Consider the following 60,366-nt stretch of genomic DNA (forward strand, 5'->3'; position numbering starts at 1 on the left):
CTGTAATGTATTGTTAATATATACATAGTATGCTACTGATCATATTATCTTTGTTTTTAGTAGTATGTTTTTAATAAAATGTCGGAATTAAAACTTAAAGATAAAGGTGAGTTCTGGTAATGCGATTGCATTGTGAAAGGAAAGGTGTGGAATGGATCAGAAAAAGTTGATCATGTAGCTTGTAAGTATTGGTGTACACTGCAAGGTTCTGGACTCATCAAAATCATAATAAATTCGGCCCAGTCTTGGTAAAGTAACAAGCACTGTACACAGAAAGATGTATATGGGACTACACAAATGGTGTCGGGGCTAGTAGTACTACCTGATTTTCTTATCTTTCTATGCTCATTACTCAGTCAGTATACATTTTCTTCCAAAATTGTTTGGCACATGACATTTATTTGTAATCTTGAACATTCAGTGTAAGTTTCGTTTGATTATGTGAGAATTCATTTTCTTTTTTTTTAACCAGAACTCAACTTTATCTTTAAACTTGAACTTAAACTTGGATTGGCAAAATGGAAATTGTTCAACCGTCTTGTTTCATTTCCTAAAACAAAATGACTTGTGCATAACCAATTGCAAATTATTCTACATGCATCACTATTTCGTGATCCCACGCGCAAATGCTTCACACCCCGTTAGAGCCCCCCCCCCCCCCCCCCCTCTCTGTCAAACCCAAGTATCTACGGAGGCACGCTTTTTGAACAAGTAAGACAACTGTATTTAAAATATCACTTGATTTCTCTGCTCAAGGGGCCCCTAGCTTTCTTCTAAAAGAATTTAAAAGCTAGTAAACTGACTTCCCTGCTATGGATCAGGAAAGAAAGATTACCCCACCCGAAGAAAATTGCCTCCAGTTTGCCCTCACACTTTTTGATATCAAATGCTCCTTCCTACTGTACAAAGTCATGGAGTACTTGTATATGTATATGCCTATCTGTCGAACTGATGACGTGCATGCCTTTTCCTTTTATTCAATAAATTTGCAGATGCAACCAAGAGTGAGGCTTTTTAATCGATTTTGGATATCAACTGTTGTGATGGTAACCGGTAAATATATGACTTAACGATACAATCTTTACGTATGCCTTACTCACACCTTATGGGCGAAAATCCATTAATCGAGCTGAAAGCGGAATCAGCTCCCCTCACTATTAAAGTATTATACACGTTCGAACTTGATACTGGTACTATAATAGTACAAGTATCAAGTTCGAACGTGTCATCCACCGTAGATCGAAGTAATAAAAGCGGTGGCTCGTGCCATTCTCCTCCAGCTTTCTGATATCATCTTGGTATACCCAGATAGCAATACGACGTTGGCCCAAAGTCACCACCATGACGTTGGGCCAACGTCGAGCTAACGTTATGCCAACCCGGCCTTTCCCACCACGTGCCATTGCCCAACGTTGGCACGTCGACTGCAACTGTGCCGACAATGACGTTGGCCAATGTCGTATCTGGCTAGTGTGCAAGCACAGACTCTAATTAGACACCTTACCACGACTCCTAAAGCCTTGAGCAGAGTATATTTCTGTGAGTTTCTGTCAGAAATACAAAATAAAAAAGTGTGCATCTTTGATTTATGTGATTGTGTTTTCAGTTAAAACATTGAAAATGGAAAACTTATTATCGTTGCTACCGTTATTGTTGTTATGCTTATTTATTGTATTTCATCACTATTTTCATCTCCATGTATATGGCCTAGCTATTAATTGCTACTAACTATTGACCACTTGGTTTTTGCAAAGAAATTCCCATCAAATTATATTTACTGAGACTTCTCACCCATACCGGAACGACCTAGGTTTTTTAAACAGATAGTCTGAGAAAGATACATGTGCTTTGAAGATTTTTAAGATGGCATTTTAAAAAGGTAGGAGGAAATGTCAGTGCCCATGTGTCGATATGGACGATATTTGGAGCTGTATCTCGTGAAATAGACGGGTTACTTGTGATCTTTCATATATATTTGCAGAAAAAAATAATAAGAAGTGAATAATTAAAATAAATTGACTTCTATGAGAGGCATAGCTGTTTCTTTAGGCTCAAGGGGACGTTACATCCTGCGATGACCTCTCGGCGCGCCGCCGCGTACCCGAGAGCCAGTTTAGAAGCAGCTCTGCCTCGAATATTAAAGCATTCCATTTATCTTTTATTTACCGAGTACACAAACAAAATCTGCAAATAATTATTTACTTTATCCTTTTCTTGAGTAAAGATTGGTTAAAAAATCGAAAAGAAACAAAAGGAAAGTAATTATCACAGTGAACTTTTCTAGAGTATTAGTTGAAAAGCGCGTATCCTATTGGCTGAAATGTTACCAGCTGGCATTTCGATGACGAAGGCCTGTAGACGGTCTTGACGTTTTTAGAATGAAGGATACTTTTTTTTTAACGCTGCATTCCTTGCGCTTAAATATATTTTGCTATAGCTCTCGATATTTGATAGGGATTTTAATATCTAATAGAGATAAGCTCTTTCGTCTTCTCTTCTTCTGATCCTTTCTTATTTCATTCTCATTTTGTTTCTTTTTTTTGTTCTTTTCATTTTTGTCCTTTGCCATTCGAGGTGAGGGGTAGGGTAGGTGCCCCCTATCTAAGTCGCTTGGAGAGAGAGAGAGAGAGAGAGAGAGATGATGAAAAAGAAGCAGATTAACAAAATTTCATATCCTAAATTTCACAACACAAATATCGCACTGTCATTATTTTCATTATTGTATTTTCATTATAGTATAGAAATACATGTAAATCAAATTCTGACATTAATTGGTGTGGTTGAAACTATGGTAGAATGAGGTGGCACGAACGGTATTTTCTATTTCCCCGATGCTCTAATGAACTGGTACTTTTATGTTGCCATCGCTTCGCCAGACTTGAAAAATGGCAATCACACACATTTCTACATAATTGTTCCCCTTTCATCTTCTCATTGTATACGTTATTTTCTTCTATCCTCTCATCTTTCTATAACTTACTCATGTATTCCCTTGATGTACTCCAGACTCTATAGTAACTATAATCATGATTGATTTGGAAAGATGTATAAATTCCTATCTATCAGTAAAACTCGTCTGTTTTTTAATTATTTGGTATCCTTTAATTTAATTTTTTTAACACATTTGGTATTTGCAGTATCTAAACCATTACTAATTAATTTAGTCTAAAGGAGACTTCTTGACAACGAAACAAAATATGAAATCATCACGACCGTGGATGAAATGATTTTGCTTAACCTTACCTACCATTCGTACTAAAAGAATCCGAACAAGATCTGACTCAATCCAACACATTCTCATTGGAAGTGAAACTGCAAAGTAAACAAGTAATTGAAAATATATATTTAGAAAAAGGCGAAAACAGAGATTCGAACTATAATTATTATAGTTTCGAATTCGTAGCATTTTGAAAAACACGAACTGACTGAGCCGCTGTAATCATACTATATAAATATCCCAAACATAAATAAGATAATAATAATAGATAATACATACACAAACAAATGCGTGAATAAATAGATAAATGAATAAATAAGTAAATTAAAGGAAAATTGAATGAATGAAGAAAAAAAAATCTCTTCTTCAAGATAATCTGCCTCCTTCACTGCTGAAGATTCTTGCAGATGTATAAGGCCATGCAGTGGCGTACGAAGGTTTTTTCAAGGGTTTTATAAAAACATTTGTTCATTTTTTCAATCGGGCCGAACATTTTTCAACGACTCAGCCAGCCGCTGAATAAGCAGGGGGGGGGGGGGGGGGGGGTAAGAGCACATTTTTTTCTCTTTTTTTTTTTGTCCCAAAAAATTTCGCACATTATAGTACAACTCTTTCTAGCTTTAAAAGGTTATCTAAAACGTACCTACTTGGAAGACTGACATAATTCTACTCTATATCTTAATAATTTCTCATTCTCAAATGCTTATATAATAGATCACCAAGGACCTATACTCATCGGTGTTTGTGTGTGTGTGTGTGTGTGTGCGTGTGAGCGCGTGTGTGTGAATATTTTTGTGCTCTATATTCTGTAGCTTAGTTTTTCCCATCCCTTGTATATACATTACACTTTTTATTCACCTTGCCATATCGTTAATGTATGTATTTTGTTGACTACATAGGGCCCCGCTCACAAGCTTAGCTTCTACAGGGGTCCTAAAACCATTCATTTAATGATGTAATCAAGTTAATATATGTTAATTAATGTACTACTACCAGTTTCTTACGGTAAAAAATTATATCATGTTTTGTGTGGTTTTGAATAAATGAACTTGAACTTGAATTTGAACTTGAACTATATGCACAACACTGATTGCACGTTTATTACTCATTTATGCGCATTGTTTTAGAGAAACTGGTATTTGACTGATGAAGCACTACATTTTGGTTGGCGTAACGAACATACTGATTTATCTGTCTTTCGTATCCCATCACACAGTTGCAAGAATTCCACCATCACTCAGTTCGAAACCGCAGGCCTGTGAGAAACCAATCGCCCTTTACAGCGAAGGAAAACTTCAGCGTATAAATGGAGAGAAATTCGCCAAGGAACACTGTCCAGTTAAAGAGGGTCCCGATGGTCAGTTGATTCAAACCATTCCGAAGTTGATCCGGAGATCGAAGTCCATACCTCCCTGTCCAGGCCGAGCGAACACTAAGGATGAGTCGGGAATATTCGTTTGTCGCATTCCAGGTAAAATAAATTCTGAATTCTTTCTTCTTTATTCATGCTAATATGAAAAGCTTTCTCCGAGTTTGTGTGTGACAGTGACACTGCCGACAGAGAGCGTTTACGAATGGGCATCACCTTGCCAAATTTTCAACAAAAAGCAAGGAGAGAAAATTTAATAGAGAAAATCTTTGTAATGCTTTCCAAACCTAGATTTATTACTTTAGCTGCAAAACCTTATACGAAAGAGAAAACAGAAATTCATTGCAAAAAGAATTAAAGGAAACTTCTCCTCAAAGATATTGGCCCGAATTCACAAAGGTTTGTCGACAAACCTAGGTTTATGTGCGTCATAATGACGCGTTTTGATGCGTTTCAGACCAAGGTTCAGACAAACCTTTGTCAAAACGCGTCATATGACGACATAAACCATAATAGCTAGTTCTTATATAGCGCTTTTCAGGACCGGAGGCCCTCTCAAGCGCTTTACAGATGTATATTACGTCATAGGATTCAGGCTTACCGCACACAATGTATGCACATCTCCATGGGGAGCATTCCAGCCAGGCGTCTTTTACAAGCGCACACTTGCTAATCTAACCACATTAGCTTCGCATCCTACGTACCCATTTAACACCTGGGTGGAGAGTGGCAAATGTAGATCAATGTCTTGCCAAAGGACATTAGTGCCGCGGTGGGACTTGAACCGCGAACCTTGTGATCCACAGTCCGGTGACATATCCACTCGTCCACGACACCTCTACTATGTTTGTCGACAAAACTTCTTTGTGATAGAGTCGGGCTGAAGAGTTTGCATTCTGAATAAAGAGATGTATTTTGCCTTTTGATGTCAAATATCTCTTATGAAGGTGTATATTATAAGAGATACATATTAAATGAAAATATTCTTGGCATGATGTAATGCCTTACATCATGACATGGCTGCAGTTCCTTTCTTTAGAGTATGACGTACCAAGCGAAGTGGTATATGTTTTTTTGACAACAAAACCTTAACTTTTCAATGAGGGAAATTCATAACTGAGAAGGTACACTTTATATTTGGTGGAAAAATATAAAACAGGGGAACAACTTTTTAAAAAATACAAAAAATGAATGTTGATGAAACTATTTCATTTTTATGCAAGAAGAGCAGCAACTATTTGTGCGATTTGTGCACTGGCAATTGAAGTACAAAAGATAATATAGCAGGTGAATGAAATACTTCATCACCACACACACACCTGGGAAGGAAGCATCCATGAATTTGAATACATTTACCTAATAAACGACTTTACATAGTACGTCACGTTATCAAGAAAATGGCGATGCCCATGTTATGCTAAGAAACTCTACATTTTCTTGCTTTATGCCTCTCTCTCTTATACACTTCAGTGGGGAAACTTACAATAACTGAAGTTATTTATTTGGTGAAGTTTCTTTGATGTCCTTTTCCCCAAAAGGAGTGAATGCTCTACGCATAGAAAAGCCACTGGTATGTGCGTGTGTGCACATATATATCGGGTGTGCATTTATTTCTGTGTGTTTGTTGGTACGTATGTGTTGATATATGTTTATATACAGTGAGTTTTAACAGAGTAATCCTATAAGCAAAAGTCTGAGAATGGCAGAAGCAAAACATGATTTCAAACTTTCTTCTTCAGATTGTCTGTCCAACCCTTGCCAAAATCAAGGCTCATGTGAGGAGACTAAGGACAATTTTAAGTGCCTCTGTCCATCTGCTTTCACTGGTGTTACGTGTGAAAAGGGTAAGAGAGAAACATATTTCTGCGAATCAAATTTTTGTTTTGCTCATAGTTTCAACAAGCTATCAGCCATGGGATATTTTCTTGAAGAATAATGTAATGGTTTGGGACATAGTGATCTTTAAGAGCACACGATAATGAGTATATTTCTCTAAAATTGAAATTATACGAAATTCTGACACGTGTCCCTTTTTTTTTTATTTACGGAACGTCCTTCAGAAAAGCAGCAATCAAATTTATAAAAAAAAATCGTTTGACATAATAAAATATCCTATCTGAGGCTTTCTAAAAAAAATTACGCTCCTTCAAATAATTAAGATAAATTCATGAACATTTAAACAATTTTCGTAGTTCCTCTGCTGGGAGCCAGTAGGGCATTACAATGTAGAGTTTTTTTTTAATAGAGATAATAACGTATCTGGGGTTTTAACATAGTTATTATACTGATATCATATATTAAGTGCGGTCAGTTTGATTCGGTAGTATTTGTTCAAAATTCTCATTTCGTTGTGGAAATTATTGATTTGTTTTCAGCCGTCGATAAAACGTCAAACACAAGCACCACTGGAAAACCTGCTTTGACAACGGAGTCCAGGACGACAATGACCACCATCGACATGGGAAAGGAAGATACGACCACGATGTCGACAACGGGTAACGTGTCCACCCATGAAGAGTGTAAGTCATTTATTCATTTACTTATTTGTAGTTCATGCTTTATTGATCCTTTTCATTGCAAATGAAACATAACCTAGTATCGACATCGTGGTGGATCATATGATAAAATATAAATGACGCCAAAGCACGCATGCTTAACATACATCAAACACAACTAACAAAGAATCAAACGACAAATTGTCGATTATTAATACTAAGAGATAACATACATGTAAGTTTACAACAATAAATAAACAACACGCATCTGTAAAAAGTAGTACAAAGAGCATGCAGGAGCATGAGAAAAAATAGCAAAGCACGTCATTTATGATGCCTAGGCCTTGGGTAACATATTGATCAAGTAAAAACCATTGTCTAGAATTCGATTTACATAAAGCTTTGTTAATGTCAGCTTTGGGTTTTTTTGTTTCGTGCATCGGGTGTCTTTCATGCCCCCTGTTGATACGCCATTGATAGTGATTTTAGTACATCTTGAATTATTCTTCATGAAAGGTTCTCACGCAAACAGGACATGCCCGCCAGGCTGGGATACCTTCGGTTGCAAGTGCTACAAGTACATTTGGTCCAGGCAAACATGGCACTGGCATTTTAGCAATTGCCAGGATCGTTACGCTGCAACAATGTTGGTCATCGAGTCTGAGGAGGAAGACGATTTCATCGACCATTCGTACGGTCAGATCATAGCCGACATCTGGCTTGGATGCAAAAGACCATCGGGAAATTCATCTTGGTACTGCCCTGCAACCGGTGCAAGGTGGTCAGAGTCATTCAGCTCTCCCAACGATAGCTACTGGAGTAAGAATTGTGCAAACCAAGAATTTTCATTTGTTTAATCAATTTATGAACTAAGTGCTCATTTCATTTATTTGTTTATTCATAAATCATAATATACATTTATTTATCTTTATATTTATCATGTTATTCATACGTTCATTCATTCATTTATGCATTTCTTTATTCATCTTAGTATAAGAAAGTTATGGTTGCAGCTGCGACATTTACATGTGCCCTAATTAGAAGAATGAGAGTTGAACAGAGCCTCACCGAAAAACACATTAAAAAGAAACTAAAATAAATTAATTCCATGTAATCATGTCATTCTTGACACTTGCCGAAGAATGTTCGTTATTTCTAGCCCTGTTTGAAGACAAATGGGATTTTTCAAATCTTACTTCCAAAGCTTTGAATCCAAGCGCACAATAGGCATAATATGAGTGTGCATGGAAAAAGCTCTGTGACATTTTAACTCGTCATTTTACTACAATACCACGCATCATGTAACACATAATAAAAGCACCAGTAGGATTATATAATAGCGATACGCGCATATCGTGGAAATAATGTGAGAGGATGGGAAAGCGCGTGTATTTTTCATTATATGGGATGGAAGACATGAGCCCCTGAACACTGGCGTACTAATAGGGGGTTGCCCTCAAGATGCTCATCTGAAATTAATTAAATGCCTAAGACCCCTCAGCTTCATGGGGATCAGCCCCCTGGACCCCAAGCCAATTAGTAGCATGCAAGTGTCACATATAAGGTATCTAAATATGCCCCGGACCTTATCAAAGGCCATGAAGAGGGCCTTTGGATGCTCATCTGACCATAATGCCTAAAACCCCTGAGCTTCCGGAGGCTCCGTCTCTTGACCCGCGCCGGGCAAAGCCCTTGTACCCCCACGCCAATTCGCTCGCTGCGCTCTACCTGATCGTGAATACTCTTTGAAAAACTTTCCGCGAGGCCTGCATGTACATGTTCGAGTGGTGGTGTTGCAGATTTCTCCTACACCCAAACTTTTTTGCTCATAACGCTACTGCTCGGAAATTTCAGCCCCCTGGAATGTTTGCCCCCCCCCCCCCCCCATCCCAAACTGTTTCCGGCGCGCCTGTGAATAACGGATTTCTCCACTCAAACAGATTAATCTCAACCTTATATCCTGTCCCCTCGTTTAAACCTAAAGTTTGTTGAGTAAAAGCTAGTTATAAATGTCTGTAATGTATGAACTTTCTGGGTTTAGCTTAGATGCTATTGCAGCGGTTGGGTCGTGTATATAGCATTCGGAGATCTTTTTTGCGGGGTAACCAATAATACACTCAGATGGAGAGTGGTAAATATGGAGAAGTTTCTTGCTAAAGAACGGTTCTGGAACGATTAATTCCTGGGCAATCATCGCCGGAAAATTATCCCCATGAAATCTAACCCCAAGGGCTATAACCCCCTCGGACTATCCCCCGCGAACAATGACTCACAAGGGCAATATCCCCCCCCCCCCCCCCCCGGGATAATAGCCCCCCCCCCAAAAAAAAAAAAAAAAAAAAAAAAAAAAAAATATCTGCTTGCATAAAGCTCAACGTATTATGGGGCCGGACTCCCCCTATAACGAACGGAGGGAGGGGGTGATTTTCGGTGGGGAGGTTATCGTCCTCGAGGGTAATTTTCTGGGAGGTAAATATCCTTGGAGGTAGTTTTCCGGGGGGGTTATTTTCTGGGGATGAGTGTCCTGATACGCTAAAGAACATTTGTTGCAGGCTGAAATTTGAATCTTCAACCTCTTGATTGAAAGCCAAACGGCACTTTTGCCTAGGTAATATTTGCTCTACGGCTAGTACACGCCGGCTGTAGCCCCCGAAATCACTAGATGACTGCGGCGGCCGCAGAGAATTTGCAGTGGTCTCAGGGTCACCCTAGAGCATATACCTATCTTTACAGGACGTACGGGTCGCCGTGGGATTATAACGCGGAGTTATACCTTTTTTTCATTTCTAGGTTCGCCTTATGCATGGATTACATTTGCCCGGGCGCCGTACGATAAATTAGTCTACGATTTTTTAGTAGACATCGTAGGAGGCTACGGGCTACGATGTTTGTGTTTACATTATCTACGAGCATCGTGCCATTTATTGTATTTGCCCTCGGGGGCATGCCGGGGCAAACCGGTGCAGAGGCTTCTCGGAGATTGTACGGAAATCGTGCAATTTGAATGCAGTAGCCGTGCAGTATCCGCAGCCTCCGCACAGAAATCGTACGGAGCCCGTGCAGCTTCCGTGCAAAGGTTGCGCGGAGAAGGCGCGGTGATTGTACGTGCCGTTTTTGAGCGTCCGAGTCCCCAGTATTCCTGCACAATCAGTGCGAGGCCTCCAGGCGATGCCCGTGCGGGGATTGTGCAATGCCACCTACGACATGTATACGGGCTACGGGCTTACGATTGTTTTCAAATTTGTTTAACTTCTCGCGAAACAAAATCTTAAAGGCTGCGAGCCCGTGAATCCGTACGAAAATCTCACGGCCGCCTCCTGCCTCTGCACAGAGGCCGCACGGAAAAGGGGATTTGTACGGATTTGCCCCGGCCTGCCTTCCAGGACCAATACAAGAAATGGCACGAGGCTCGGAGATAATGTAAACACACAAACATCGTAGCCCGTATAGCCTCCTACGATGCCCCCAAATTGCATGAAAAACCGTAGACACACTTTTCGCGCGGCGCTCGGGGTAAATGTATACTAAGCATTAGCAACTTGTCTAAAGACAGTCCAAGCAATGTCCCATACATTACCAAGTGTTATAGAATTGTGAATATAACTTAACATAACATAAGAATTGTTTCTCATGTTTTGTCTGATTCAAACTATGGCTATCAGTTTCATACAGTCATTCATCTCATACAATGAAACCTTAGATGTGGTCGGTAACGTATGGGACAAAAAAGCTTGGACTTCTAAATTGTTCGTGACGACTTAAAAATCCTTTGTTTATTTATTGATTTATTCATATTTTTATCTATTCATATATGTATTTCTTTGTTTATCTTTAGACTGGTCCAGTACAGATCCAAATGATAGTTATTGATACGAAAGCTGTCTTCGGAAGGTTATCCAAAGAGGGCCATCAGATAATAAGTGGAGAGATATCAGTTGTGGGTACACATTTTTTAGATCCGTGTGTGAGATCTTTAATTTAAAAAATATTGTACGTAGAACTTTTAAAAAAAATCCTACGGTAAGTCTGCCGTAGTACATTAACGATAGGCCTATAAGATGGTTTTAGTCAAGTCATAAGCGTACATGAATACTTAGGATGGGGAGGATAGCTGGCTCCTTTTGCCTCAGTATCAACAACCCAGGTTCTGATTAAATGTTGACACATTGAAGACAAAAAATGTACGAGCATGAGAATATTCGATAGAATGAATATTTATCTTGGAGGCCCAAATATCAGGTGATGGTTGCTCGAAAACGGGAACTTTAAAAATCCTTAGAGGAAGGGGTGGGGAGAACTGTAGCGATCCCTCCCTACCTCGTCCGAGTTAATACTAAGCCAAAAAAATATATAAGTATAATTTCTATATACAAATAATTTTTTCTTTTCAAATTTGTCGACTCCAATCTCAGCAATTTTTAGGTTTTTCTTGCTAGCACCGCTTCAATTTACTTGGTTCTAAAACTAGAACTTTTATTGTCGTGATTACTTATGAAGGAATCTATTTCATACAGGGGTTGTAATGTGTCAAACTTTATATTGAGGGCTAGGTCTGATAACAAATTTTCTGTGAAAAATGAAAAAAATATTTCGCATATACTGTAGAGCAAAAGGGAAAGGCTCAAGCATGAAGGTAAATCACAGAGTGTTATAATGTTTCTTCCTCTTTAAAGCCCCACTGCACTACTTGTAGCTTCTTGCGCCCTCTATTTAACAAACAATACCTAATCGGTGAACATTGGTCCCCCATGATCCTTTTTCTTTTTCATAGCTGAGTTGATGAGATAACTACCTGTCCAGTGACCTTGCATGGTGGTCTTATACCTCCTTTACACTAGTACAGATGGCCTTTAAATTATCAGATTGTTTTCAAAGTTGATTTCCCCTTAAAGTGATAATAATGTATTTATATAATGCGTTTTTGTTCATGTTAAAGATAAAGGTGAGTTCTGGTAATGCGATTGCATTGTGAAAGAAAAGGTGTGGAATGGATCAGAAAAAGTTGATCATGTAGCATGTAAGTATTGGTGTGTACTGCAAGGTTCTGGAGTCATCAAAATCATAATAAATTGGCCCAGTTTTGGTAAAGTAACATGCAATGTACACAGAAAGATGTATATGGGACTACACAAATGGTGTCGGGGCTACCACATCTTGATTTCCTTATCTTTCTATGCTCAAGTCCCACCGCGGCACTAATGTCCTTTGGCAAGACATTGATCTACATTTGCCACTCTCCACCCAGGTGTTAAATGGGTACCCGGTAGGATGCGAAAGCTGATGTGCTTAGATTAGCAAGTGTGCACTTGTAAAAATGACGCCTGGCTGGAATGCTCCCCAGGGTGTGGAGAATGTGCATACATTGTGTGCGGGTAAGCCTGAATCCGATGACCGGGGTAATAATATTTATATTTCTGTAAAGCGCTTTGAGAGGGCCTTCGGTCCTGAAAAGCGCTATATAAAAACTAGCTATTATTTATTATTATTATAACTCAGCCAGTATACATTTTCTTCCAAAATTGTTTGGCACACGACATTTATTTGTAATCTTGAACTTCTTGAACATTCAGTGTAAGTTTCGTTTGATTCTGTGAGAATTTTTTTTTTTTTTTTTTTTTTACCAGAACTTAAGTTTATCCTTAAGCTGTGCTTTACAATTATACAATAATTTGTTCACATTACCCTTTTGTGAACTTGTACATTAATGTCACTAATAACTGTTTGCGTGACAAACAACTCATCTGGCCAAATCAAGTACTTTGTGAATAAAATTGTACATATTTGTTCTCCACGATCGACACTTTCCTGCATCTTTCCCTATGTCTGATTAATTCTTTATCTACATGATGTACATATATGATATGCCTTGAGAGCGAGGATGTGGGGGGGGGGGAGCGGTGGGTCAACAGTTGGAAGGGTTAGGTTGAAGATTGATACGATTACATTTGAAGAGATATTTCTAACGAAAGGTGAGGATATTTTTGGAGAAAGTTTGAAGGAAATTTTGAAGGTACGTATTTGGTCCATTTTTATCATTCTTAAGAAAATGTGTAGATTTTACATCTGTCCAATGCTTTCTTTTATGTTTTAATACCGTATTTAATTTCATCAACATGTAAGTCTATTATGTAATTTTGTAGATTATGACTTTATTATTTACGTAAGCTAAAATGATAACGTTTTTTAAACGATTATTGTATATAAAGCAAGATGATATAATGTTCATGGAAAAATTATGATCGTATATTATGTTTGAAAAGGAATTCAAATTATTGTTTGAAAGGAAATAATGAATGCTTATTGCTGAATTTAATTCATGAATAATTTCCTATTCCTGTCTAAATTCTATTTAACACACAGTAGTTTGGAACTTCTTTACAACCTATAATGTATTTCGTTTGTTATCTCGTGTTGTATTATTGTCATTGTTTTGAATGTATAATTCATGTTATTGTTAAACAAGTGGAAATAGAATTTCTGTTGTATGACTGACGAATCGATAAATTCAAATCGATAATACTAAATTAAAATACATTTCTTTGGGTCTACTTTGTTAAATGTGTACCTTAAATATTTAAAGTGGTGTGTCTGTAAGGTATTTGATATTCATGCAGGTTGTATACTACAGGCGCGGATCCACGGGGGGGGGGGGGGTCAACGGGCCCGGCCCCCTGGGTTTTGTTATTATTTATTTGTATTTTTTATTAATAAAACAAAAATTGTTTTCATAATTTTTAGTTTTAGTTAGTGCTAACACTACCCCCCCCCCCCCCCCCCCCCCCCGCCCCACACTGAGCAGAAAATGGTCTGCGCGATTTTCAAATTCCCGAGGGCAAAAACGAAACAAAATGGATTACTATGTTTTTCCCGACAAAAGCACAGTGAAAGTGCATATTATTTGTTTTAAATTATACTTTTTGAGAGGTTACCCAAATGACTACCGGGTACCCAAATGCTGGAAAGAAACTAGAAAGGAGTGGGATAGAGGGGTAGAGAGAACAGAAGATGGGAGAGAGAGAGAGAGAGAGAGAGAGAGAGGGTGAGAGGGCATATGGAAACGTTGTATCATCCGCTCAATCTGACTTGCGTGCATAAAACAAAAGTGGGTTTCTTTCCAGCATTTGGGTACCCGATAGTCAAATGTCAACAATTCATACAAAAACTTAAAAACGTCAAAATTCCCATATAAATACTTGTTACGTAGGATAAGGAAAAATCTCTAAGAACTTTTTTTAAGTGTAAAATTCCTATAGACGTAAGTGTTAGAAGTCACATTTTGCTCTAAAAAACAAAGTCCAGAGGATAATAAAAAATCTCTATGTAAATTAAAGATGTAAAAATCCTATAGATACACGTGCTTCAAGTCAGACGTTCTCCATAATAAACTTCCATTCAATTTGTCCCCAAATATTCCACTTTTACACGATACCCCCCAAAATCCTGTTTTCTGAACATTCGTTCTCAATAGACTTAACACGTAATCCCAAAACAGACTTCTAGTACAACTTATTTATATATGTATACAATTATACAAATAATTGGTATCCTTATTAAAATATATGTATCGTAATTGAACACCAATTTAAATGAAGTAAATACAACGTTTCAGTAAAAAAAAAAAAGAAGAGGGTTAATAAAACAAAGAAATATATTAAAGAAAAAGATAAAGAGAAAATGACAAAACGATGAAGATAAAGACAAATTTATGAAAAAAAGAGAATATGAAAGGCCAAAGACAAATAATACCAAGGGAGCAAAGGAAAGAGATGATGGAAGGATAAAAACAAAGAATACAAAAGGATAGATAAAAAGGGAAGCCTGAAAGAATGATAGAATTGAAGAATAACCAGACTAAAAAAAAAGGTGAAATTAGAAGAGTAATAGAAAATAGAGAGAAAGAGAGAGATAGAGAGAAAGAAAGAGAAGGTGAAAGGGTAGATATAAAATAAAACATAATGAAACTTACCTGCAGAGAGAAAATGGTGAGACAAAAATTAAGTCTTACGCAAGGGAAGTGAAGTTGAAACAAGAAAAACATTGGAAAGTGATAAAACAAAGACAAGAGGAAGAGGACAAAAAAATAGCATAAGAACAGATAGGAAGAGAACATTAAACAAAGAAAATGAATAGTGATGTTATGAAGGCAAGAGTTAACGAACAGACGAGCAATAAAACCTACATTTGGATTCCGCTCGAAAATGATTGTTACCTTTAGCAGCGAGAGAGATCGAGATCCGGAGACAGAGAGAGAGAGAGAGAGAAAGAGAGAGAGAGTAAGAGAGAGAGAGAGAGAGTGAGAGAGAGAGCGAGAGAGAGCGAGAGAGAGAGAGAGCGAGCGAGAGAGAGAGAGAGAGAGAGGGACACACACACACACACACGCACACGCACACGCACTCACACTAACACAAACGCACCCACACACATAAGCACACGGAGTAGATTGGATAGAGAGGGAAGGGGCGGGGGTAAACAGAGACTGTTGATAGAAAGAAGGGATATCGTAGAGGAGAGTGCATGAGTGTAGATAATGAATAAAAGATGGGAGAGGGAGAGCGAGGGAGAGGGAGACCCGGTGACAGATAGAGAAACAGACACACAAAGAGGGTGGGAGGAAGGGAGAGAGAGAGGTAAAGAGAGACTGTTGAAAAAAGGAGGGGGTGGCGTAGATGAGAGCGAGATGAGTTTAGAGGGAGAGAGAGAGAGAGAGAGAGGGTGGAGGAGGGTTATATGATTTAGGGATGGAAGGATCACAATCATTATTATCATTATCATCATTCGTATTATTATTATTATTATAATTATCATTACCATTATTTTTATTATTAGGTTTTTTATAATTATTATTACTACTATTATCATCATTATTATTGTTACTATTATTATTATTGTTATTATTATTTCATTATTATTACTATTATTATCATTATCATCATTATCAGTACCTTTTATATTCTTTTGAACGAGTCCAAAAAAAAATCCCCCAGTGTCATTGTTTTGGCAGGATATACTGCGACTACCAATCAATTTTGAGTGGACGGCATGTTTTAGATTTTAAATCGAAAAAGATCAACGACAACAGAGTAAGACAATTTAATTTCAAATTGATTCATAAAGTTTTACCCTTCAAAGATAATCATTATAAGTGGAAAATTACATCCGATATGCTTTTGTACATATTGGCAATAATCGTTTAACTTCATTGGATGTCTTTCAAAAGTAAGTTTATGTTATATGTCAATTGGCAATACAGAAACCAAGAAAAGGTAATACTATATAATATATCAAAATGGTTCTTTCTTAGTTAAGCCTTTAACGCATTTATATTCATGCCTTGATCCTTCCCTTCCACTTTATTTTTGTCTCCCTTTTGTCTTCATCAGTCTGTTAATTTTGTTTATTTATTGTAATCAAACTTGATATGCAATGTTGTTAAAATGATATAAAGTAATAAAGTGCCTCGTATGAGGACAAGAGAAAAAGAAACAGTACATAAAACCACGACCAAATGAGGAAGTATCATGTTAACAAGAAAAACAAAAACAAAAACAAACCCAAACCAAATAAAACTTGAGTATAGCGGTCGTAACATTTTCCACACGTCACAGTGTCGATCGACATAATTAAAGCTTCAACGAAAGCAGTATATCAGACGGCAACCAAATATTGTCTGCGGAGGTTTTAAGTTATTTTGCATGAACACGCCACTATAGTTTTGTAAGATACAATACAACATACACGTTTGAGCAGGTTTCATCATGGTAAGTAGGTCTTCATTGTAATTCCGTAATACAGTTATGCTTAGGAATATTCGTTTTTTGGTAAAAAAAATAATAATTCGGGACAAAAAGTCGCAAAATACGTATCTATCTATTTTCATTTATTTCTGATTGAACTTGCAGATTAAAGATAAACTTTAGTACTGGTAATGCGATTGCATTGAGAAAGAAAGGTGTGGAAGGGATCAGAAACAGTTGACCATGTAGCATGTAAGTATTGGTGTGCACTGCAAGGTTCTGGTGTCATCAAAATCATAATAAATTTGACCGAGTCTTGGTAAAGTAACAAGCACTCACATAGAAAGCTATATATGGGACAACACACATGGTGTCGGGGCTAGTACTACCTTGATTTCCTTGTCTTCCAATGCTCATTACTCAGCCAGTATACATTTTCTTCCAAAATTGTTTGGCACATGTCATTTATTTGTAATCTTGAACATTCAGTGTAAAGTTTCGTTTGATTCTGTGAGAATATTTTTTTTTTTTACCAGTACTGGAGTTTATCTTTAAGCTACAAATAAGTAGTAAATCTTTTTAAAAATGTTTTTCTTTTTTCATATGACACCACAACCATGATCATGAAGTTACGCATAACTGATTTCAGACAGTTTGAAGTAGAAGTGACAGAAATCCAATTGCCAAAATAACAGAATGGCTGCTACATTTGGTTCTTTTTGTCTTTTTAAGGAAAGAAAGGATATGGATTTATTTATCAAAGGTTCACACTTCATTTAAAGGTACTATGTCCCATTTGCAGGCCAAAAAAGTGAAAAGGCTAAATTCCAACGGCATTTGAAAGATAATACTAATTTAGAAATTCCTCAAAACGAAAGGGCTTGAAAATGACTTTAGTGGGAAAATAACGAGCATTAGTTATAGAATCGACTTTAGTGATTGCAATTATTTTAGAAATAGCTTGATTTTCAGACCCTTTTATCGAAAAGTCGTACGTTTTGTGCTGCGCAAAGATTCAATCAGTTTCATTTTGGCCATTACAAGAAGTGGGTTATTGATGTAGACAAATGCTCATGTACCTTTACAGCTCAGTTTATGTATGTTATTACCAAAGTAGAAAAAGGGTCAGTCAGTCACTCAATAGTGTCTGACAGTAAATTCTAGAAAGTAAACGGGTTTCCTTGCACGATTTAAATAATAGGATAGGACATACGTGACATATTCATAATTCCTGCAAAGATCTACAGAATTTTTCGTTGGCTTCAAATGGGACATAGTACCTTTAAAATCTCATAATATCATCTTCCATATGTCACCACAATCAAGATGGAAGAATGACACTGGGACCGAACAGACACGATAATGTAATTGGTATTGCAAAATTGCATCAGTTCAACTGCCTCATTTCATTTCCTGAAACGAAATGGCATGTGAATAACAATTTGCAAATTGTGGTACCTACTCACACATGAGTGATCATTTCATTATGTTTATTGTCGCACATGAAGCAAGAGAATATGAGCTTTTCAATGATGTGTATGTTTAACGATGATCATTTCCTATCATTTCAAAAGCACAATGACCCAAACGTAACAGACATCAAATTATTTTTGGCAACGGCGGATTCTGACATTGTAACTTCGGGTTGTCTGGAATTAGTCACTCGTGACTTCTTGATATGACTTCTTCATATTTTGGTAACATGTGAAATAACATAAATTTATATTTCGAAAGGAACTATAATTATGTATCAATAAAAGATTTATTTGAAATTATCAAGTTATTTACCGGTAAACCTGAGTATCCATTTCCCCGGACATCCTGTATGTTTGTATTACCAGAACTAAAATTTATCTATAATTGTTTGAGAAAGCAAATATTTAAAGTGTGAACGGTCTCAAAGAAGTTGTCATAATATCTAGAAATAAAGGATCAGTCGTCTGTAAAACATATTTTGTGTCATTAGCGTATTTGAAGGGGGCAATGCTAAAGAAAATCCCCCTTCTACGTCAAATATTTGCTCGGTTATAAAGGTATAGACTAGTTTAGGAAACACCCCCCTCTCAAAAATGAAATGGAAGTTCTTATTACCAATCATGTAAAAGAATATGTTTTGACTAATACCTGATGATACAAATTTTGCTGGGAAACCGCCTAATAATTGATATATTTGGGAAATTAGTATATCTATCAGGACTGGATAAATATAGGGTAGTCCCAAATACAATTTTCTGTGTTCAGTGCTTGATACTTTACCAAGACTGGGCCAAATTTCTTATAATTTTGATGATTCCAGAACATGCAGTACACACCAATACTTATAAGCTAGATGATCAACCTTTTCTAATCTATAACACGTCGTTTCTTTCACAACGCAATCGCATGACCAGAACTGGTCTGTATAGCTTTAATGCGTCCTCGTAAAAAGGTTGAGGTTAAGGTTATGAAGGTAAAATTCAAGAAATAAGGACTCGTGGGAAAACTGGGTAAACTTAACAGGTTGAGAGTTATGTTATAACGACAATATGAACGTAGTACGATTGTTATGAATTGAAATCACTTTCGAATATCCTCAAAATATACAAATGAATAAGAGTAAAGTGCATTTCAAACACTGAACCTGTCATTAAAATTGTCTAAACATGATGTAGGGAAAACGTACTTGCTTGCTTTGCTTGTTTTCCGAATAATGTCATATCAAAATCAAAAACACAACTTGCAAATTAAGAAGTGACGGAAAAGAAAAACTACGTCGCCTTCTCCCCCTGCCACACAAATTAGGGCATGCATGTAAATTTGATAGGCCCCTTTAAGTGTATTGAAATCATGATTTGGAAGTGGGCTCTAAAAGGGAAGTGCTCCAAAGACGGCAACCCCTACCTCCCCCTCCCTTCCTCTTTTAACACATGGCACCGAAAAAAATTTCGTCAAGGCTCAGCATTTAGCTGCTTTGCATCAAATTGGAGCCACACCCCGTCTGTCAAACCGTGTCCAAGTATTTATGGAGATACAATTTTTGCACAAGGAAGAAAATTATATTCAAAATTTCACTTGATTTCTCTGCTCGTTGTGCCCCTTTCTTCTAATAGAATGTAAAAGCTGGAAACTGACTTCCCTGCTATGAATCAGAAAAAAGGATTGCCCCACCCGAAGAAAATTGCCTCCAGTTTGCCCTCAATAAAATAAAATAAAATGCCCCCTTCCACTGCTTGGAGTAATAAAACATGTATATGCCTATCTGTCGCACTGACGTGCGTGCCTTTTCCTTTGATTCAATAACTCTGCAGATGCAACCAAGAGTGAGGCTTCTTAATCGACTTTGGATATCAACTGTTGTGATGGTAACCGGTAAATATATGAATTAATAATACAATCTCTACGTATATCACACCTTAATGGAAAGAAAATCCATTAACAGATCAAAAATGATAGCGGAAAGCGGCCAGTTATTGCAAGGGTGTCGATTTGTATCCGTGGTTTAGGGGAATGATAGGTGCCAAAATATTTTCGGCTATGGATCAAAGCAACCAAGAGGTAGAAACGTGTGGCAGGTTGCACCCCATCCCCAAGCGCGTAGCCAGGATTTCATTTTAGGGGGTGGGTAGTGAGCACGCGAAGCGCACTCCCTAGGGGGTTGGGTGCAGGGAGGGAGGAGTTTCCCCATTCCCCGCGAAGCGCGGAAGCTTTGACGCTTCATTAAATTATTGTCTGAACGTTCTCGACTCCTAATCCTTGTTTGAATCAAGTTCCCCTTCCTCCGCGCGTAGCGCGGAAGCTCTGACGTTTCATTAGATTATTAAAGGAAGAAGACGATTCGATGTACCATTCTCGACTCTTAATCCTTAATGTTTAAACCAAGTTCCCCTGCCTCCGCGCGTAGCGCGGAAACTCTGACGTTTCATTAGATTATTAAAGAAAGAAGACGATTCGATGTACCATTCTCGACTCTTAATCTTTGTCTGAATTCAGTTTCCCCACCCTCCTGCGCGAAGCGCGGAAGCTTTGACGTTTCATTAAATTATTAGGGAAAGAAGACGATCCGTTGTACCGTTCTCGACTCTGAATTCAGTTCCCCCCCCCCCCCCGCGCGAAGAGGGTTAAGCTTTGACGTTTCAAATAATTATTACTCTTAATCCTTGTATAAATTCATTTTCGCCCATCTCGCGCGAAGCGCGAAAGCTTTCACGTTTCATTAAATTATTAGAGAAAAAAGACGATTCGTTGTATCGTGTCTTTGTCTGAGTGCAATTCCCCCGCCCTCCCGCGCGAAGCGCAGAAGCTTTGACGGTTCAGTAAATTATTACTCTTAATCCTCGTCTATATTTTCGCCAACTCGCGCGAAGCGCGGAAGCTTTCACGTTTCATTAAATTATAAGAGAAAGAAGACGATTCCTTGTATCGTGTCCTTGTCTAAATTCAGTTTCCCCGTGCGGAAGCTTTGCATTTCAATAATTTATTACTCTTAATCCTTGTCTGAATTCATTTTCACCCATCTCGCGCGAAGCGCGGAAGCTTTACCGTTTTATCAAATTATTAGAGAAGGAAGGCGATTCGTCGTATCGTGTCCTTGTCTAAATTCAGCCCCCCCCCCCCCCCCCCCCCATATACGGTTGTCTCATTTATGTCGTATGTGTGTATGTATTATGAAAATGAGATAGCAAAATGTGTATATTGATGGTCAACTTACGAGTAATAACCATGAACTACTCTCATCGGGCTCTCATCATTAATTTTTTTTTGGGGGGGATGATTGTACAGGCCACCCCCACCTGAAATATTGGGGGGGATATATCCCCCCCCCCCCATCCCCCCGGGATCGACACCCATGAGCTATTGAATACATGTGTACTTGACGTGTACACCCTTTTTTATTGATCCTTTTTGTAGATGAAATGGACCTTAATTTTAGTTCCCTTTACTATAGCACGTACAAGTACTAAGTACCAACCGTAAAACAAATAGAAGTGGTGGTTCGTGACGTTCACCTTCAGCTTTCTGATATCATCTTGGAATAGTCTGCATGCACAGGCTTTACTGTGAAACTTTACCACGATTCCTTAAGCCTTGAGCAAAATCTAGTTCTGTGAGTTTCCGTTACAAAATTTCACGACACGAATATTGCATGTGTATTGTCGATATTATTATTATGAATACATGTGAATCAAATACTGAAATCAATTCGTGTTGTTGAAAGTATGGCAGACTAAGGTGACATGAATGGTACTTTCTATTTCTGTTGCCATCGCTTCGCCAAACTCGTCTTGCTATAACTTCCATATGTGCTGCTTTGGTTCACTCGAGACTCTGGTATAAGCATGATTGATTTGGAAAAATGTATAACTTCTATTCCTCAGTAAACCTCATCTGCTTTTTGATTGTTTTGTATCCATGAATAGAACGTTTTAACATGATTGCTATTTGCAGTATCTAAAACATTACTTATTAATTGTTGCAAAGCCGTGCTATCAGCCTCAATACGATTCCTTGACAACGACACAAAATATGAAAACATCAAGAACCGTAGATGACATCATTTTACTTTACTTCAACTACCATTCGTACTGACAGAATCCAAAAAAGTTCTCATAGGCAGTGAAAATGCAAAGTCAAAACGTAGTTGAAAATATAAATTAAAAAGGAGGGAAAAACAGAACATAAAATATAAAAAAGGAAAAGACAAACGAAACTAAACAGTTCATTTACTGCCCCTTTACAGCGTGAGTCAAAAAAAAGTTTACACCTAGAAAGTTGCTAATTATATTAAGAATCATCTATGGACAGTAAATTATTATACATCTTATGAAAGAGTGTTTTATTCCAAATCATTTGGTATCCTTTTTGTGTGGTATGTGTTCACGCTTGGATGAACAGGAGGCATTGTTTGCGAGAGTGCAAAAATCGTCTTGCGCCAAAGTCGCTTATGTGATGTTTGAATAAAATAATTGGGATTTCGGTATTAATTCGGTCTTTGCAGATACAAATAACATCATTAATCATGCCACACATATCATATATCGAATATCAAATATCAACGAACATTTGCGCGCGCATGTGTGTCGGTGTGTGACTTTGCTTCTGCAAAAGCATATGCAATGCATTTCATTTGATACATTCAATTCATTCTCTCACTCCGCTTATCCCAACATAATATATACTGTATGCATCACTTTGGCGCAAGTCGATTTTTGCACTCTAGCAAACAATGCCACCTGTTCATCCAAGCGTGAACACATACCACACAAAAATGATACCAAATGATTTGGGATAAAACACTCTTTCATTAAATGTATAATAATTTACTGTTCATAAATGATTTTAAAAATAATAAGCAAATTTCTAGGTGTAAATTTCTTTTTACTCACTTGGTATAGGCACATCATTGAATACACGTTAACTCCTCATTTCTGCGCATTGTTTTAGAGATACTTAAGATTTAAAAGAAGCTTCAAGTTCCTGAATAGGTTATCTCGCGCTTATACTTGGTTTTTGGACTGATGAAGCACTAAAGTTTGTTTAACGTACGGAACATACTGAAATGTCTGTCTTTCTTATCCCATCACACAGTTGCAAGAGTTCCACCATCGCTCAGTTCGAAACCGCAGGCCTGTGAGAAACCAATCGCCCTTTACAGCGAAGGAAAACTTCAGCGTATAAAAGGAGAGGAAGTCGCCAAGGAACACTGTCCAGTTAAAGAGGGTCCAGATGGTCAGTTGATTCAAACCATTCCGAAGTTGATCCGGAGATCAAAGTCCATACCACCCTGTCCAGGCCGAGCGAACACTAAGGATGAGTCGGGAATATTCGTTTGTCGCATTCCAGGTAAAATGAATTATGAATTCTTGTCTCTAATCTGAAAAGTTTGTCCGAGTTTGTATGTGACACTGCCGACATGGAAGACAGCGTTTGGGATTGGGCATCAACTTGCTAGATTTTCAACAAATAATTGGTTCGTTACACTCTCCCTGGTGTAAAGCTCTCCAAACCTTGAAGTATTACTTTAGCTGCAAAACGTCACACAGAAGAGAAGAAATATAAATCCATTGTATAACTAATTAAAGGAAAACTCACCCCCAAAACTAAGAGTTAGCATTCTGAATAATAAGATGTACTTTTGCCTTTTGATGGAAATAATCCTTATGAAAGTGTACAAGAGATATATAAATAAATATATTCTTAGCATAATGTAATACCTACCGGTTTGACATGGGCGCAGTCATTTTCTTTAAAATGAGACGTACCGGGCGAAGTTGTATGTACCATGCACCAAGATTTAGTTGGAAAGACTTTTTAATTCATTAACAAAACCTTACTTTTCAATGAGGGAAAATTATAACTGAGAAGGTAAGAATTATATTTGGTGAAAAAAATAAAATACAAAATACAAAATATAAAACAAATAATGATTTCGAATGTTCTTCTTCAGATTGTCTGTCCAACCCTTGCCAAAATCAAGGCGTTTGCGAGGAGACTAAAGACAGTTTCAAGTGCCTCTGCCCATCTGCTTTTACTGGTTTTACGTGTGAGACAGGTAACAGAGAAACACCTTTCCGCAAATCAAATTGTTTTGCTTTTATTTTAAGAAGCTATCAGCTATGAGATAATTTCCTGAAGAATAATGTTAACACCAATGGTTTGGCACATAGTGATCGTTAAAAGAGCACATGGACAAAATTATATTTCTCAAAAAATAAAAGTGTAACAGATTATGGCACGTGTCCCCTAATTGCATTAATGGAACGTCTTTCAGAAAACCAGCACTAAAATTAAAAGAGATAATATTTTGATGATAAACTCGTTTGATATAATAGAATATCTTACATGTTGCTTTCCGAAAGGCCTATGCTCATTCTTACAGTTTAAGATAAATTTATGAAAATTTAGCTATTTGTAGTTTCTCTGCTGGGAGCCAGAAGGACGTCAACATTAAAACGTTTTTCAGTAAAGAGAGATACAAATACATTTAACATCCTTGGGGTTTTAACAGACATTATTTTACCGATTTCTTAAATTAGGTGCAGTAATTTAATTCGACAGCATTTGTTCAAATTTCGTATTTCGCGGCAGAAATTATTGATTTGTTTTCAGCCGCCGTTATAAGGTCAAACATAAGCACCACTGGAGAGCCAGCTTTGACAACGGAGTCCCGGACGTCAATGACCACCATCATGGGGATGGAAGATACGACCACGGTATCGACAACGGGTCACATGTCACCCAATGAAAAGTGTAAGTCATTTATTCATTTATGTATTTGTATTTTATGCTTTTTTGATCCTTTTCTTCTTCAAATAAAACATGATAAAGTATTGACATATGTTGGATCATATGATAAGATATATGTTTACATCTACCTGTTTAAAAAACTTTTTTTTTTTTAATAATCAAACGACTGACCGTGTGTATTAGTAATACAAGATTACAAGCATGTAAGTATACAATAATAAATAAACAACGCCCATCAATATTTCACAAGAGGAAGAAGAAAAAAAAGGAAGGACAAAGTGGTACAGAGAGCAAGAAGGAGAATTAGAAGAAAAAGTATTGGTTAGTCATTTATGATGCTTATTATTAGCTTATTATTCGAATGAAAACCATTGTCTAAAAATATGATTTATATAAAAACTTTGGTAATGTTGGCTTTGGGTTAGGTTCGTGCATCGCGTGTCTTTCATGCCTCTTGTTAATACACCATTGATAGTGAATTCTCGTACATTATGATTTATTCTCCATGGAAGGTTCTCACGCAAACAGGACGTGCGCGTCAGGCTGGGATGCCTTCGGTTGCAAGTGCTACAAGTACATTTGGCAGAAGAAAACATGGCCCTGGCATTTCAACAATTGCCAGGATCGTTACGCTGCAACAATGTTGGTCGTCGAGTCAGAGGAGGATGACGAGTTCATCGTTCGTTCGTACGGTCATGAAAGAGTTGATATCTGGCTTGGATGCAGACGTCTACCGGGAGATTCATCCTGGCACTGTCCTGTAACCGGCGCAGAGTGGTCAGAGTCATCCAGCTCTTCCCACGATAGCTACTGGAGTAAGTATTGTGCAGACGAAATATTTTCATTTCTTTAATTAATTAATTAACTTGGTAATCATTTAATGTATTTTTTCTTTATCCATTTAATGTATTCATTTATATATTTATTCATCCATTTATTTATCTATGTATTCACACGTCATTCTTTTATTTATGCATTTATTTATTCACCTATAATAACATAATGTTTGCAGCTGAGACATTTACATTTGCCTTATTTGAAGAATGAGACTAGAGCCACAGTCACACCCCAAACACATAGAAAAAATTGAAACATTGTAAGAGATCAGCCACCCCTCTCTATTCTACTTTATTAAAACAATATTTGCATCGTTCTTTAACGTGATTGCATATTTCTGTGTACGAACTACCTTAACACTTCTCATGATGAGAGTGAGATCTAGTTAATCAGAGTAATACATGGCCCAGTTATTGTTCTTCCTGTTCTATTGTAGGTAAATAATTACTCTAATATAACCTGTGACGGTTCCAACACGACGAACAATGACTAAAGGGAGTCAAAAATCATTCCCCCATACATCACTCTCTCTCTCTCTCTTTGTCTTTGATTGTTTTTGATGTTTTGTCTGATTCAAGCTCCATAAGGGCTATCAGCTTGATACAGTCATCATATACAATGAAACCTTAGATGTGGTCGGTAACGTATGGGACCAAGTAGCTTGGACTTACCCAATACTGTAACCTGTTTACGACGACATAAATATTTGTGTTTATTTATTAATTATTCGATTTTTCCTTTCTAGACTGGAGCAGGAATGAGCCAAACGGAAACTTTCGACGCGAAAACTGTCTTCGGGTAAATTTTGAAGACACGTCATTCATTAATAAGTGGAGAGATCGCGTATGTGAAGACTACACCTACAGATCAGTGTGTCAGAAAGATCGTTAGTTAAAAGAAATATTGTACGCAAAATCTTAAAACCTCGTTTGTTGTTATACAATTTGCTAGGAAGTCTATCGAAGTACATGAACGATAGGCCTACTATTAAATGGGTTTAGTCATAAGCGTACGGGAATGTTTTAGGAATGGGGGAAGGGGGCTGGTGGTTTTTGCCCGAATATGATACTATTCAGTCACTTCGCTGCTTAAATGTGGATATCTATTCATGGGAGCCAACATATTTGTTGATGGTTGCCATAATATTGGAAAATCCGGGAGTGGGAGGGGGGGGGGGCTGCAGCGGTACGGCCCCATTTTGTCCACTTATTTTGTTAATAAAAATCCAGGGATAAAAGATATGCATATTAGTGAAAGTTTGATGAGAATCTGAAACGGACTAAGAACTTCACGACTTAAAAAAAAAAAATAATAGAACGCAGATAGGCAACTTTGTGACTTGTCTTTCGAGTATTTATACCCTTTACTTTTTACTAAAACCAAAACTGGGGCGTTCATTGTGGTTATTGATGAAGAAATCTATTTCATAGAGGGGTTGTGATGTGCCAAAATATGTATTTAGGAAAAGGTCTGATGACAAGTTTTCTTGGAATATCTAATTAGTATTTTCTCATAAACTGCAAAACAAAAGGGAAAGACTCTCGCATTGAGGCTAGATTAATTCGATAAATTATGTTCCTTCTTTTTTATCGGATCGTTGACAAATTTTATTTCCCCTTAAATTCATAATAATGTGTATAATGCGTTAGTTCATGTTAAAATGTGGTCTAGAGTGATGTAGCTAATAAAAAATAGTAGCCATGTGTTTTAATAGCTGTTTGCATGATTTTTTGGCCAAATCAAGCATTTTGTGAATAAAAATCTGCACAATTTTACTTCACGATTTTCCTGCTTCTTTTCTTATGTTCGATGATTATTTGTTTAATCTACATGATTAACATATAATCAATTCGATTCAATTCAATTTATTTCCACTTTAAAAACAATTTACAAATCAATAACATATACATATGAATAATAGTGGCGGTATCATGAAAAGCACTAAATTGGCTTATTAAAAATGACCCCTTAACAAGTATATACATAACATATTATATATTGTAAGAGCATATCAACAATTATAACAAGAAAAACATGACAAAAACATAACGAAAACATCAAAATTGAAATCTCAAAAAATTGATAAGGAAGAAAAGATAGGAAACATCAACAAAATATTATCATTTATGAGTTAAGGAGGTGTTGTTTAACTAATCGTTTGAACTGTTTCACGGTCTTACTATTTTTGAGATTAGTTGGGAAGTTATTCCAAATAATTGGTACATTGTAAAAAATTGAATTCTGAGTTGTTGATATGCGGTTTAAAGGGAGATGGATATTTTTATCATTTCTAGTATTGTAATTATGAATGGAACAATTCAAAGTAAAATAATCGTCATAAATTTTAGGAAGACGTTTATAAGACAGATGAAACATGAACATTGCAGTATTTAAGGTTAAAACATTAGGGATCATGGATCGGTAGGATTCGCGTATTTTTGAATTTTTGAATAATGTTAGAGTATGCTTTAGAGCGGTAATGGGGATGGGGGGGGGGGGGCTAGTGCGTCAAAGGTTGGAAGGGTTAGAGTGAGGATTGAATGACTTAATGTGAAGAGACTTTCCTAGCGAAAGTGGAGGATTTTTTTAAGGAGGGCGAGGCACGTATTTGGTACATTGTAGAATTTCACAGAAAATTAGTTCATATTGTTAAAATTGAAACATGACCATACTTTCATCTATGTTTAAATTAATGTATTTACTTTTACCAGAAATCAAGGTCCATGTTACGTAATTTTGTAAATGATGAAATAAATGATATGATAGTTATGTTTTCAACAATTATTGTATATAAAGCATCATGACATAATGTTTGTGAAAAACGTATGATTGTATATTATGTTTGAAGAAAAAAAATAATTCAAGGACATAATTTTCTTTCCCTGTATCATTTTTCTGACACTCATTGATGTCCTAATTTCCTAACAATCTCTTTTATACATATATTTTTTTTTTTGTGATCCCGTAATGTATATTTTTTATTTTATACTTTGTTATGCATAATTCTGCTGTGACATGATCTGTATGACCGATGAATCAATAAATCAAATTTAATTCAATACTTTAGTCAAACGTATTTGTTTTGGTCTGCCTTGTTAAATTTATGCTATCAATATTCGAAGTGGAATTTATGAAGGTATTTGAAATTCATTCATATTCTACACTCAAAATTTTAATATTTACCTGTTACAACAGACGTTTGTGTTATTTAAATGATCTGTTACTCATATTCTATAACAATTTCCTTATTTCTTTGCTCGACAAATTTATCGCGATATTTTATGTCGAAATGTATCATGTATATGCTTAAAATGGAAATAAAATAAATAAGATTGACTTTTCCTGAATGCCTTTAATATCTAACTGATTCTTATATGCTTAAACAAAACCGATGCAAGCTGAAAATCAATATCAATAAATGAAGATGGCTATAAAGCATTTGTCCATTTTTAATCATGATTACTTTACATCTAAAAACGATTCACTCATTTAAGCAGGGCATCGAAATATATCAAAATTTTAAAGAATTACTAAAATCCAATTATCAAAATTTCCCAAAAATTTGCATCACCTTTTACACTTGTTATTGTATTTTTCTTTTTTCTTTTCTTCCATTGGGCGATCCTTCTGAAAAAGATTACGCAGGAACTCCGAACCAAAACAAGGTTAATAATGAATGAAAAAAAGCTTTAAGCATATATTTTTAAAGCAAAATTTCATAACGCAATGAGTGACGTAAGCAAAACAAGGAATATATAACACAAAATAGTAGGTGCAAGAAAGAAAGGTAGTAAAAAGAGCATTACTAAAATATCACTTGAAAACAAGTTGATTCAAAATAAAGTACATCTTGGGAATTTGTATCATTATTTTGTAAACATCGGCTACAATTTAAGGGGACATGTGAAATATTCTGATGATTACAAGAAATTTTAAGAAAATAAGAAAACTGCATTTTTTCACCTGTATATTGTTGTAAAAGATATAAAAAATAGTTTGTAAATTAACAAATAATTCCGTGAAGTCCCGTTTTTTATAATATACATATCTTTGTTCTAACAAGCATATTTTCTGATCAAATGAAAATATTAAAAGTAATTGCTGTTCTTAAAGGTGGAGTTAAAAATGATGTGAATAATACTTACAGGCCAAAATACATTCCAACTGTCTTTTCAAAGATACTTGAGAAATGGTTTTACTATATGCTAAATGATTTTAGGAAAATGTAAACATCATTTCTGAACATCAGAATGGGTTTAGCACAGGGCACTCCATATCTTCAGCTTTAATTGAATTCAATCGAAAGGTGAGTAATTGTTTTCAGCAAAAAAGAATTATGATGGGTATATTTTTTGATTTATCCAAAGCCTTTGATACTCTTGATCATTTTGTTAAATAAACCAGGGGGTTGGAATTGAACTCCCTGAATAAACTTAGTAATTATGGTATAAGAGGTGTTCTGTTAGACTGGTGATCAAAGTAATTGATTTGGTCGTAAACAATTTGTTTTTGTAAATAATGTTGAATCTTTGTTAAAAAAAACCTTTAAATGCAGAGTGCCCAAGGGTTCTATTTTAGGTCCTGTTTTATTTCTAACTGTTATGAACGACATTTATACTGTGTCTAATTATGTATTTTTTTTAAATTTAGTTTGCAGGGGACACCAGTATTAAATGTCAGACAAAGACCCCCAGGTACTCAATGATTGATTTAATTGTGAATTAGAGATAGTAAACAAATGGTTAGTTTTTCTAAAGTGGTAGACATTTAAAATAGAATACGTTTCTTCCCACAATTAATCTAGAAAACTATATACAATTTAAGTATACTTTCATATCTAAAATATAGCCTGATGCAATTCTACCAATTTATACACATACAGATATTTATTACAGAAACAAACTTTTCGCATCATTACGTGTCCCTTTAACTTGCCCACTCAAAGCTACTCTTTTCTCAATCACAAATTCTACATATTTGTTATTGAAACCTTTATAATGTTGCTTTTTTATGTTTCTTTACTTCAAGAACCCTTTTCCAATTCAAATTTCTAAATAATTTTATTTCAATTTCAATTTTCATAATTATAATATAAAACTATCTAAAAACATATCATTTACCTCATAAAAGAAAGCCCTACTCTGAACATCTTTCAAAATAGATTATAAATCACTTCTATTGAACAATAAACGAAAGTAAAGAAAATAGTCAGGCATTTTGTTTGTGTGTGTGTGCGTGCGCGTGTGTATTTGTGCGTGTGTGCGTGTGTGTGCGTGTGTGATTATGGGTAGAATTTTATGTGTTTAAGTATTAGTCACGTCGTATTTAACTAAATTTCAATTTCAATTATATCATTTATTTACCTTGTGTACCTATTTCCTTTAATATCGTTTAAGGGGATGACCTAGCTAAATATTTATACTTTTGTTATCCCTCTACTTCATTTGATTGTTCATGTATCATTTTGTAATGCAATTATTATTACTGCAGCAGTTGCTAGTTGCCCATTTACACCTGGGTAGAGAGTGGTAAATGGGGATAAATGTCTTGTTAAAGAACGTCCGTGCCGGGATGGAGTTTTTACTAATAATATTCACTCCGAATCAAATATGTCGTGAAGAAGTGATTCATCAAGAAAAGTGAAATCGTCTGCTCGTTTGCCTAGAGAGACGAAGCGACGGCTTGATAGACGTTGTTCCAATTCCCGGCCTCCTTCAACTGGCTCAAGTACGAGATGATAGACGGCACTAAGGTTAGAGAGAGAGTTTATGATGATGGGAGTTAAGAGGTTATATGCTTGTTTCTGAAGATTCATAATTCTGAAGGTTCGTAATTCCGAAAATAAAGTAGGGTTCGTAATTCCGAAATTGAGAAACGAAAAGGAAGGAGATGTGAAACAGGATGTAATGAGTAATGTGGGTTAAAATCAGAGGAACATTACCCAAGGGATTTCAATGGAAATAAAACAGATTCAGTTAAAAGAAATGAGAAGGAGAAAGCATAGAAAATCAAAGAAACCTTAGGAGAAACAGAGTAAATTATATCAAAAATTGACAAGTTAGATAAAAAACTAGTGATCGTGACTAGTGACCCTGATTCACTTTAACCTTTAAACTGTAATTTTGTTCAAAGGTCGTTATATTCACCTTGCATCGTCCTCTTGCACCAGTTCTTTGATCTGAGAAAGCAATGATTCCATTGTTTCGATGCAAACTTCTGGTCGCCACTTATTCTATCAAATAGAACAAATCATATAGATTCTCAATCATGTTTTTATATTGCTTACAGATATTGATATAAGATCCCGCCATACTCACAGAATAAACATCCTTAGTTTTTCAAGTGGTGCCGACAACGGTAATAACATATTAAAATATTTTGAGTTTTGCCGACAGAATTTCCAAAATCTTGTTCAACTTGGATAAAAAGGTTATATTTCCATATTAAGTACCGACAAGACTTCAAGACTCTTAAAATACTCTTCTTGCCTTTGACCTTTTAACCTCTGGCATTTTCACCTCTGGCTTTTATACCTGTTACATTAATTACCTATAGGACACCTTTTTTTCTAACCTCTGAAATTTACCTCTAGCATGCTAAACTCTGGTATTGCTACCTCTTGCATATTAAAATCTGGAATTCATACCCGGCACCATAGTGACGCCCTTGTTTATAATAATAATAATAATAACAATAGCTAGTTCTTATATAGCGCTTTCCAGGACCGAAGGCCCTCTCACCTTAGCATATTCTGTCGGTAGTGTATTGGTTTTGATGTACTGAAATGTTTGGACGATTCTGCGTTTGTCATCTCGCAATCCACAGACTATCTCCGGAATGTCGGAAAGGGCGTTGGCGGCCCACCATCTTAAGGCCTTCATCCTGGAGAGTGAAAAGTAAATGGAGTATGTGTATGTATATGCGCCATATAAGCATGTATTAATGAAGCTGGGGGGGGGCGGTCCTGGACCTGCCCTACTTATAGTGGCTTTATGAACTCAATTTTATTATCTATACTTTAGGATAGGTTGTTTATTCGTTGAGTTTTAAAATTAGAGAGAGACAAAGACAGAGAGAGAGAGAAAGAATGATCATACGGATATATGTTTTTCGGGCCTTTCGGGATCGTGCGTATGTTCAGGTAGTTCCGTTGAGGGGGTGTGATCTCATCCTTCCTTTCTGCTTGCACCTCAGAGCTAAAGAGCAGCCGATGTCTGCCGCAGTTGGCGCTCATCATTGCGTAAAATGATGCATTTTCATCCACGGGAGTAGGGGTGTCCGGGTTGCATCCGTCCTCTGATTGAAGATGATAACATTCATTTAAAAAAAACATTATTTCCCATGGATACTGATTATAGAAAAGTCTTCGTTTGGGCAATTAGTTAGATAAATATTAATTTTGAAAATAGGATGAACTGTAAATATTACAGATCATAACACAAAACCCCCGAGCATGATTGTATGTCAGCTCAATATTTATTAACATCATTATATACATCGATTTCATGTTATCAACATTGAAATACATGAGATAAAGCAATGATGTTATCGATGTTATTTATTAAGTCATAAAAGAAATTACCAATGCCATATTGCTGTTCCATTTTATATGTCATATTGTAACTTTTTTTTTTTTTTTTTGGTTTCTGGCAGTTCACCATGAGATTTTTATTGTTTTTTTAAATTTTAATTATTACTTCTTTTTTCCCCAAAAAAGAACTAGTTTAATTTTTTAATTGTGCTTACTGCTCGTTATAAACTGACTAAACAGTTTTGCAGAAGCCCCTACCATCTGTTGATCCCTAGTTAGCTTTCTGTCATTCTTCCAGATACCGGAGATGAAATAGGTTCCCCGGTAGAGGGTCACCAAAAGTCGGATATCAAGGTCTTTGTCGCCTCCAGCCTCCAAGAGGTTCCTGAATAACCCACGACGCCCGACAAAATCCACGTTAAGCCTGATTTATTTTTAGAAAATGGATAATAAATAAATCAATACAAAAATATATATATATAAAACGGGTTTCTTTACATAATTTGATTATTAGGACACTGCTAACGTTTAAATTTCACAGATAGGACATACGTGACATGCTCATAATTCCTGCAAAGTTCTACAGAGTTTGAAGTTGGCTGCAAATGGGACATAGTACCTTTAATGGATACACCAATCTACACATTCAGATTCAGATTCAAATCTTTGGAATATGTGTCTCACCGCGATACAGTGGTATCCAAAGTCCCACTCTTTATTAGCAAGCTCCGATGATCACGCATCCAACTCAAGACATTCATCAACGAAGTAACGCGAGGATCTTCCCCAAAAGCAACATGTTCCTCAAAGCCCTTCGTATAGTCGAAGTCCACTTCGTTATCGGGTTCGAGGAAGACACGTCGGTTTCGGTCATCGTTGCAGTATCCGCGATCTGCGTCCGTTGAAAAGGTACCCAACACTTTCTGGCCATGTATGCGGACTTCTGCAGGCGGGTTAGACTGAAAATTAAAATTCGTACTTTCAAGAAGTCTTAAAGGCATCGTTTAACAATGCTAAATATGAGATGTACGGCCCTACGTGATATCAGTGTCTTCGATATGGTGTAACATTGAAGCCCTAAAAAAATTGCCCTTCAAAATGATCGGGAAGTGCCTAAAAAGTAAAAAAATCTTTGAGTGACCGGTTTTACCATTATCGTTTTCCCCAAAAGACTGTAGTGTTATGAAAACCGTTAGGAAAACGCAAAATTTGGTTTCGATTTCCAATCATTAATATCTTGATACTCAGACAGGCGATCGGCTTGTAAAAGTCATAGGGTTCCCGACAGACCTAAAGGTTTAAAATTATCATTGCAGCATGAGCTAAATCCATGATTTTGTTTCAGAATCTGAGACAAATTTACTGGAACCCTTTAAGGGAATTCCTTTGAGTCCAATTGGGGAATCCAAGCGTCAAAACACTGATTGTTGGCAACGCTCGAGGATGGAAGCCCTGTTTTACAACATGGTTCAATTTTGAACAATAGAATACCGTATAGTGCGCACACTGCAAAAACCCAGGGTGTAGAAATTCTTACACCAGTATGGTATTGAATTTTTTTGACACCATTGGTGTTGATTATAAAGGTGTGTTGTCTCAGTGGTGTTATTTTTAACACCGGGCAGATTTAAGCATGCATTAATAATTACTGGGTGTTAAGTAACAAGGTGTAGTTTTATGCTCGGTGTTAAAAGTATCATCACGTGATTTCGTTTAAGGTGTACGCGCGCTTAATGATTACTTTACACGTGTTCACAGAAAAATAGATTTATCATGATTTGTTAAGCAAATTATGACAATGCACATCAATTTTGTGATTTGTACTCTCTTTTGGCAGTTATTGACCAATAGATTATTTGTCCGATCTTGTTACAATTACATTAACGTTTTAGCATATATATATATATATATATATATATATATATATATTGATTATATGATTACTAACCAAGACAGACCAACAACATGCATGTTTATTATATATTCGTGTACCAGCCTGTAACACTTAAATGTTAATCTTGAATTTATTTCAAATGATATGTTTGATGGAATTAATGCAATGGAGATTAGAATATACCTATTGGTGGACAGTTGCCAATATCGATTATGAATTATCAGTTTACCACTGGTTCTCCTACCCTGGTCGATAATGGTCGATAATAGGGAATATGGAATGTGGGAGCATTAAAAACCCATATAAAAATCTCTAATGGATCAACAAGAATATAAACGCCAAAAGTGGAATTGAATTTGTTATGTTTCCAGATATTGGTGTTAATCTACACCAGTAGGAGTTGTCAAATATTAACACCAAAAATGGAATTGAAATTAATAAATTCCAGAAAATGGTGTTAAGTAACACCAGAGGAGTTGTCCGATATAGATACCAAGAAAGTGTTAAATTGAACACCCTTGGTGTTAATTTTCACACTCTGGTTTTTGCAGTACACGTCATATTCACTCATCGTCTAGTTCGATCACTGGTTCTAAACAACAGAGACTGCACATGAGGTTCACTGCGAAATTATTCAATCAACTGGCTGGAGCAGGGCCCATTCAGTGTAAAGGGCGAGTGAGATCATGATACCATTGTTTAGCTCAAAATTGTTAGGAACGGGTAACCTTGGCAACTTAGCCAGTATGACGCCACACTTCGGTACCCTAGTATTAACTCAGAACTCTTGCATACAGAATCAAACAGCAGCCATGCATTGGCATCAGGCGCGTACGCAGGGGGGGGGGGGGGGGGGGAGGGGTTACCCCCCCCCCTTTTTTTGTGTGTATGTTTTATGTATGCTATTTTGGAACCCCCCCCCCCCCAATTTCCAGAGCCATATATATATATATACACAGAGTTTGTTTCTTTCAACCAGCGCAGCAAATCACTAGCCATCGATCGAAATGACCAAAGTGGTCCAATTAAGTATATGTTTCAAATGAGATTAATTGTTCTCACATCAGCACACATTTCTATACTGAATGTCGATGCCAAAACCCAACCATCATTTGATTCTGACAGAAAATTTCGCCTAATTTTTGGGGAAATTGCCATTTTTGGGTGATAAAAATGACCATTTTGTTGGTGATGGAAGTCAATTTGAGCACTTTTTCTAGCATCGGGGCACATTTTTACATATAGATAAGGCCCAATCATATCTCTTTTGCTGATAATAACGATTGGAAAAAATATCTCTGAAAGTGATTGCATATTATGTATGATCGAATATCTTTGGTGAATCCACTGTATAAGTACATGTAAATATTTATTCAAATATCACAACGGAGAACCGAAGTGCTGACGTCATATTCGCTGGTCGTCAATGTTACTGTTCCTAAATAACAGAGCTTATAAATGAAATTCAACGCGATATTTTTCAAGCAACTGGCACGAGGCGGTACATTCATTGTTTGCATGGGACTTGTATGATTTACCACAACATTTTTTAGCACGAAATTGTTTGGAACCAGCAATCTTGACAACTTGGCAAATATGACGTCACAATTCAATTCTTTATAGAAAACTTGTATAAACTATTTAATCAGCTACATGCCATTGGGGAGGGGGTTAGGTCAGCTTTTTGGGGTCACCCATACCACATTTTTTTTTTTTTTTTTTTTTTTTTTTTTTTTTTTTTGGGGGGGGGGGGTTCCTCCAAAACACACACATACAACAAGTTTAAGGGGGTTCAACCCCCCCCCCCCTTGCGTACGCGCCTGATTAGGCTGCATCAGTCATCTATGTAATCTCATATCTTTACAGCCCCACCCCCTTCTCTCTCTCTATCTCTCTATTTCAGTCTCTCTTTCTGTATCTCTGTCTATCTGTTTCTCTCTCTCTATCTCTGTCTCCCTTTGTCTTGGTTCTGTCTCTGGCCCTATACCTCTTTCCGTATATCTCTGCCTCGCTGGCTCTACCTCCGGTATTACGATTTTGTTTTTGTTTAAAAATTATAGGAAACAGTTATCATAGACCTATCTTTACCTTTGGTTTTCTCATTCTTCATTAAAATTAAAAAAGTGAGGAAAAAATACTGCTTTAAAAACTTTTTTTTTTTAACTTACCTCTGCCATTTTGTTTAAAAAAAGTCAATCTCTTCAGGTAGACAGAATAAAACAGTGCTGTGAAAGGAAGTCAAAATCGACGGAAACACTTGTAAACACTAGCGTGTAAATCCCGGGTGTAAATATACTGCGTATAAAGTAATCGCGATAAGTAGAACTAAACTGCGTACGTATATGCACTACAATTGTCGTATTTCTGGCAAAATATTGTTTAGATATTGCCTTATGTAGGATATTTTGGAAAGGTGTACAGTGAGTTTGCAATTTTATCGCTCTTTTGTCACTCACAACAATAGCAAATGACATTGTGCAACCCGAAAGCTATATAGCGGAATGTAATCTAATTATCCATTCATTCAGTGTGTTTCTCCTAACAACTGTGATGACGTCAACATGTATCAGCTCGTGGTATTCCCCATCTAGCATCGGAGAATTCCACATTTAGCATCGGGGAATTCCACATCTAGCATAGAGCTGCTCATATTCTGTTGCAAAATATACACATTATTCTCTATTCCTTTCTGTAAATATTAATGCTCAGAAGATTGCAAATATCAGATAACGATACATCTGCATTAAACAAATATATTATCTCAAGAAATTATGGCAAACAGTCAAGGGTGTCGATTTGTATCCGTGGTTGGTTGGGGGGGGGGGGGATGATAGGTGCCAAAATATTTTCGGCAATGGATCAAAGCAACCACGAGGTAGAAGCGTGTGGCAGGTTGCACGGCCCCTCCCCAAGGGCGTAGCCAGGATTTCATTTTAGGGGGGCTTTAGTGAGCACGCAAAGCTATAGGGGGTTGGGCGCAGGGAAGGGGGAGCTTTCCCACTCCCCCGCGAAACGCGGAAGCTTTGACATTTCATTAACTTATTAGAGAAAGAAGACGATTCGTTGGACCGTTCTCGACCCTTAATCCTTGTTTGAATCAAGTTCCCCTTCCTCCGCGCGTAGCGCGAAAGCTCTGACGGTTCATTAGATTATTAAAGAAAGAGCGCGATTCGATGTACCATTCTCGACTCTTAATCCTTAATGTTTGAACAAGTTCCCCTTCCTCCGCGCGTAGCGTGGAAGCTCTGAAGTTTCATTAGATTATTAAAGAAAGAAGACGATTCAATGTACCATTCTCGACTCTTAATCCTTGTCTGAATTCAGTTTCCCCCATCCCGCGCGAAACGCGGAAGCTTTAAATTAAATTATTAGAAAAAGAAGACGATTCGTTGTAACGTGTCCTTGTCTGAGTGCAATTCACCCCCGCCCTCCCATATACGTTTCAATAAATTATTACTCTTAATCCTTGTCTGTATTCATTTTCGCCCATCCAGCGCTAAGCGCGGAAGCTTTACCGTTTCATTAAATTATTAGAGACGGAAGACGATTCGTTGTACCGTGTCCTTGTCTGAGTGCGATTCGCCCCTGCCCTCTCGCGCGAAGCGCGGAAGCTTTGACGTTTCAATGAATTATTACTCTTAATCCTTGTCTGTATTTATTTTCGCCCATCCAGCGCTAAGCGCGGAAGCTTTACCGTTTCACTAAATTATTAGAGAAAGAAGACGATTCATTGTACTGTTCTCTATATAATTAATCCTTGTCTGAATTCAGTTTCCCCACATGATGTACGTATGGAACGTTCGTTTGCAAATCGTTGTATGCACAGCCCGAATGGTGGGTAGCATGTTATCTCCCGGCAGTGCTTGTCGCAATAGCTTCTGGAAAGGAATTGTATACTACTGTTAGTGTTAACGGCCACTAATTAGGCCCATTGGTGACTATACTGTACAAACTGTATGCTCTTCCTGGCTATTTGGGAATGTGTCAGTTTGCAACAGAAATGGAGAAACGCGAATTTTGTTGAAAATCATGTGATATCACGAACATTTATAAATCACATTTATCAAATACGGCCAGTTACATAGGCCTACATCAGCTTTTCAATAAACAAAAATAAGTTGTGACATGATATTCGTTCTCCAAAAACGAAAAAAAATTAGGAAATATCAGGAAATATAATGAGTAAGAAAAATAAAAATAAAGATACAATGACGTGAATTTTTAAAAGGGTGAACGGAAACAACGTAACAACTAGTGAACTTATCTTATAAGTCATACTAATGTCCGAAAATCTTTCTCCTTGTCTCCGATCTCATCACGAATTTGTCACAGAGTTCATCTATGTTTACATTATCCAGGATTGTCCGATGTTGCAGATTGCAACTTTTGCCCTTCGCGCTTAACATTTAGCTCGTTGCTTTTTAACGCTGTGTCTTTGCATTTGGCGCACTGCATTTCTATGATGCTGTTGATTGAAAAAATTGAATAAATTCATCAATTCCTGATGAAGCCGTATGAGCGAGAATAATTTTTTCTTGTCTCATATACGGTTGTCTCATTTACCTCGTATATATGTATGTATTATGAAAATGAGATAACAATATGTGTATATTGACGGTCATCTTGCGAGTAATAACCATTAACTACTCTCATCGGGCTCTCATCATTAATTTTCTCTTCATTTTTTTATTTTGTTCATGGTGAATTATTGGGGGGGGGGGGGTATGATTGTACAGGCCATCCCCCTCCCCACCTGAAATATTGGGGGGATATATCCCCCCACCCCCCCCCCCCCCACCCCCCGGGATCGACACCCATGCAAACAGTTATCATACTTTTGGTTTTGATGTGTTTTCTAATTTTTCTTTGAAACTATAATGGTGAAAAATACATTGCTTTAAAGCTTTTTTTTCAACTTACCTCTGCATTTTATTTATAGAAACAGTTATTTCGGCCCTTCTGGTAGACCGGAAAATATATTATTTTTTTTCAATGGATGATTTGAATATTGATTTGATGAATTCCTTTAATTGTACATCTGTTAATTAGTCTCTAGATATATTTACGATATATTAAATGTATCCAATAATTCACTCTCCCATATTTAAACAGAATAGAAGCTCTCCTTTAGACAACATTTTTTATGAATAAACTTAAATACATTCTATCAGGTGTTTTGGTTTCAGATATCAGTGACCATTTACCAATATTTAATATTTGTAGGAAATAAAGGAAGAGAAATCAATCATACTCTTATAAAAAAGAACGTGACCTTAGTGAAGCAAATGTAGTAAAATTCATTGATAAACTAAAGAAGATGACATAGGTTATAAATGAAGACTTCAATCATATTTATAGTTGGGTTGTTTTACATAAGTTCATGGAATGTTAAGATGATTGCTCTCCTATTAAAAGTATAAGGATTAAAAAGGGACTACAGAACAAACCATGTAAAATCATATAATGTGGGCAGCAACAGAAATTGAGCTGTATACAGAGTGTTTTTTTAGAATCGTACAGATTATCGACATGAAAAATTAATAAGGGTTAATAATGATTGAAAAAGAGTTAAGCATTTATTTTCAAAACAAAAATGTGATAACGCTATGGTTGAAATGAGAATCGAATATATTTCAAGAAATACGAAGTGCGAGAATAAAAAGAACATTATACTGAAATATCACTTGAAAATAAGTTGATTCAAAATAAAAGTACAACCTCAGAAATTGATTGATTATTTTGTAAACATCGATTATGATTCAACTAAAGGTGAAATATGCATGTGATGTAAGTTACAAGACATTTTAGAACAAAATGAGAGAAATCGTTTGCCAATTGAAAAATACTTCCCATAAAGTTCCGGTTTTTATAATGTACATATATCTGTTATAAAGCGGGTTATTCATAGTATATGGTTTCCACTTTGTTAAATGTTTAAAATGTCTGTAGAGAAAGGTTCATTTCCTGAGCCAACGAAAATACACTGTCGCTCGTAAAGGTGGAATATTTTAGTTTTATCCCAATTCATGGAATTATTTTAAAAATTATTCAAAAATAATAGATCTCGATATTAGTATACATTCTCAGATGTTATTGAATAGTAATTTTTCAATGTGTGTTTTGCCGGACTGCTAAGGCATGTGTATGCTACTATGCTTATTAATTAGGGGACCTACGCCCTCAAGTCATAAATGACAGTAATGAGGATCAATGCCCCACAAAAAAAAAAATCCTCTGGACGGCCATGCATTATGGCTCAAGCCATGGGCACACAAAAGATTTGTTTATGTTGGGAACCGGGGTAAAATGCAATAAATTATTGAAAATTTATTGCATTTTCTGTTTTTTTTTTATTTATGGAAACTGCCCCCTACCCTAGCCCCCGCTGCGTACAGTCATGGTTCAGTGACAAAGCAATGGCCTCGTTACTGTGAGGCCCCATGATCAAAACCGTGTCGATGTGCTATATAAGTGCCCTTTTGTGGGGCATTAATCCTCATTACTGTCATTTATGACTTAATGGCATAGGTCCCCTAGTTGATAAGCATAATAGCATACACATGTTCTAGCAGTCACGCAAAACACACATTGGCAAATTATTATTCAATAAAATCTGAGAATGTATACTATTATCTAGATCTATTATTTTTAAATAATTTTTAAAATAATTCCATAAATTGGGATAAAACAAAAATATTCCACCTTTGTGAGCGACAGTGTATCAAAAGCAATTCTTATGTTCAAATATGGAGCTGAAAACGATGTGAGTAACCATAGGCTCAAATCTGCTCTCCTTGTCTTTTGAAAGATACTTGAGAAATGTTTTTACCATAATTATGCTCTATGATATTTTTGGAAAATTTTAATATCATTTCTGAACATCTGTATGGGTTACAACCAGGGAACTCCACATATTCAGCCGTACTTGATTCCATTCTTAGGGGTAAGCAATTGTTTTGAACCAAATGAAATTGTGTTGGCTTAGTTTCTTGATTTATATCCAAAGTCTTTGATACTCTTGATCATTTTATTTTGTTAGATAAACTTAGTAATTAAGGTATTAGAGGTGTTTTTAACTGGGATTCTAAATTATTTACAAAAACAAATTGTTTACGATCAAATAAATAAAATAAGTCTGGTGTAAGAATTATTTATTTCATCGTAAACAATTTGTTTTTGTAAATAATTTAGAATCCCAGTTAAAAACTAGTAAATGAGGAGTGCCCCAAAGTTCTATTTTAGGTCGTCTTTTATTTCTAATCTATATGAACGATTTTTATAATATGGCTAATTATCTCAAATGCATTAAGATTGCAGACGACACCTGTATTTTCATGTCAGACAAAGACCCCAGGCAGGTACTCACTAAGTAATTTAGTTGTGAATTAAAGAGAGTAAATAACCTGTCATCTGACAATAAATTGGTATTACATATTGATTGAAAAATTACACGATTTTCATTACATTTCATAGGGGTGACACTAGGCAACAAGCTAGCATGGCATAAACACATTTGTGTTGTTTGCAACAGTTTTTTTCTAAAGATGTACGCATTCAAAAGTAGACTATGATTCTTGCCACAATTCATTTTGAAAAATATAATCAGTCAGTGCAATTTCACTCCAACCTCTAAATCATTGTAATATAGCCTGATACAATTCTGCTAATTTATTCATAAACAGATAGCATTTATTACAAAAAAATTGTTCGCATGATTTTAAGTTCCCTTAATTTGTCCATTCAAACCTACCCTTTTTCTCAATTACAGATCTTGACTATTTTATTTTTAAACCTTTACAATGTTGCGGTTTTATGTTTCTTGTACATGTATAATTTTATACACTTTTATTTCATGTTTTCCGGAAATAAATAATTCAAATTCAAATTCAAAATCAAATATGCTACGCCTGGTTAACGAAACACTGCACTTCCTGAAGGCCCTGCAAATATTATTACTCCAGCATTTGCCAGGAAACCATTTACACCTGGGTAGACAGTGACTACTGATGTTCAATTGATACCGAGTATGTTGTGAAGAAGTGATTCCTCAACAAAAGTGAAATCGTCTGTTCGTTTGCCCCGAGAGACGAAGCGACGGCTTGATAGACGTTGTTCCAACCCCCAACTTCCTTCAACTGGCTCGAGTACGAGATGATAGACGGTACTAAGGTTAGAGAAAGTTAATGGTGGTTGGATAGGTTATATATATACTGTTGTATCTGAAGATTCATAATTCCGAAGACGCGTGTTCCAAAGGTTCATTACTCCGAAGATTCATAATACCGAAGATGAAATACGGTACATAATTCCGGAGGTTAATTTTTTCCGAAAGCGACATAGGATCCCCGCATTGTTTTTGTTTTAAATTACGAACCTTCGGAGTAATGAACCCTATTTCATTTTTGGAACTATAAGCCTTCCGAATAGCGTAACAGATGTTCGGAATCTTAACCCCTATTTTATTTTCTTATTTATGAACCCACTGGTGTATGGAAATTTGTGTTTCAGAATTATAAACCTTCGGAAAACAGGTACCTGCCGGTTGGGAACTGAGGCCATGAGATGGAAGAGTGAGGGAATGTGGGGAAGAGACATTGAGAAACGAAAAGAAAGTAGATTTTAAACAGGGTGTAATGAGTAATACAGGTGAAAATTATAGGAAGACGCTGATACAGGCTGATACAAACACAATAATCGCCATAAATGATTTTCCGGCCTACCTATTCAACATTTAGGCTATCAAATATAATTTACACTATGGCAAGAATTATAGAAGACTATATTTGGTGGTATCAAGACAAAATAATTGCTGCTTTTATCATCGTTTTATCTTGATTGTTCCGATCAAGATCATATTGTTTCCTTGAGTTAAGTTAACCTTTGACCCTTAAGTGTAATTTTTCCAAAGGTCGTTGTAATCCTTACCTTGCATCGTCATCTTGCACCAGTTCTTTGATCTGAGAAAGGAGTGATTCCATTGTTTTGATGCAAGCCTTTGGTCGCCACTTGTTCTATGGTAGTGAACAAATCATATAGATTCATAATTATATTGATATATTGCTCACAGATATCGATATATATTATTTCATACTCCCCTCTCCCCACCCTTCTCTATCTCTCTTTCTCTTTAATATGATACAGGGCGGGGAGGAGGGGTCGTCGAAACAAATTTGTAGATCATTCAGCCGAACGTTATATCAAATCAACCCCCCCCCCCCTCCCAACCATAAAAACAGATCAAACATTTCTGAAATAGAGTTTTGCAGAAATTCTTGTTCAACTTGAAAAGACTCTAAATAATCTCACAAACTTAAAATTTGTCTAACCTTTGACTTATTAATCTCTGGCATTTTAAAAACTGCCATTTTTACCCCTGACACAATAAGTAACCTCTGGCAGTCTTCCCTCCAAAATGTTGACCTCTGACATTTATATATCTGTTTTTTTTTATCTGGCAGCTTAATAACGTTCCTGTTTATACTCACCTGAGCATATTCTGTCTGAAGTTTATTGGTTTCGATGTACTGAAATGTTTGGACGATTCTACGTTTATCATCTCGTATTCCACAGACTATCTCCGAAATGTCGGAAATGGTATTGGCGGCCCACCACCTTAAGGCCTTCATCCTGTCGAGTGAAAAGTAAATGGACTATTTGTATGTGTGCACCCTATAAGAGTATATAAAAGAAGGTGCGTGTAAGGCATGACACTACAGGATTGCATCCAACCCAGGCGGATAACTAATGCACTTACGGTATGTTAACGTACCCCTCCCATGCTGATAGACGTAAGCTAGGTTACAGTAGGAAAATACTAGGAATCTCTCAGATAAGGCGTAAAATGGAGTCCCCGTCTTGGAGAGTGAACCCATTGCAAATGACGAACTCGATGCGCTATTCGTTCAGGAGAAGGGGAAAACCTGGTTGACCACCTACACATCCCCAATCAGTTATACAAGGAGGGGGCACTTGAGGGTCACGGCGAATCGGTTCAATTGCCTCCTCCCGTGCACAGGTGACACCAAATACTGAACAATAATTATGATAATAATAACAAATTAACTGCACAAATATCTGAAATTAAAATCTAGATGCTTTTGAAGTAAAGGGATTCAGACCAAGATAATGTGAAAGGGAATGATAAGAATGGTGATGGAGGTGGTAGAATATATCATGGGATATCGGATATAATTTGTTAACGAATAACGGTCAAGATGGAGAAGGAAAATGATTGATTTTCACTGCTCTTATTAACATCTCACCCGCCAAACCAGTGGCAGATATGAAGAGTGTGGGGGCGAAAACGACATGTGCACCCGTTTGAGCCCCAACCATTGGCCTTTTTTTCGGGGGGGGGGGCTGGGTGGGGACCCTGGATCTGCCCAGCTTATAACGGCTATGTGAATTCACATTTATTACCTCAACGTTAGGAGAGGTTATACATTCGTTAGATTTAAAATTGGAGAGACAGAGACAGATACGGACAAAGAGAGAGGGGGAAAAATAATCTTACGGATTTATTTTTTTCTGGCGGTTCGGGATCGTGCGTATGTTGAGGTAGTTCCGTTGAGGGGGTGTGATCTCATCCATCCTTTCTGCTTGCACCTCAGAGCTAAAGAGCAGCCGATGTCTGCCGCAGTTGGCGCTCATCATTGCGTAAAAGGATGCATTGTCGTTCACGGGAGCAGGGGTATCCGGGGTGTAACCGTCCTCTGATTGAAGATGTTAACATTCATTTAAAAAAAACATTATTTCCCATGGATACTGATTATAAAAAAATCTTCGTAGGGCCATTTAGTTTTTCAAAACAGAACGAATTGTATGGACAAGATCACAACACGAAACCCCCGAGCATGGTTGTATGTCAGCTGCATATTTAGGCATTATATGGTCAAACATTTTTACGGTGTAAATATTTGTTATTCATCAAGTTATATGCTTGTTCACGTATACCATGACGTTGTCATCGTAAATTAAAACTTCTGATATCAATATATACATCGATATAGAGTAAAGTACCCGGTTTTCGGCCACTTAAGACAAAATCCTATTTATTGGACTCTTTACTTCCTATTTATTATCATTTCTTGTTCAAATCATGAAGCAAATATTATTATTATTTAAACAAAAAAAGAATCCCAAAAAAAAATCACGAATTGCCATGACAATATTCATTTCAATTTTCACTGTTTTGGAGCCGGTTATCGGCCGAGCGTTTCAGTTTACGGCCGCATGTACAAAGTCAATAGGAAGCGCTCGCGCGCGCCGTGCGTTTCTGCGCTGATGTATAGCACAAGCGGGCGGAGCAGGTATCCCACGCCGGAGCTCCCGGGTGCTCGCCTGGCCGAATACAGGCACAGCGGTGATCGGAAGTTGGAATCTGAATTAGACAGACATATCGTGTGTGCGTCGCGGTGTGCGGCTGAATTGATTTAATACATGCGATGAGATACTTTTGAGCTTGCGACCAGCACAAAATCGGGCTCTATATCTGAAAAATACTTGAAATAAAGCTCATTTTATGGTACCCATATATCTTACATACACGCGTAAGAAACTCGATTTTTCAGATTTGGGTAGCGGGACCGCCGATTACATCGCTAAAATGTGATATTTTAGGATATATTTTTCATTGCAAATGTGGTTCTTCAGTGACACTGGCATGGTATGGTATGTGTGGGATATGTGTTATGCTATTATGCGATGTATTTTAAAGTGATTTTACCATGTATCCAACCAATTGGCCGAAAACCGGAGCTGACCGATTACCGGGTACTTTACTCTAATCTTATCAGCATTTAAATACATGGGATATGGCAAAAATGTTATCGATTTTATTTACTAAGTCTTTTTTTTAAATGCCTATAATTGTTCCATCCTATATCATATTGTAACTTTAAAAGACCTATTGGTTTTGGGCAGTTCACAATTAAATTGTTTGTTGTTTGTATATATTTTATGATGACTTTTTTTTCCCCAAAAAAAGAAATAGTTTCATTTTTTGTTTGTACTTACTGCTGGTTATAAACTGACGAAACAGTTTTGCAGAAGCTGCTATCATCTGTTGATTCCTAGGTAGCTTTTCCTCGTTCTTCCAGATACCGGAGATGAAATAGGTTCCCCGGTAGAGGGTTACCAAAAGTTGGATGTCAAGGTCTTTGTCGCCTCCAGCTTCCAAGAGGTTCCTTAATAATCCACGACGCCCTACGAAATCCACGTTAAGCCTGGTCAAATAAATTGATAATAAGTAACTAGATCTAAATCAATAACAATTGATAAAATGAAATAACAAAAAACAAACAAGCAGATGGGAATAGAAAGTGCGCGAGAACGAAAGCAGAGAAATCATAGGAACATATTATAAGCGATAATTCAAATAATGAGAAAGCATCTAATATTTGTTATAAATGCTTAGATTAGTAATGATAAGCGAAGTCGATCTTTGGCACTGCGATCATCTTAATATGTGAAGACATGCATTGGACATGTTGATGAGCGCGTTTTGGCACATACCCATGCAGATGTGGCGAAAAAGAAAACGAACAAAAATATGAGGAAAACATGTCATCCACATAGAAAAGCCGGTAGACCCCTTCCCCGGCACCAGTACCCCCACCCCTCCACCCAATTTATTAGTTGGGTCCAACAGTATACACCAATGTACACATTCAAATGCTTTGAACCTTGTGTCTCACCTTGATGCCTTGGTATCCAAAATCCCACTCTCTGTCAACAAGCTCCGGTGATTACGCATCCAACACAAGACATTTGTCAACGAAGTGACGTTCGGATCATCCCCCATATCAACATATTCCTCGAAGCCTTTCGTGTAGTCAAAGTCCACTTCGTTATCGGGTTCGAGGAAGAAGCGTCGGTTTCGGTCATCGTCGCAGTATCCGCGATCTGCGTCCGTCGAAAAGGTACCCAACACTTTCTGACCATGTATGCGGACTTCTGCTGGCGGGTTAGACTGAAAATTAAAATTCATACTTTCAAGAGGTCTTAAAGGCATCGTTTAACAAAGAAGTATGGCCCTACGTGTGGCTGCCGCCGGGTTTAGTCATTTCAGTAAGTCGTTTTAGTCGTTAAAAGATTTGTATAATAAGTTAGTCATTTTAGTAAGTCGTTTTAGTAGTTAAAAGATTTGTATAATTTGTTGATAGAGAAGCTTTGTATTATTATTATTGTTATTGACAATAATTATTTTGATAAACCTGTACGCGTGCCCTTAATTAGGATGCGCGTGTGTGATATACGCTATGCTTTAATTGCTGCCTATTCATGCGCGCAACCATAGCAACGCGATGTTCTAATTCATTTGGCTTTTGATTTGTGGTTCGATGAGATGTACTTCTACTTCTACTTCTACGACGATACTCAGCAGGATCCATAAGTCAGGATGTAGTGCTGAGGAATAAATTTTCTAGTTCTTGGTCTAGATGCTGGGTGGAAGCGCTCCCTTGAAGCCCTCCAGTGAAATAGCGTCAAGGTTGATCTTCGAAAGTGCATTCCACGCAGTTACTGTCCGAGGGAAAAATGAGTTCTGGTAGAGTTGGGTGCGAGATGGGATAGCCAGCAACTTCTTTGAGTGATACTGTCGTGTGTTGCTGGTAATCATGGGTGCTGTGTAATGGTGTGCATTGATGGCTACTGTGTTGTTTTAGATCTTGTACATGAGGTGGAGGCTTGCAGCATTTCTTCTCCTCTCCAGGCTCTCCCATTTCAGATGTTGAATCATGGCCGAGACACTGGCAATACGACGATATCTCTGGAGGATGAATCTTGCTGCTCGCCTTTGTACTGCCTCGATTTGGGATATATGCTTGTTTGTGTGAAAAGCAAAACAAAGACAAAATCTTCAATCGGGTCACTGGAGAAACCTGACGGCGGCTATGCAGAGACAGACACTGAAAAAGCTAATACCTTGAACAATTTTTTTGTCTCTGTATTTACGAGAGAAGATTTAGCCAATATTCCTAGCTGTGATCCAAGAAGAAATGTTACACCCCTGGACAACGTTGAATTTACAGAATCTGCTGTCAGAGAAGCAATCAAGAAGCTCAATCAGACCAAATCCCCTGGACCTGACAATGTACATAACCGTATTCTGAAGGAACTTGGGGATTATATTGCTAAACCTCTCACCGAATTGTTCAATTTGTCGATGTCAAAAGGTAAAGTCCCAGCATGTTGGAAGGAAGCCTATGTTACACCTATATACAAAAAGGGTGATAAGAGGAAACCAAGTAATTACCGTCCTGTGAGCTTAACCAGTACCTTGTGCAAGATGATGGAATCTTTCATCAGAGATGAGATAGTTGACCATATGGATAGGCATGAACAGTGTTCACAGATAATCAATATGGTTTTAGGAAAGGCAGATCTTGCGTCACACAACTACTCGATGTATCTGAAGCTTGGTACAAGGAGCTTGATAGTGGAAGAAATGTTGATTGTATGAAGAGGTGACCAAAGTTCGCGGATATTTTTCTTTTCTTGCATATTTCAAAAAATCCAGGGCCCCGTCTTACAAAGAGTTGATATCAATCGTAACTTATTTGCGATTGATATCAATCGTAACTATGTACATAAGAGATAGGAGACTGCAAACTTACGATTGATTGGAGGACTTACGATTGATTTGGATCAATCGTAACTCTTTGTAAGACGGGGCCCTGATCAACATATATCATGTTCCATACGTCATAAGATTTGTAATTTATCATATATCAGATTATATAACATTTCAAGGCTTTATTTACTTCAAATCAATGATAAGACGAGAATATCGGAAGCCTTACCACTACCGACGTCCGTCAAAAAGTGTGACCTAAGTTCGCGCATGATATTTACTGCCCTCTTGTGATGGGCTTTATATATGTAAACATTCCAAAAAGTTACGTAGTTTCAATCAGAAGCCGAACTTTATATTGAAACTTTAAAAAATATAATAATTTCTCTCTATCATTGAAATATTGCCCGATAAAAATACCCTTATTAAATTTTGCAAATAAAAGACAATATTTTTCAATGTTTATGTGTTAATGTCAATGTAGTCCCTATCTGCATGTCATTTGTTTGTTTAAAAAAATTATCATGTGGTTCCATTTTATATGTCAGCCATACACGAGTTCTCGCTCTTTTCTCTCTTTGTCTCTCCTCTTTCCCCTTTTAAATTTGTATTCTTACGAAACCCATAGATTCATTGAAATTCACAAACACAGATACGGTGGAAGCAGGCGCGCAGGTTCCGTTTTTCGCGTAAGAAATTGGAATTTTATCATTATTTTTCGGAGTCGATCCCTATAATAAACTGATTTTCATGTAAAAAAAACACAATTTGTTATGATAAAAAGCGTGGAAAAGCTAGCTTATTCACATTTTTATGTCGCATTTTGACCTTTGGAGTTGTCGACGGTGCTCAAAGATTTCGTTGTCTCAGTCCCACACAGGCATCGCGTATCGTTCTCCTGTTATAAGCGCTTTTAGTGTTAGTACGCGAACTTTGGTCACGCGCGAACTTTGGTCACACCACCATATATATCTCGACTACAGTAAAGCATTTGACACTGGCCCACATCAAAGGTTGCTACAGAAAATTGAGTCGTACGGTATCTCAGGTAATCTGTTGAACTGGATCCAGTCCTTTTTAATTGGAAGATCTCAACAAGTGATGGTTAACAGAATTACATCCACTGAATCTAACGTTATGAGTGGCGTACCGCAGGGGAGTATGTTAGGGCCCACCCTTTTCCTAATCTACGTGAATGACCTGCCAGACGTTATTCAGTCTAATGAATGTAAAGTTAAGCTCTTTGCAGATGATACCAAGCTGTACTCTTCAATAGCTAACATCGACGACGGAAAGACTCTTCAATCGGAACTAAACAACCTTCTTGTATGGTCTAGAACATGGCAACTCCCTTTCAACATTGAGAAATGCAAAGTCATCCACTATGGAAGAAGTAATCCCTTGTGTGACTACACAATGAATGATGTTAACAAGCCAATACCTGCAGTTCATCATGAAAAGGATCTGGGAGTAATATTCGATGATAAAATGTCCTTTTCTAATCACATTGACACTGCTTGCAATGCTGCAAACCGGAAACTGGGTATCATCAAGCGTACTTTTCTAACTATGGACAACAAGGGACTCACACAGTTATATAAGTCAATTGTGAGACCAGCACTAGAATACTGCTCTCCCGTGTGGCACCCTTATAAGAAGAAACATATTCTCAAAATGGAAAAAGTTCAACGCCGTGCAACTAAACTCCTTCAACCTCTCAGAAGTCTTCAGTACAAGTTAAGGCTGGAGCAACTAAAATTGCCTTCATTATCATACAGACGTCGTAGAAGTGACATGCTACAGGTCTATAAGATAATGCATGAAATCGACGACCTCCAGTCAACTAATTTCTTTCATCGTACCACTGTCACAGTAACAAGAGGTCACCAGTTTAAACTACAAAAGAAACATGTAAAATCTAAATTGAGGCAGAGCTCTTTTTCACAGAGAGTAGTAAATGAATGGAATGGTCTCCCATCATTATGTAGCAGAAAGTCCATCACTCAATTCTTTCAAATCAAATCTTGACAAGTACTGGGGTGGTATTCTGAATATTGTTGTAAGTTTTGTGTTATCTTTTGTTGTATCTTCCAGAGATAACACAGCGCTAATATTGTTGTAAGTTGGTATTCTGAAGATTGTTTTATCCCTGTGTTATCTCTTGAAGGACCGCCTCTATCTTATCTTTGACCATTGATGACACGCCCATTTTTATGCACCCTACCAATCAAAATCTATTTTATATAAGCATGATAAGGAGATCAACCAATAGGAATACTTTATGCCATATCTGATAATGCGCCTAGCGCATACTAATCTTGGGCGTAATTAGTTATTTGAGCACTTATTACGCGCGTCATCATTATGCGCTGTTGAATGTGGATCATGAAGACAAATCACGCTTTCACTATATTGGTTAAGATGAGAGCATTAAAATAGTCCTATCCTAGCATGTAATATCTTAGAAAGTTCTCATCTGTGATGTTTCCGGTCAACACACAATCTTCTTCTAACTCGTCTATTGGCACGAAGTTGGTTCTGGGCAAAAAATATTGCCGCCATTATATCACCACGAAAGATACAACAACCCCCTACCTGTTGTAAATATTGTTGTAAATACCATGCAAGATAAGATAAGATAAAAGATACAACAACTTTCAGAATACCAATTATCTCGACATATTATCTCCCGTGCGCATATGCAAATGAGAATTAAATGCCACTTTATTAATAATACGCACAATTACAAGCGCACCAAAGTATGAGCGCAGGCGCGGCCAATAAGATGAGAGAAAAGATACAACAAAAGATAACACAAAAGTTACAACAATGTTCAGAATACCAACTTTATCTTATCTTCAAAGATACAACAATATTAGAGATAACACAGGGTTCAGAATACCGCCCCGGGTCACTGAAGAAGGACAAGTTTAATCCTGATGAACTATTCAACTGTCCATGTTCATCCGTAACTGCACAACGCCAAATTCAAGAGTAACCCACTAGCAGACACCGAGGGGCAAATAAGTTTTGTATAACTTTATGCCTACTTCCAAGGTATGATTTGGGATATAATTATGCTTGTTTGTGTGAGGGTTCCAGACCGAGCAACAGTATTCCAGATGAGGTCTAACAAGAGAGAAGTAGGCTTGTTGGCGGGTCTTTTGTGAGGTTTTGCGGAGATTTCTGCTGACTAGTCCCAGCATCCGATTGGCTCGGGATGTGATATTGTTCATGTGGCCTTGGTCAGTCCTAGATACCGGAGATCTGTTACCAACGCAAGAGGAGTGTCTCCTAGCGTGTATGTCGTGGTGATGGCTTTCCGACGTAGGGAGAATGTGATGTGGTAGCATTTCTCGGTGTTGAATTTTATCTGCCATGTGTTAGCCCATGAACGCAGCCTGTTGAGATCTTCTTGTAGGGCTTGGCTGTCAGTGACATCAGTGATCGGACGGTATAGAAGACAATCATCAGCAAAGAGTCGGATTTTGGAAGAGATCCCATCTACCCTGTCATTGATGAAGGATATAAACAGAAGTGGGCCGAGAACTGTGCCCTGCGGTACCCCAGAGGTGACTGGAACCCATTCAGATGACCCTCCATCTACAACATAAGTTGTAACATTTCAGTTAGGAACACCCTGATCCATCTGATAAGGTTGTCATGGATCCCATAGTGATGGAGCTTATTGAGGAGGCGGTTATGGGGTACACGTTCAAAGGCTTTGGAGAAGTCTAATGCAACTGCATCAACTTGCTCTTTCTGGTCTAGAGAGTGTGCAACATCTTGAGATGTAATGATCAGCTGGGTCTCACATGAATGGCCAGGACGAAAGCCATGCTGAATATCATTGAGAATATTATTTTCGTCATAGTGATCCATGATATTGCTGAAAATGACATGTTCGAGCAGTTTACTGCAGATGGACGTGATTGATACGGGGAGGTAGTTGGAGGCCTTGCTCCTGTCTCCTTTCTTGAAGATTGGTGAGATGTGTGCAAGACGCCAGTCAGATGGTACTGTTCCTGTATTGTTGAAAGATAAAGGTCAGGATCGGTGCAATGTCTTCAGCAAAGAACTTCAAGATCCTTCCTGGTATGCCATCTGGTCCTGTGGCTTTGCTAAAATTTATAGCTTTCAGTAGCGTGACAATGCCTTCCACAGAGATTTCAATGCGATCCATTGAAGGAAACACGGGTTGTCTAAGATCTGGAATGTTCGGGTTATCCTCCAGTATGAAAACTGATTGGAATTGGTCGTTCAGTGCAGTTGCTTTCCCTTTACTGCCTGATACAAGCGTTTCACCACACTTGAGGGATCCAACTCCAGATGACTCTTGCTTTCTGGATTTGATGAACTTCCAGAATGCTTTGTTGTTTTTGTCATCAGGAGAGAACATCTTGTTTTGATCCAGTAGTTATGACGAAGTTGAGATCTTAATTCTTTCTGATAATTCTTGTACTTAATGGAGCTCTCACACTCTGCCGTGTAGGCCTACCGTCCACCTGCCGGGCTATTAAAAAAACAACAGAGTCCAGAACGTTGGGTTTTGAGCGAACTTGTCCCCGGCCGCAAAAAAAAAAATCATAAAATTAATCTTTTCACCGTTTCGTTGCCATCTTCTGACCGTTCTCACCGGGCGCATACCGGGTGTTGAACGTGCTTCTACCGTCTTCACCGCCCAGATTGACTTTTGTTGAAAATTTTGGCCGTTTCCATACCGGGCCCATACCGGGTCTCGAACGTGTGCACCGGGTTTGTAGCAGCCACCTACCAATCACTTAGCGTCCCCTCACCGCTCGGAGCGTCCTGTGAGCGAGTCCCCGGACTGCTGACGTCATGACACGACTGCCATATAAATACCCCGATTTGAACGGCAACGGTCAGTCCGCTCTCCATTTTTCATCACCGTTCTGTAACGGGTTATGAGCGTGTTGTGAACGTGTTCATACAGTGTGACCGTTTTCATAACGTATTCATACCATCCTCATACCGTTCAACACCGTCCTCTTGCCGCTTACTTGCGGCCGGTGCCAGCCGGCCAAAGTTTTGAACATGCCCAAAACTTTCGCCGGGTCCCACTGGGTGTAAATAAGCGCCAACGCCCTATTAACGTGTTGCCCGCTTTGATAACGAACCACCGTGTGCCCTCGCCATTCTCCACCGTCCGCAGACATTTTCGCGCACGGTGGCACACGGTAGGCCTACACGGCAGAGTGTGAGAGTCACTTAAGCCAATCATCTGGTGTTTTTGAAGCTTTAGCTTTATTGTACAGTCTTTGCTTTTTCTGACTCCTCTCTTTATGGTGTTTGTGATCCAGGGACTGGTTCTTTTCTTTCCAGACACCTTTTTTTGGAATGTAACTCTCCATGAGGTCTCCAATCTCTGTTTTGAAGTCATCCCAGTTCTAGCTGCTGTACTGTTCTAGGTTCTGGGCTGCTACGTAGGAAAGAAGATTAAAACTTGAGGAGATCTGCACGCATGCCGGTTGTATCAGCTTTATTATACATGAATACTTTCCGAGCTTTCTTCCTCGAGATTGATGGAGTTTGGTTAACTCTAAAGCTCACGATGTCGTGGTCACTGATACCTGCTGTGACTTTGTACTCATCAATGAAGGCTGGATGGGTAGTGAGAACAAGATCAAGGATGTTCTCTGTAGCGCCTGCTGTTCTGGTAGGCTCTTTGACCATCTGCTCCGAGTAAAAGTGGTTGCATATGTCAAGAAGGCAAGAGCATTTTCTTCCTTCGTTAGCATAGGGCTTAACTGTGCGGTTGGACCAATCGATGTGAGGTAAGTTGAAGTCACCTGCAACAAGTATGGTCGAGTTTCTCATGCTCCTGGAGATGTACTGCAGGGATTCAGAGAGTTGTTGGAGGTTTTCTCTGTCCGAGTTGGGAGGCCTATAGAATACTCCTATGAGTAATGGCTTAAAACCTTGAATTTGTAGAGATTCACATCAACTCAGTCTGCGATGTGCAGATGCTGCATTCAGTAGCTATGAAAGTATCCCTTATCATAATGAAGACTGCTCCTTTTCTAGCACATGTCCTATCCTTTCTGCCTATTGGAGTGACCTCAGAATTAAGGATGTCTGGTTTTAAATGCGACTCCGTTCCAATGATAACGTCAGGTTTGTGATCGTCTATCATTGCTTCCAAGTGAGGAATTTTGTTGTAAAGTCCATCACAATTTACAAGGATACATTTAATACTTTTGCGGGGACGCATGTTCCTGTCCCTAATTGTAGGTTGTTTAGTATTCGGTGGAGGGCGAGGTTGCAGTACCTTGTTGATAAAACTACCGGTGGTAGGGTTGGAGGTACTATCTGCGCTAGATTTACCATACTTGCCTACAACTGTCCACTCGTTACCTGTTCTCTTGAACGTAATCGGGGCTGTAGCTTTGTTTGCAGTTCGATTCACACACTTCCATGTATCGCCACGTCTAGAAAGTTTCATGGGAGGAACCGGCTCATTTTTAATTATTTCTCCGGTTTTACTTTCCGTGGACTTGCTACATCTCGAAATCTTGTTTACTCTGTACCGAGGCCGAGGGGGCTCAACAGGATCATTTCCACTCTCATCGGATGAGGAAAGGCTTTCAACGGGATTGCTCAAGTCGAGGCTAGAGGCAAAGTCACTGGCAGGGTCAAAAAATGAGCTTGCAAGGTTTGTTATGTCGCAGGCGGGGCACAACCATATTGCATCTGGGTGTACATTAGGAAATTTCTCTTCTACATTTGAGGTGTCACTGCAATTTAAGTGAAACCACGCCGTACAGTTTGTACACTGTATACCAGTTGATTTAACAGCATATTCACACAGGCCGCAAGGATATTTTGGCTTACGGCCTCTTCTACCTGTACTTCGTTCGGTTTGCCCTCTCCATTGATAATTTAGCTGCCTAAAAGTGATAATGTCCAGCCAACGAGGTGAGTCAGGACAGAGAGAGTTTCGAAGAATTATTTGTTCATAAAGTTAATGTTTAGTTTTAAGAGTCAAGAGATATTATTGTTAGATTGTATCCAGAGATATCGTCGTATGGCCAGTGTCTCGGCCATGATTCAACATCTGAAATGGGAGAGCCTGGAGAGGAGAAGAAATGCTGCAAGCCTCCACCTCATGTACAAGATCCAAAACAACACAGTAGCCATCAATGCACACCATTACACAGCACCCATGATTACCAGCAACACACGACAGTATCACTCAAAGAAGTTGCTGGCTATCCCATCTCGCACCCAACTCTACCAGAACTCATTTTTCCCTCGGACAGTAACTGCGTGGAATGCACTTTCGAAGATCAACCTTGACGCTATTTCACTGGAGGGCTTCAAGGGAGCGCTTCCACCCAGCATCTAGACCAAGAACTAGAAAATTTATTCCTCAGCACTACATCCTGACTTATGGATCCTGCTGAGTATCGTCGTAGAAGTAGAAGTAACTACTCGGTAAAGTCAATGTCAGGAAGTTGAGATGTAGAATTTACGGTGCCAGGTACAAATGTCAGAGGTAAAAATGTCAGAGGTAAAAATGTCAAAGGTCAAAATGTCAGAGGAAAAAATGTAAGAGGAAAAAATGTCAGAGGTAAAAATGTCGGAGGTAAAAATGTAAGAGGAAAAAATGTAAGAGGAAAAAATGTAAGAGGAAAAAATGTAAGAGGAAAAAATGTAAGAGGAAAAAATGTAAGAGGAAAAAATGTCAAAGGTAAAAATGTCGGAGGTAAAAATGTCAGAGATACAAAAAAAATGTCAGGTACACTGTACAAAAAAAATGTAGGGGTAAAAATTGATGCTGTCAAAATATCTCATCACTTTATGACACAAAATGTCGAGGCGTATCTATTGGGCTAGTCTATTATATGACTGTGTATTGTACTTCGTACATGTTCTAAGGATAATACAATGTAGAAAATGAATTTGAAACTTATATTTTGTGACCTGATCATATATTAATTTCTATAATTTTTTCGATATTTTAAATTGTTTGATGTTTTAATGTTTATTTGGTGTTGAGGAGGTAGACCTAAGTACATAGAATATTAAGATTGAATGAGATAAAAAAAGGGAATCAGTTATAAAGATCGCACAGAAATTCCACAAATTCAGTAATTAGACCCATCTTCCTGTCAATCCCAGCAAAGACTGTTATGATAAGAAAACATTTATAAAATGACACGGACGCTTTGTCCCCGTCACCAATACTTTATTACAAAGGTTTAACAAACGATATCAAAGCTTCGCTTGAAGAATGTCAGATAGTAGGCCTATAAGTGGTAAACGTTGAGACATATCTACCCAGGTATTTTTTCATGTGCTTTCGACCATAACACTATGTAACTTTATATTTTAAAAAAAAATCATGTTTGTGATTAAGAAACGTAGGAGAAATACAGTTTAAGTCCCTCAATTTCAACTGTTTTTTATTTTTGCCAAATTTTTTTTCTGCCAAATCTGCCAGCACACCTTTTATAAATCCTGCACCAAATATCCTTCAAAGAATATTATCATGTATACAAGCAGTATCATGATGTACAGTAAAACTAATATATTACTCATGAATAAATATTTGTCAATTTCAGAGTTTGATCTCTCACAGCAAATAATTATAGAACGATGTAGCTTACAGAACCTCTGCAAAGCGCGCGCTTATCTGTAATGTAATGGTGCGGTAAGCATTATATGTAACATGGGCGGCTTTGTGCTTTGAATTGTATCAAAGTATCAAAGTACATGTATCAAGATCATAATAAAATGAATTTGTTGGAAATATGCATGTTTAGGAAATAACATTTTATAGTAGTCATTGCCACGCTGTTAAAAATGTCCATCAATCTTCAGAAGGGACGGTGAAGTGGGGGGGGGGGGGGGGCGGAGGACTCACAGCGTGATATCTTATCCTCTTTTTTTGGGGGGGGGCTGTGATGAATTTCTTTTTAGTCATGATTACACCATCTAGCCACAACTCGGCCTATAATAATGGCCAAACTACTCGATTTTTTCCAGAAGTTTGCTCAGTGCTGAGTATCACTCGCTTAGACAAGGCATGTGAGGGGGAGGCAGCCGGGTCACTATGCCCCCAAAAGAAGGATACACCCCCCCCCCCCCCCGTCTCCCCTCGGCAATAATCAGGCAAAAAATCACAATATCGGGCAGAAAGGTAAACAAAGTTAAAGAGAGAAGAAAATAAAGCAGCGCTGAAATTAATGACTACAGATAATCCTTTGTTATATCTTTTTAATATACAACAATTACCAATATTCAACCTGTAACATGCCTTTTTATCCCCTCGCCGACGAAGTCGAAGGGGATATAGAAACGCTGCCGTCCGTCCTTCCTTCCTTCTTTCCGTCCTTCCGTGCGTCAGTAACAAATTTGGTTTCAAAACGATAACTTCAGTAATGATTGACGGATTTTAATGAAATTTGATATGAAGGTACATAATATCAAAACACAGCCTAAGTTCGATCGTGGATTACGTAGGTCAAAGATGAAAGGTCATAGCTCATTAAATATGCAAAATAACCTAATTACATATGTGAAAATGAGGTTAGCTTCCTTGCCTAGTAATATGATAGTATAGTCCAATGGAGGTAACTTGTTCTGATGTATATAGGCCATTTGTACCCTGCGAGGGGATGCTACGCTTTGCGTTGACTTGTTATATATTTTACCTCTAACATTTTTACCTCTGACATTTTTCCTCTGACATTTTTACACCGAGCCGTCTCCCTCTGTCTTGGCTCTGTCTCTGCCTCGCTGGCTCTACCTCCGGTATTAAAATTTTGTTTTTGTTAAAATATTCTCTTTAAAAATCATAAGAAACAGTTATCATAGACCTATCTTTACTTTTGGTTTTCTCATTCTTCTTTAAAATTAAAAAAGTGAGGAAAACAAATATTGCTTTAAAAACTTCTTTTTTTGGTTTACTTACCTCTGCCATTTTGTTTAAAAAGTCAATCTCTTCAGGTAGACAGAATAAAAACAGTGCCGTGAAAGTAAGTCAAAATCGACGGTAACAATTAGAAGTTTAGCTTGTAAATCCCAGATGTAAATATACTGGATATAGAGTAATCGCGATAAGTAGAACTAAACTGCGTACGTGTATGCACTACAATTGTCGTATGTCTGGCAAAATATTGTTTAGATAATGCCTTATCTAGGATATTTTGGAAAGGTGTACAGCGAGTTTGCAATGTATCGCTCTTGTGTCACAACAATTACGTAGAAACAGTAGCGTACGCAGGATTTGTTCAATGGGGGGGGGGGGGGGGGGGGGTGTTTCATTGTGTTTCTCCTAACAACTGTGACGACGTCAACATGTATCAGCTCGTGGTATTCCCCCATCTAGTATCGGAGAATTCCACATTTAGCATCGGGGAATTCCACATCTAGCATAGAGCTGCTCATATTCTGTTGCAAAATATACACATTTAAATACCTCTATTCGTTTCTGTAATATTAATGCTCAGAGGAATGCAAATATCAGAT

At 37.5% G+C, this 60,366-nt stretch overlaps 2 protein-coding genes across 3 annotated transcripts; both read right to left on the bottom strand.

The window, feature by feature from the left end:
• Positions 1 to 32,102: 32,102 nt before the first annotated feature.
• LOC105436469 lies at positions 32,103 to 34,407 on the bottom strand. The gene is made up of 4 exons (XM_030994209.1): positions 34,091 to 34,407; positions 33,665 to 33,830; positions 32,992 to 33,169; positions 32,103 to 32,107 (listed from the first exon to the last, which is right to left on the bottom strand). Exons 1-4 carry the CDS (start codon positions 34,405 to 34,407, stop codon positions 32,103 to 32,105), a joined length of 666 nt encoding a protein of 221 aa, XP_030850069.1.
• An 8,076-nt stretch (positions 34,408 to 42,483) lies between these two features.
• On the bottom strand, positions 42,484 to 60,048 carry LOC105447515 (decapping and exoribonuclease protein-like). 2 transcript variants are annotated; one of them, XM_030995261.1, is made up of 7 exons: positions 59,810 to 60,048; positions 47,996 to 48,270; positions 47,316 to 47,524; positions 45,814 to 46,012; positions 44,786 to 44,927; positions 44,226 to 44,311; positions 42,484 to 43,464 (listed from the first exon to the last, which is right to left on the bottom strand). In XM_030995261.1, the coding sequence occupies exons 1-7, from the start codon at positions 59,816 to 59,818 to the stop codon at positions 43,311 to 43,313; spliced, it is 1,074 nt and encodes a 357-aa protein (XP_030851121.1). In that variant the 5' UTR covers positions 59,819 to 60,048; the 3' UTR covers positions 42,484 to 43,310. The 2 variants fall into 2 exon arrangements, with proteins under 2 accessions (XP_030851121.1, XP_030851120.1); XM_030995260.1 differs by lacking the exon at positions 59,810 to 60,048 and having other exon boundaries at positions 47,996 to 48,546.
• Positions 60,049 to 60,366: the final 318 nt, after the last annotated feature.

Source organism: Strongylocentrotus purpuratus, unplaced genomic scaffold (assembly GCF_000002235.5).
Source record: "Strongylocentrotus purpuratus isolate Spur 01 unplaced genomic scaffold, Spur_5.0 spur5_scaffold_21, whole genome shotgun sequence".
Classification (NCBI taxonomy): Eukaryota; Metazoa; Echinodermata; class Echinoidea; order Camarodonta; family Strongylocentrotidae; genus Strongylocentrotus; species Strongylocentrotus purpuratus.

What these genes read in the sequence shown, in the direction of transcription:
- LOC105436469 (XM_030994209.1), bottom strand. Translation starts at nt 34,407, where the DNA reads ATGCCTTTAAGACTTCTTGAAAGTACGAATTTTAATTTTCAGTCTAAC. An exon ending in TTGGATACCACTGTATCGCG is followed by an intron (nt 33,831 to 34,090) that starts GTGAGACACATA and finishes AAAATAAATCAG; the next exon opens with GCTTAACGTGGATTTTGTCG. An exon ending in TAACTAGGGATCAACAGATG is followed by an intron (nt 33,170 to 33,664) that starts GTAGGGGCTTCT and finishes CTTCAATCAGAG; the next exon opens with GACGGATGCAACCCGGACAC.
- LOC105447515 (XM_030995260.1), bottom strand. Translation starts at nt 48,312, where the DNA reads ATGCCTTTAAGACCTCTTGAAAGTATGAATTTTAATTTTCAGTCTAAC. An exon ending in TTGGATACCAAGGCATCAAG is followed by an intron (nt 47,525 to 47,995) that starts GTGAGACACAAG and finishes TTATTTGACCAG; the next exon opens with GCTTAACGTGGATTTCGTAG. An exon ending in CGCCAGAAAAAAATAAATCC is followed by an intron (nt 44,928 to 45,813) that starts GTAAGATTATTT and finishes TTCACTCGACAG; the next exon opens with GATGAAGGCCTTAAGGTGGT.